General features: G+C 49.3%; 7 protein-coding genes across 7 annotated transcripts; 5 read left to right on the top strand and 2 right to left on the bottom strand.

Annotated features, from left to right (window-relative positions):
- Positions 1–36,241: 36,241 nt before the first annotated feature.
- EI90DRAFT_3019106 (uncharacterized protein) lies at positions 36,242–37,125 on the top strand (the record flags this gene model as incomplete). Its single annotated transcript, XM_039057308.1, has 2 exons — positions 36,242–36,451; positions 36,868–37,125. 2 exons carry the CDS (start codon positions 36,242–36,244, stop codon positions 37,123–37,125), a joined length of 468 nt encoding a protein of 155 aa, XP_038912204.1.
- An 8,736-nt stretch (positions 37,126–45,861) lies between these two features.
- Positions 45,862–48,935, bottom strand: EI90DRAFT_3291768 (uncharacterized protein; the record flags this gene model as incomplete). Its single annotated transcript, XM_039067298.1, has 8 exons — positions 45,862–46,474; positions 46,501–46,782; positions 46,832–47,006; positions 47,031–47,277; positions 47,320–47,418; positions 47,471–48,137; positions 48,190–48,224; positions 48,282–48,935. 8 exons carry the CDS (start codon positions 48,933–48,935, stop codon positions 45,862–45,864), a joined length of 2,772 nt encoding a protein of 923 aa, XP_038912203.1.
- A 1,552-nt stretch (positions 48,936–50,487) lies between these two features.
- On the top strand, positions 50,488–52,402 carry EI90DRAFT_2157935 (uncharacterized protein). Its single transcript, XM_039052637.1, has 2 exons — positions 50,488–50,893; positions 50,967–52,402. Exons 1-2 carry the CDS (start codon positions 50,695–50,697, stop codon positions 52,253–52,255), a joined length of 1,488 nt encoding a protein of 495 aa, XP_038912202.1. The 5' UTR covers positions 50,488–50,694; the 3' UTR covers positions 52,256–52,402.
- EI90DRAFT_2157927 (uncharacterized protein) lies at positions 52,403–53,790 on the top strand. Its single transcript, XM_039052636.1, has 2 exons — positions 52,403–53,100; positions 53,152–53,790. Exons 1-2 carry the CDS (start codon positions 52,549–52,551, stop codon positions 53,650–53,652), a joined length of 1,053 nt encoding a protein of 350 aa, XP_038912201.1. The 5' UTR covers positions 52,403–52,548; the 3' UTR covers positions 53,653–53,790.
- On the bottom strand, positions 53,791–54,472 carry EI90DRAFT_3237077 (uncharacterized protein; the record flags this gene model as incomplete). The annotated part of the gene is made up of 2 exons (XM_039066517.1): positions 53,791–54,315; positions 54,365–54,472. The coding sequence occupies 2 exons, from the start codon at positions 54,470–54,472 to the stop codon at positions 53,929–53,931; spliced, it is 495 nt and encodes a 164-aa protein (XP_038912200.1). The 3' UTR covers positions 53,791–53,928.
- A 3,241-nt stretch (positions 54,473–57,713) lies between these two features.
- On the top strand, positions 57,714–58,767 carry EI90DRAFT_3128848 (uncharacterized protein; the record flags this gene model as incomplete). Its single annotated transcript, XM_039064142.1, has 6 exons — positions 57,714–57,737; positions 57,799–57,919; positions 57,976–58,234; positions 58,290–58,372; positions 58,429–58,506; positions 58,559–58,767. 6 exons carry the CDS (start codon positions 57,714–57,716, stop codon positions 58,765–58,767), a joined length of 774 nt encoding a protein of 257 aa, XP_038912199.1.
- A 1,987-nt stretch (positions 58,768–60,754) lies between these two features.
- EI90DRAFT_3019101 (uncharacterized protein) lies at positions 60,755–61,720 on the top strand (the record flags this gene model as incomplete). Its single annotated transcript, XM_039057307.1, has 4 exons — positions 60,755–60,863; positions 60,893–60,945; positions 60,978–61,469; positions 61,601–61,720. The coding sequence occupies 4 exons, from the start codon at positions 60,755–60,757 to the stop codon at positions 61,718–61,720; spliced, it is 774 nt and encodes a 257-aa protein (XP_038912198.1).
- Positions 61,721–70,413: the final 8,693 nt, after the last annotated feature.

Raw genomic sequence — 70,413 nt, 5'->3', positions numbered from 1 at the left:
GTGTGACCATTATTTCTCCTACACCGCTGGGCAATCCACTTGCTTGCCCTGCAAGTCTACCTTTGGGCCTATCCCTCCTTTCCATTTCTGGGTTATAGCCTGCCACTCCGCTAACCCTGTAACCCAACTTGTTGGTAATATTCAATTGGCTAATGTTTAACTCCATTAGCTCCGCTCCACTCGGTCCCACCATTCATGGGCCTGCCCTCACTGTAACTATATATACTTAACTTGTAGATAGGTTACACCCTAGTGATAAAATCGACTAGAGTTGATCCCCCTTTTAGTTCTCACTGCCAGTAAATAAATTAGGGCATGGACATGTAACTTGGCACAGCGCTCCTGGTCTGAGTTGCTGAGGCCAAAGCCCTCCACCATGGAGACATCTCCTTTGTCTTGCTTCCAGTCTCTAACAAGTCCATCCTGTGAAATGAGAACATTAATCATGTATTCTTATTTCACATGACTAATCATGATGGTAACTAGCGCTGAATGGTGCAGCATGGTCCTCGTTTTTGCAGTGCTGATGGGACTTTGCAGGTGTTCACCAGTACTCTTCATGTTTCAATGTCTTCACATGTCTTTCCACATGTGTTTTCCCTTTTCCCCACTCCCTCAGCACTGCCCTTCATCAGGACTGGTAAGTCCTCACTTGGTTGCAACAGGGCCAGAAACTTACATGTGCACTTCAGACAAGCCATCTGCATTGAAGTTTCCCTCAACCTTTTGTTGTGCTGTGCATCCTGTTGATGAGTGACAACTTGATCCTGGAGCTGGACTAGAAGTGTGAAGCTCAGTCTCAGCTAATATGCATGAAGAACTTAATTGTATTACCTAGAAGCGTGAAGCTAAAGGTAATATACATATTGTAAGTTACAATAGTAAAGGGAATAGTAATAAAGGAATGTAACTAACCTCAGTCTCAGCTAATATGCATGAAGAACTGAGGGAAAAGGAAATGAATTCAAATGAATGAATATGTCCGTGGCTTGGCATGGGTTAGTCTGAAATAATATAAAAGAGGTGTTGTGACCAAGTAGTCACGCTAGCGTGGGAATGTGGCTGTACAAAAACTCGTCCGGCCTCCCATAGCACACGGTTCCTCCAACACATCCTAGTGAGTTCACCTCACCCTGTGCATACTCCTTGTGGAGTCTTACTGCAGCACTTGTGCTGCCTCAGTTCAGCAGCTAGCATTTGCTCTTCTGTTTGTTGCATCCACCCACCTCCTCCCCTTTTCACCACCCCAATACTTTGCATCCATATCTATACAATTTGTCTCCCTGTTGGCCAATCTCTTCTCTTTTGTTGTATCTCATTGTACATTACCAGGACTGGGTTGCACAATGCCCATGCACATGCCAATCCATAGGCTGGGACCAGCTTGGGTTCCGGCTGTTTACACTAAGTGCTCACACTGTCTGATTAGACAATAATCAATTGCATTTGCTGCCACACTTGTAAGGCTATTTAAGTGTTGCTGGATGGATCCATGTAGCCATTTAAATTGTGAGGCTATGCAGACACCTTTTTTTTCTCACTGGGGTGCAGAAAGGATTGAGGTGGGAGGAGGGAGGGCCCACTCTCCCCCTACCAGATAATGATCCCAGGTTCTCTTACCTGTGTTCAAGGCAGGGTTGTGTTGTGCCCAATAGTGTGCCATTGGGATATCATAGCACAGCATCCCTTGGAACCCTGCACCCTTCCCCCAAGTCGAATCCCTGGGGTGAGCCTTTTCCTTCCTCTTTCATTGAGAGCTGAACTTGTCCAGAGTATAACTGGCATGAAGGTGGGGGAGTTGGGAGCATTGACTTCCAGGTAGGAACCTTTTGATGTATTCAGCACTTACATCTCTCATTCCTGTGCAGCATTTCCATTTAGCTTTCCCATTTTTATTTTGTTTTCCCCATCCCACTTTGGCATATCTGCTGCTCCCTAGGGGTCCCAATACTTTGATGCAAAGGGATCAGAGCATATCACTCAAAGTGTTCCCAGGCAGATGCACCATCATGTCTTTTTATATCTCTGCTTTTTCATTTTAATTATTTTTAATTATTTTTAATTTTTTTTTGGTTTCTGAATAACAAATGCAGGAGCTATATCAAAGATAATTACCTTTATTTGAGGGAAATGTGTCTCATGGAAGGGGATACCTTGAGCCCACAGTCACAGTCATGTGTATGCAATTCCATCTTGCCGCAGTGTTGATGGGACAAGATGGGCAACCACCTGCCTGGACCCTAACTTGCCTCTAGGATGGCTGAGGTTCAAGTTGTGGGAGTTCTGCTGCTGTCTCCATCGTGCTTGCACTTGGTGTTAACTGGTAAGTTCCTGTAAGGTCTCAGGGGGGTCACTCAGCACACCAGACCATAAGTGATACAATGGTGTGTATAATTACAATGGTGTTAAGCAGTAACTGGAAGTTGCTGCTTAGCCTCATGACTCTATGTACACAGTTGTTACATCAGACTTGGGGTTCGGGGCTATTGCCCTGACATTCCCCCAGTGCAGCAGGGCTTGTAATGTACACATGCTTATTACAATTGTCAGAACATGGCAAGGAGGGAACAAGCATGTCTGGACCTTTCCCCAGAAGGGAGGCCAGAGGTAGAGGACAAGTGGAAGGACTGTGGCCTCAGCGACTCAGAGGGGAGTGCTGTGCCTACATTCAGTAACGCTTAGTGTTGGGTCCTTAACTTCAGAACATGGGGGCACAAACTCTGGGGGAATAGTCATTGTTGTTGATTTTGCACTGAGGTGCCATCAGCTACAGTACATGACTTATATACATAATACAAGACAAATAGGAACAAAGGGAAAACCCAAGATGGACTTATGTCACAGCCATGCATTCCAGCCCGTTAGCCGCCTGTCCCAATGCCGCTCGAGCCCATTCCCGCTACGCGAGCATGAGCGCAAGCCCAGACCTCAGCCCTATCCTCCCTGAGGACTCCCTGCTCACTCCCCCGCTTGCCCCTAGGCTCCCCTGCACCTGGCTGACTCCCCCACAGCCACACCAACCTTCCCACCCCAAGTCCACCTCCGGCACCATGCCCAGCGCGACTCCTCTACCCCGCCCACCTGGCCCCTACAGGGCCACTACCATTCCCATGCCCGACTCCAGCCCAACTCCGAGTCCAGCGCCGCTACGATACCATCGCCACTATCATGGCCCTAGGCTCCTTCCTTTATTTATCTGTTATTGTTTGTTTTGACCCTCGGTCATTGCCAGCCACTATGCGGCCAACCCTGCTCCTTATTCTTGTTTGCTTCCGGACCCTTTGGCCTTCGGCCCAGGTCTGCTTCCATTCATTCTTTCCTCCTATATATATCCTGTATGATACTTTATTGTACCTTAGCTCTAATATCGATTTGACCATGACCCCTTAAGTCCTGACCCCAACAAGGCAACCCCAGTAAGTCTGAAATGAGGGCCAAGAGACAGCTAGGGGGCACAGCACTCCTTTAGAGTTGCTGAGGCCAAATGCCCTACCCTTGGGCCTTGTTCATGGCATCATGGCCATCATGGCCTATAGCGGCCTGCAACGGTGACCCTCGGTGCCGACCCCAGACCAGTGTCTAACAACTTACCTACTTGCTGGCTTGGCAAGCTTGTGAGAGAATCACCTTATCAAGCACTGTGGAGTGGGTAGATGAAGGGTGGTGTTATAAAAATGGGGCCTAATTGGCCCATTTCTATAGCGTCCGGGTGCAGGAGGGGGCCGTGACATTGAGAAGATGTTACAATTAATGTAACAGATGTTGTAACAGTGGGGTTTACAATAACATGGACATCAGGTGTTTTGGGTGATAATAGTTGGTTAGGTTGTTATTATTTACATGTCACGTGATATTGTACTGCGTAGAGCCCATAAGAGGCTAAAAATGGGAAAATCCCATTTCCATAACAGGTGGAATTAGCAACAGCTATTGGAAAGTGTCAGGGACTGGTCCAGGGTCGAGAGCATCCAGGTATATCACCCAGTGCTGAGGGCCTGGTGGGGTATAAAGCGGGCACGTATGGCAACAGGCCCAGTGCAGGCAGATGTCCCTGAAGTGGGAATGGTGAGAAGAAGACTGCTTCTCTGGTTCCCACTGTCATATCCCGGATCTTCCACCTCCCTCTGCCTCCCTCCACCCTATCCCTACACGACTCCTATGACCTCCACCAGCCCTCCCAATCTCTCTCTGCTGCCTCTGGTCGATGCCAACAGCCCTAGGACTACCTGACTCTCTCCCACTCTGCCTCCCATCTATGTCTGCATCACCTCCGGACCTCCACCACCATACCTCCACCTCCTTGGACCCTTTGTTCAAAGGAGATGTGCCTGCTTGTTGTTGATAAATCTCAACTTGCCTATCCACCCCCCTTCCCACCTCTGGTCTCCACACCTCCGGTACCTCCCCATTCCTATTTTACCTCTGGTCTCAATAAACCTTATTGTTTTATCATTTGATATTTTCTACAACCCCAATCTTCCAAACTACAACTTCTGGGCTCTGGACATTTCCAGACACCTTTTCTCTGTAGCTCCCTGCTTGTTCATAGACATTTCCAGACCTTGCCATTCAGTTGGCTTTTAATTCTCTCACTCCACAAACCTCAGACGTAATTTGGGCTTTTTGCCTATTCCTTATTTGTCTTGAGGATTCTTTCTAATTACTTCCCCTTCCCCTTGGTAACCTTTGTTTACCTTTGGATCCAATTGTTTCCACTATATGTACATGCATACCTGTCAGGGGACGACTCCCAGGTCCCCATGACCCTCCCCTATGGTCCACAGCCTACTGGTGTAACCAGCCCTATCCAGGGCACAACATACTGTGGGTAAGAAGATGAGAAGGAAGCTAACTTCTCATCTTCCCACAGTGGCCACCATATCAGGAAAACTTCTGGGGATACCCAGAAGTCACATGAAGGAGTAGGAACCGGGCCCAGAGCATGTGGCATGTGGAGCATGCACACATGCAGGAAGTGTGGCAGGTGGAAGCGGGTCTGGATGCAGGTCCGGGTCCGGGCTAGTCAGGGTGTGTGCCCTGACAGTACCCCTCTAGTAAATAATCCCCCCAGTTATAATATAAACAGTCTTGAGCCCTCCAAAACCTCCTCCAGGACGTCTATCATGTCCCACTTGTCTGCTGCTCCAAAGAACTGAGTAGCAGGCACTCCTAGCCAAAAGAATCGCGTGACGAACAATTGACCCTCGCTAACGCCTCCTTCATTAAGTAGTGAGGGGGGGGGCATCTGGCCCCCTTCTGCTGGTGGCCTTGGTTCCTCCATCGCCAGCCCCCCTGACAAATTGGGGACTGTTAGAGACCAGAAGCGAGATGAAGGAGTTGTCTCCATGGTGGAGGGCTTTGGCCTCAGCGACTCAGACCAGGAGCACTGTGCCAAGTTACACGTCCATGCCCTAATTTACTTACTGGCAACAAGAACTAAAAAGGGGGATCAACTCTAGTCGATTTTATCACTGGGGTGTAACCTATCTACAAGTTAAGTATATATAGTTACAGCAAAGGTGGGCCCATGAATGATGGGGCCAAGCAGAGCAGAGCTAATGGGGTTAAACATTAGCTGACTGAATATTACCGACAAGTCGGGTTATGGGGTTAGTGGGATGACAGGCTATAACCCAGAAATGGAAAGGAGGGATTGGCCCAAAGGTAGACTTGCAGGGCAAGCAAGTGAATTGCCCAGCAGGGGTGGGAGTGTGTTAGCAGATGTCAGAGCTGTCCAGAGGCCTTCAGGGTTCCATACTTAGGGAGGCATAGGTAATATATTGAATTGAGGGGGTGGTGACCATTGAGGGAGTCAGAGGGGATTGCAGAATATGGGGGCTCCAAGGTTAGTGATGAAGGAGCAGAGGTAGTCCAGAGGGATCGGAGGTAGTGGAGGACGATGGCCATAGATGGATATGACAGTACCCCCTTCTTAGGCCTGAACCCTTGAAGGCCCAGAATTAGTAAGGTGAGGGGAGCTGTACTTACAGAAAAACATGAAAACAGAAATGAGGAGTGGAGAGAAAGGAGAGATGGGAGAGGAGTCGAGGTTCCTAAGGAGCTTCAGGAGGCTTGTCTGGGTACTGAGAGTGGAAAGCTTTGACGAGGTCGGAGGCGTGATCAAGTTCGCTGGCAAGGAGCCATTGTGTCTCCTTGTCAGTCCCTTCATAGCCTAGCCACTTGACCAGGTAGAGCAACTTGTTGCATCTATGTCAGTCGATCTTGGAGTCGAGTATCTCCTCAATCTTGAACTCCATTTTGCCTTCAATTTCTATTGGAGGCAGAGGTGGCTGGTGGCGGTTCAGAATGACGTTTGGGATGGAGGGTTTGATCTGTGAGACATGGAATACTGGGTGAATGGCTTGCATGTTTTCCGGCAGGCAGAGAGTGAGGGAGTGGGTTCCAATGCAGGCGATGATCTTGAATGGGCCAAGGTTTTTCTCAGAGAGCTTCTTGGAGGGTCAGGTGGAACGGAAATACTTGGCCTTTACATAGACCGAAGTTCCTACCTCAAAAGCTGGGGCAGGACTCCAACAGGAGTCTGCCAGGCCCTGGTAACAGATCTGAGCATGGTGCATTTCCTCGCAAAGGAAGTGGTGGAGGGAGTCAAGATCTACCGAGTACTCTTGGGTGCGTACTGATGTTAGGTCTCGCTCCGGGTGAACAGTGATGTTCAGATGGTAGCCTTTGTTGGCGAAGAATGGAGAGATGTTTGTGGTGGCATTTGGAGCATTGTTGTATGCGAACTCCGCGAGAGGTAGGAGTTCGGACCAATTATCCTGCTGGTAGTTACTATAGATGTGCAGGTACTGCTCGAGCATCTGGTTCATCCATTCAGTCTGTCTGTCTCCTTCCAGATGATAACTGGAGGTGAAGTGGAGGCAGATGTCGAGGGCCTTACCAAGTGAACAGAAAAAGTGGGAAACGAACTCCAGACCCCTGTCAGAGGTGATGTGGGAAGGAACTCCATGATTGGAGAACACATGGAGGAATAGCTTGGCCAGTTCCGGAGAGGTGATGGTATTGTGGGTAGGAATGAAAATGCACTGTTTGGACAGGTGGTCCACGATGACCAAGATGGAAGTGAATCCGGAAGAGGAGGGTAGCTGTTCAATGAAGTCCATTGAGATGGAGTTCCAAGGACGTTTGGGGATGGGGAGTTGTTTCAGTAAGCCGTAAGGCTTGTGACAAGGGACTTTAGCATGGGCACAAGAAGTACAGGAGGACACATAGTTCTTGATGAAGGTACGGATGCCTGGCCAGGTATAGTCACAACAGACTAGCTCCAGGGTCCGGTTTTGTCCGAAGTGTCCAGAGAGCTGGTCACCAATGCAATGAACTTAAGCTGAGGTGGAGTCAAAGTCTGAGGTGGGAACAATGATGGAATCTCGGAGCAAAGGTATGAGTGGTGTCTGAGTACAAGGTACGGGACAGCGGTGGAAGGTTGTAACTTGCTGGAGGGTTGGCGGGAGAGGGTCAGAGGAAGGAGAGAGGAGAGAGGGAACGGGGAGAGGAGTGGAGGAGAGGGAAGTTGTCGTGAGTATCAGAGTGGATGGGAGAAGGGTAGGAGAGTGACGGAAGGGTGGAGGTGTTGTGAGGAGGAAGAGGAGGAGTGTGAGGAGGAGTGTGAGGAGGAGGGTGGCGAGAGGAGTGGTGTTCGGTCCGAGGTGAGTATCGGAGCAGATGGTGGTAGGGTAGGACTCTGGAGGTGGTGAAGATGGAGGTCCAGGAGTCAGATCAGGATTGGGTATGTACAGATATGACAGCGTGGAAGGACCTTGGCCTCAGCGACTCATGTGGAGCACTGTGCCATTGCTGGTTGTCCTAGGGGTCCCTAATTTCGGATCTAGCAGAGGGGAAGTCTCTTGGGGGAAATCAAGTCGATTTTGGACTGAGGTTACAATTATTTACTAGGTACATTGTATATAAGGAGGGGTCCAGTATCAAAAGGGACAAGGGTAGGATGAAAGAAGACAAAGGGAGCTGGAAGGAGGAACAACACTGAGGGTCAAGGGTTTGACTTAATGGTGTTTCCCAAAGGAGGAGTGAAGGGCCAAGGCCCAAGGAGGAAGGAAGGAGGATGGGAGTGGGGAATGGCCAGCTGACTGAATAGAAAGGAAGCAGCAGCCCAAATAGGAATGAGGGAGAATAGCAGAATTGAATAGGACAATGCAATAGTTGCAAGGTCCGAGGTAAGTCCAGAAAGTCCAAACTCGGAAGTTAAACTCCGGAATATTGGCAAACAGAATTAAATGGAATGAGCTAACCAATACAATGGATATAAGCGGAGGTGGGGTCAAAGTCCAAGGTCGGAGCTAAGACCGGAGGTTCCGGAGACAGAGATGCGAACGGGATTCTGGAGCGGAGGTCCGGAGTCGGGAGCATAGGTGTTGCATGCTCATCTGGAAGGTGTCAAGGTTGAGGTCGGACCCGGAATGTTCCAGAGTCAGACTGAAGGTGGTGTCAGAGCCGGAGGTGGGATAACCTCTTGGGAGTCAGCAAGGAGAAGGTGACAGAAGGGAAGTAGGGCTCCGGAGTCAGTTTCGGAGTTCTGGGAGCCCGGAGCGGAGGTTGGGATTGTATGGATATGACACATAGGGATCTTACTGTGTTCCAGATTATGGTACTTTGGTTGTGGGGGCAGTCAAACAAGATGTGCATCATGTTCTCGGTTTTATTGCATTTTTGGCAGAGGCCTCTGTGTTTGTAGTTAGGTAGGACAGTTCTTATCTGGTCTAGGTTTATGTCAGTTATCGGGTGGGTGTTATTTAATCTCATTGTTTTCTTTCTTTCGTGTTTTATTAGTTTTAGGGCTGTTGCTTGTGTCAGGGTTCTCAGTCTGGCCCCTTGTGGGCATTCCAATGTGTTGGTTGGTCTGTATCTGGGGTTGCTGGGCGGTGACGGGCTTGCAGCCCCTAGGGATGCTAGTTTGTCTGCCTCTTCATTTCCTTGCACACTGGAGTGACCTTTTAGCCATTCAAAGGTTGTTATTGCTTGATGGCATCTGGGTGAGTGTACCGTTTTTTTGATTGTATCAGCATTTTTGGTGTTAACATAGTCTTGGTCTTCGATTTCATTCAGGTTGGTGTTGGTACAGAGGGTGTTGATGCACCATTTGGAGTCTGATTTGATGTGGAGGCAGGCATTTGATGGGGTAACTTAACTTTGACTGCATGTTGGATTGCTAGTATTTTGCCTATGTTGTTTGTTTGGGGTAGGTTCAGGTCGGCAGGTGTGCCTATGTTCCTTGGGTCGTTCGGTTCAAACCATACTCCGAAGCCAGCTTTGGCAGTGGTTTCACCATTGTTTTGGCATGCTCCATCTGTATATACTGTAGTGTCTGGGGGGTTTCTCAGGTAGGTGAGGTTGATGGTTTCGTGGTCTGTGGTGCATGTGGATTTGTTGGGTTTGAAGATTCTGAAATCTGCATGGAGGTCACTGTCTGTGGGGGTGGTGGGGTGGTCAAAGATCATGTTGCCTAGTGCATGTCTTATTGTGCTTTCATTGTCGGATCCGTTTAAGGTTATTTTGGTGTCTGTTAGTACATATGGGTCAAATTTATGTTTTATGTTGGTTAGGATTTTTTCGGCCATTTTGTAGCATGTGTCCGGGTTTTTACAGCCTTTTTCTTTATATCTTATGCATGGGGGGCATGCACATTTGGTGGGTTTGTGGTTATATTCTGGGGTTTCAGCAAGGCTGGCTTGTATGGTTAGGTCGCCGGTTCTCATGCATTTATGGGTTGCTCTTAGACATCTTGATGCTATTCCTCTTTCTTGGTATTTGGTGTTGTTTGTGCGACCTATGTGGTGCCATGCAGGGAGTTCTAGTTTTTTGTTGGTTAGATGGGGGGCATCGATCATTGTGTTGTATTTAGCTCCGGTATTCAGGATTCTATGGAGTTCGTTGGTGAGTAATTTGTTCATGCATTTACATCTGTAGAAGAGGCTTTGGGTGAAGATGTCTATGATACTAGGGTTGGATCTTTCTTTAACAAGGGTTTCTTTGGGGAGGGATGCTACGATTATTGCCTCTGCTGCTGCGCTTGCTAGCGGTCTTTTGTTAGGTTTGTCTAGGATTTTCTTTAGTTTCATTATGTTGATCGCTTTGTTGCATAGCGGGATACTTAAGACATTTCTCCTGCCTTCTTCGATGGGGCAGGTCATTGTATCAGTGCTGATTGTCGGGGGGGTTTCAGATCCCCAGAGGAATTCTCTCATTATTTTGGTTAGTTCTCATTCAATTTTTGTTGGCATGCCTTGTGCAGCTGTATGGTATTGTGTTATTCCACTTATTACCATTTAAATTATTAATCTTCTTCCTTCCAGCGTGGGGTAGGATTTATTCCATGTGGTGAGTTGGTTTTTTATTTTGGTTATGATGCCGGGCCAGGGTTCAAGTTTTTGGGTTTTGTTTCTGCATTGCACACCCAAGTATCTGGTTGTTTTGCCATCTTTAATAATTTGGATTGAGTCATTGATTCTTTCTGGGTTGTTGTTGTTGAGTTTGTGAGTTCATTTCTGTATTCTCTGGAGCCAACAGGGATTATGACTGATTTTTCTTTATTGAATTTGGTGCCAGAGGCAGTACACCATGTTTGTAGTATGGAGAATAGGTCACATAGTTTGTTGTCTTTCAACATGAAGATGGCTGTGTCATCTGCAAATAGGGAGAGGATCGCTTTTTGGGTGAGTTCTGGGGTTTTTTTTTCTAATTGTTCAGCTTCTCTTATCGCTATTGATAGTGGTTCAATGGCTATGTTGAATAGGAGGCAGGAGAGGGGATCTCCTTGTCAGATGCCTCTGTTGACTAGGAATTCACGGCTGATTTCGCTGTTGACATTACTCTTGTCTTGGCATTGTTGTATAGGGACTTAATTGTGTTGATTAGGTTTCCCGGTATGTTCATGGCTTGGAGGGTTTTCCAGAGGTAGTTGTGTCTAATGCGATCATATGCTTTCTCTTGGTCTAGGGCTATGATTGCGCTGTCTTGGTGTCAGGCACACCCGCCTGACCCGGCTCCACCTGGCTCCACCTGGCCCACCTCACCTGCTCCCCCACTACCCATCCTTCTCCCTCCTCCTTCCTCCCCTTTCTCCTCCTTCTCTCCTTCCTCTTTCTCTCTTTCCTCTCTCTCTTCTGTTTCATTCTCCCTTTCTGTTTATTCTTTCTATTTACACAGATCACTTTCCTTTGTATCATTGTACTGTTAACCCGCCTGGCTCAGACACCCTGGATGGTTTCCTGCTATGCCTAGCATGCGTGCCTGCAGCAGACACTCTCAGGATCCCCCATGGGGACACCCAGATGGCTGCAGCTCTCTCTGAGGATGACGTGGCACCCATCATGTGACCCAAGCCGCATGTACATAAATGTACCTGAAGTGGGAACCAAAGAAGTAACCTTCTTCTCACATTTTCCACTTCAGTCTAAGTGGCCAGGGACTGCAGTCCCACATCAGGCCTGTCAGCATGCATGCCTGCTTCGCTCCCCAAGAGGGTCCTTCTGCCAGGTGTTACATCCAGGCCCCCTCCACCCCAGACACATCCCTGACACTTGGCCTGTAATTTCACACAGGTCAATCATTCTGTTTACCAGATCCATCTGGTCGAAGATGCTGCAGTTTTTTATGAAGGCAGTGTGGCATTTGTTGATTGTTTTGGGGCTATTGGCTGGAGTTTGTTCATTAGCATGGTGGTGATGATCTTGTATTCTGCATTTAGGACGGTGATTGGGCAATAGTTTTCTATGAGTCTTTTATCTTTCTTTTTATAGATTGGGCATATCCAGCCGGTTAAGAGGTCTGGTTCTGTTATGCTATTGTTTTCTATGTCATTGGTGAGTAGTTTAAGCATTTTTACGATGTCCAGTCTTTTCTCATCCTGGGGAGTTTTGGATGTCCATCTGTTTTATACAGTTCCATGGGGATTCCATTCATACCTGGGGCTTTGCTGTTGGGAGACTGCTTTAGTGCCGTTTTTATTTCGTTGTAGTCAGTTGTTCTAGTGAGGGGTTCACATTTGTGGATGGTGAGTTTGGTTATGTTGCATAGCACTGTTGTGGTGCTTGTTTCTCTTATTTCTGGTGGTGTGTCTAGGTCTCTGTATTGTATGGTGTCGAAATGCTTGGCAGCTATTTCGGCCATTTCTTCAGAGTTAGAGGTGTACATTGGTAGGTCAGTGTGGTTTGGGGTTTTTAGTTCTATTATTGTGTCTCTGGGTTTCTTTTCGCATCCCCAGTTGCACCAGTATTTGTTTATGGATTCAGATAGAATTCGTTTGTTTGCTTTGGCATTTGCTTTGGATTTTTCATGTCTGATTTTCTCTATCTCTTTATTCTTCAGATAGTGCCTGGATTCATTTTTGCGTGATGTTGTTGTGTTCTTGGGAAGTGGGTGTTAGGTTTTTTGTTATTTTATTTCTTCGTCGTGTGAGTCTTCTTATTCTAGAGTTCATTTTTCCTGATTTTATTCTTTCCAGTTTCTTTGCCAGAGTTGTGGTGGAGTGTATGAAGCTTTGGAATTCTTTTTGTGCACTGGTAGTTCCATCAGTTATTAGTTGTTCCATTGTATTGATGGATTTTATTCCGAGGTTTTCCACTTCGCTGAGGAAGGCTTTATCATTCATGAGGTACATTGGCATCGCCCATCTACCTCTGCTGATGGCTGGGGCATTGTCATCATATATTTCTGTGAATACCATTTGGTGGTCGGTGGTTGGGATGCCTGAGTCACATATTCCCCAGGTGTAGGCTTTGTTTATTAGCTCAGCTGATATGTAAATTCTATCGATTCTGGACATATGGTTGCCTGTAGTATGGCTGAAGGTGAAATCTTTTGCAGGTGCTGGGTTGGTGTTCCTCCATCCATCTATTAGGTTGTGGGAGGTGGTGAGGTTTTGTAGGGTGGTCACAGCTTCAGCTGTGTCTGTGTGTTGGGGGAGGTGGTCTATTGCTTCTTCTACTATTTTGAAGTCACCTAAGATTGCATTGATTCTTTCCCTCGATGTGACGTTGTTTAGGGTGTCCCAGAAATCTTTGTTGTCTTGGGCTGCAGGGGTTAGGTTTGGGGCGTAGATGGCTAGGATAGTTATTTTGTTCTCAGCAGGCCATTCAATGGTTGTGAGCACCACATGTCCTGGGATGGGGTTACTGGTGTTGTGGGGGGGCGTTTTTTATGATGTTTCTGTTTATTATTATGGTTACTCCTCCAGCTCTTGTGTTTTGCAGGTTATATGAGTGGTGGAAGTGGAACATATGTTTGTATTTATCTTTCAGTGTGTTCTCTAGGGAGGGGTCTGTGTTCGTTTCGGAGACACAGAGGATAGCTATTTTCTCATTTTTCATTTTGTTTATTATTAGGTCCCATTTGTACTGTGTGTTGTGGCCATTAGCGCCTTTTATATTTAGGGTGCCGATTTTTAGACGTCCACCCTTTGGGAGTTGTTGTTTCCTCCTCTGAGTCTCAGGGGGGTGGTGGTGTGAGTTTTCGGTGATGCGGCCTTGATTGTTATTGGGTGGTTGGTCTTTTTGGTACATGTGGGGGTTTCCATGGCTCGCATATAGCTCATCTCTGTACCCACCATGGACAAGGCACAGGGGTGAGGCAGGATCGTTGTTGCGACATCCCCATCTCCTAGCTTTAATGGGGAAGGGCCTCGCTCTTTTGGGCTGGTATGCCAGCCAGCACTACCAGGTGGGTCCGGCACTTCCACACTTTCCACTGTTCCTGATTGGGTTTTTTGTGGGGCTGGGTTTGGCATTGGGGTTAGTTGTATGTTCATTAGTGGGGTAGTCGATTTAGGACCTGACTGGGGTTGTGTGTGACGTTCTCAGCCCTTTGGGCATGAGAGGAATTTTGATTGGGTGATGTCAGGGCACATACCCTGACTTAGCCCGGACCCGGACCCGCATCCAGACCCGCTCCACTTCCCACGTGCGCTTCCTGCGCTGCATGCTCCGGTCCCCGGATCCTGCCTTCATGTGACTTCCGGGTATCCCCGGAAGTTTTTGCCATATTGGGCCACTGTGGGAAAGTGAGAAGTTAACCTTCTTCTCACTTTCTTACCCACAGTAGGCAAGTGTATTCTACACTGCTTCTTTACCTTATACACTTTCTTACCCACAGTAGTGCTATGCCCTGAGATGGGCTGCTGTTACAGGTTAGCCTGTGGGCCATAGAGAGGGGTCATGGGGACCTGGGGACCATCCCCTGACAGGTGATGGATTAAGTACATTATTTTGAGGTACTGGGCTGGGGTTTACGACCACCTCTGCCTCTGTGTGTAGTGTTCTCTCTCTTAATCCTTGGTGTATAGTTCTGGGGGGGCTCTGTTTTGTCTGCTTTCTCCTTGGTTCTTTCCGGCATTCAAGGATTCTGCACTTTGGGCCACAATTTGTTCCGCTTTGGTGATTGAGTTGTTGTTTGATTGCCGCATTGAGGCCTCTATGTGGGAAGACCTCGTTCCAGAAGGGCAGTATGCTGAGTGGGCACTGAAGCATGGAGTGGTCCCTCCCTTTGCAGCATTTGCAAGAGTTGGGTGGGTTGTGGTGTTCTCCATTGGTGATGTCTGGGTGGTACCACTCAGTGTTTTCGGTTGCAGATATCCACTGTATGTGTTGGTTGGTGTCATAGGGGTGTGGGTGTCATATCCATACATACCTGGTCCCGATCTGACTCCTGGACCTCCATCTTCACCACCTCCGGAGTCCTACCCTACCGCCATCTGTTCCGATATTTGCCTCAGACCAAACACCACCCCTCTTGCCACCCTCCTCCTCTCTGTCATATCCATACAATCCTGACCTCTGTTCCAGGCTCCCGGAACTCTGAACCTGACTTCCAGAGTCCTGCTTCCCTTCTGCCACCTCCTCCTTGCCGATTTCCAAGAGGTTATCCCACCTCCGGCTCCAACACCACCTTCGGTCCGACTCCGGAACATTCTGGGTCCGACCTCATCCTCGACACCTTCCAGATGAGCATGCAACACCTATGTTCCCGACTCCGGACCTCCGCTCCGGAATCCTGTTTGCGTCTCCATCTCCAGAACCTCCGGTCTTAGCTCCGACCTCGGACTTTGACCCCACCTCCGCTTATACCCATTGTATTGGTTAGCTCATTCCATTTAATTACGTTTGCCAATATTCCAGGTTTAACCTCCGAGTTCGGACTTTCCGGACTTACTCCGGACCTTGCAACTATTGCATTGTCCATTTCAATTCCACTATTCTCCCTCATTCCTATTTGGGCTGCTGCTTCCTTCTATTCAGTCAGCTAGCCATTCCCGACTCCCATCCTCCTTCCTTCCTTCTTGGGCCTTGGCCCTTCATTCCTCCTTTGGGAAACACCATTGAGTCAAACACTTGACCCTCAGTGTTGTTCCTCTTTCCATCTCCCTTTGTCTCCTTTTGTCCTACCCTTGTTCCTTTTGATTCCGGACCCCTCCTTATATACAATGTACCTAGTAACTTGTAACCTCAGTCCAAAATCGACCTGAATTCCCCCCAAGAGACTTTCCCTCTGCTAGATCCGAAATTAGGGACCCCTAGGACAACCAGCAATGGCACAGCGCTCCGCATGAGTCGCTGAGGCCAAGGTCCTTCCACACTAAGTCTCCGATTCCACTCCGGAGTCGTCCGAATCCGCAAGTTCTAACACTCTCACTCCTCCTCTCACTCCTCCTCTTACCCCTCACAACACCTCCACCCTTCTGTCACTCTCCTACCCTTCCTCCATCCACTCCAATACTCACCTCGGACTGAACACCACACCTCTACTCCTCCTCTTACTCCTCACGACACCTCCACCCTTCCGTCACCCTCTTACCCCTCTCCTGTCTGCTCTGATACTCACCTTCAGACCTGACACCTTTCCTCTCCTCCACTCCTCACCCCGCTCCTCACCTCTCTCTCTTCCTTCTGACCCTCTTCTGCTGACCCTCTGCCAAGTTACAACCTTCCGCTGCTGTCCTGTACCCTGTATTCAGACACCACTCATACCTTCGCTCCGAGATCCCATCATAGTTCTGCCTCGGACTTTGACTCCACCTCAGCTTAAGTCCATTGCATTGGTGACCTCATACTATGTAAACACCATTGCCAATATTCCTCAGACTTCCAACCCTGCCTCCATAAGCTCCATAAGCTCTGTAAGCTCCAAGCTCCATGGATCATATTCGGCACTTTCACTGTCTGCAATGTATCTTTCATGTTTTCCATTTGGACTGCTGCTTCTTCCCAGTTAGTCATCATCCCCACTTCACCTCATCCTCCTGCCCCTCTGGGCTTTGCCCTCCCTATCTCCTTTCGGATGTACCATGGGTTCTGACCTATGACCTTGTCAGGGCTCGGTCCTCGATCAGGGACAGCCCGACCTCAGTCCTAGGTGTGTGCGGTGTTCTGGGTGGTTGGGCGCTAGACCCTGTCCTCAGCTCCTCAAACTCACTGAAGGGACTAAGCAGGGATTGAGTTGAGAAGAAGGGTAAGTTTCCCTATTCCCTGCTTGGCTACTATAAAAAGGAAGTGTACTGTACAGTTCATAACGTGACTCCGGGTAGAAGCCGAGCATGTTCCCATGACTCGGAAAAGGTGTCACATGGGTTAAGGCGAGTTGCTCGCCTTAACCCACGTGATTTTTCCCACGGGCTCACATGCGGGCTGAAGTTGTGAGAGGTATGTAGGGATGGGGAGGTCTGGGGAGTGGGGGAAGTCTGGGAAGGTGGTTCTGGGGTGTGGTTGGGTGCCCTGACAGTGGGGTCAGGGGCCGATCCCTGACAGACCTTCAGTACCACTCCGCTTCTGTCATCCCTTTGTTCCTGTTTGGACACTTTCATTCCAATTTGGACCCCCTTTGTTTCCCTTGTGCTTTTGCCCTCTCCATTATATACCGGTGCTTGTACATACTTGTTTTAGTCCCTTAGTCTAAAATCGACCTGAAATGCCCCCTAGAGACTTCCTGCTCACCACCTATGAAATTAAGGACCAAATGGACAAACAGCAATGGCACAGCGCTCTGCTTGAGTCACTGAGGCCAAGGTCCCTCCTTGCTAAGTCTCCAGTTCCCCTCCAGAATCATCTGTCCTTTCCCAGTTCTAACAACACCCAGACAAATTAAGAAATTACAATAGAGGAACAGCTCTGCAGGGCTCAGTTTATCTGTAAGTCAATTCTCAGAAACTTTTAGACTAACCCATAAAATAGAAACACTCGGATTGGTACTTTAATTACAACAAATATTACTAGTACACTTCCCCATCCTAAGTAAAGAACCAGGGAACAGCTTGGTGGTGGTCTTGTTTGAACCTCCCAACTGACCTTCCTTCGTTCTCTCCTTCACTGCTGGGCAATTTACTTGCTTGCCCTGCAAGTCCACCTTTGGGCCTATCCCTCCTTTCCGTTTCTGGGTTATCACCTGCCATTCCACTAACCCCATAACCCAACTTGTTGGTAATATTCAGTCAGCTAATGTTTAACTCCGTTAGCTCCACTCCACTCAGTCCTGCCATTCACAGGCCTGCCTCAATGTAACTTATACTTAACTTGTAGATAGGTTACACTCCAGTGATAAAATTGACTAGAGTTGATCCCCCTTAGTTCTCGTTGCCAGTAAGTAAATTAGGGCATGGATGTGTAACTTGGCACAGCACTCCTGGTCTGAATTGCTGAGGCCAAAGCCCTCTACCATGGAGACAACTCCTTTGTCTCACTCCGGTCTCTAACATGTCTCCTCAGCCCCTCCATGAGTGCCCTGAGGTCTTTGGGGTGCATCCATCTGGCTTGGTGGGTTTTCGGTTGTGGGCAATCCTGTGTGATGTGCCCTGGTGCATTGCAATTGTAACACAGCCCATTTTGCCTCTGGTTGATCCTTGAGCAGTCAAGGTCCATGGGCTGTGGCCCTGCTCCTGCTGTGGGGTGGGGCATGGGGGGCTGGGGTGTGGCAGCGGTGGGTAGGGGGCATGGCTGCCGGAGAGTGGTAGGGAGTGGGGGTCTCACAGGCAAGAGTGGGGGCCTGGTAGGGGCCAAGCAGGGTTGCATCACCTGGAAATGCTGCCACTGGTTGTCAAGGAGGGCGGCCTCGCATTTTCACTCAGCCCAGGTTGTTGGCATGGGGTGGAGGCGGTAAATGCTCTTGCAGAGCCGGGAGTTGATTCGCCTGTTCAAAGCAATCTACTAGCCCCACGTCCCCTAGCTGTGAGGTGGGTCTGAGGATCTCAAACTCCTGGATGATCTTATCCATGGAGTCACTGCCCTGCTGCAGAGTGGCCAGCTTCTGTCTGGCTGTGGCCTTGCAGTTTGGGTCCTGGAACATGGCATCGAGTTCCATGTTGAACTTGTCCATGGTGAGCCAGGGGGAGCCTGTCATCAGTAGCGCGATGGTGCACTGCATCGCCCACACTCCCACAGTCCCTCCCTTCATATAGAACAGGACAAAGAGGATCTGGGAGAGGGCATTGGGGAATTCCGCTGCTTGGACATGGAAGTATATGCCGCATTTGACCTTTAAGCGGTCAAGGTCTTTGGCTGCTCCAGAGAAGGCAGTGGGGGGGGGGGGGGGCAACTTTAGGCGGTTTGGGTCTGGGGGTGGGTGTGGGTTGTTGGTGCAGGCATGGCTGGGGGCTGGTTTTGAGCTTGGCTCTCTATGATGGCTTGGAGCTCTTGGAATTGGGACAGCAGCTCATCGTACTGCTCTTTGGTCACCATGGTGGGGGAGGTGGGGGAGATGAGGTTGAAGCCTTCTTCTGCTGTCAGGGACAGCTCCAAAAGCAGCAAGGTCCTGGCATGTGGGACTCGGTGGGATGAGTAGTGGCTATGTGTAGCAGCAGTCCCATCACGGGGCGAGCATCCCCGACCACTTAGTCTGAAGTGGGAATGTGAGAAGAAGGCTACTTCTTTGGTTCCCACTCCAGCTGTCATTATGTACATGCAGGGTCGATCATGTGGGGTGCACCACGTTGTAGGCAGGATAATCGCCCACACACAGACTCGGCTCAGATACCCAATTCTATGATTAGGAAATGACTTCCATTCACGCGACAACTCGATACGAATTTGGTACCTAAAAATAGTGCTAATTCGTACAATTCTGACGATACCAAGAACGTCCCAATCGGTGGAGATTTGACAGAGTTCCGTGTTGGAGAAGTTAGACATGGCAGGTCACGAGCATGTGTGGGCGTGGGAATCTCAAGCGGCAACCCAGAATTCCAGCCTCACTCGTTCCCACAGCGTCTAATAAATTGGTAAAAATGCTAATTGGTTGCGTGAGAGTTATCTCCGGCTTCATTTCCAATTTACGCTTTTAATTCCGTAAGTCCATTGAGATATCGCTTATTTTCTTATATTTTCATATTTTGCCATCATTTCAGATATTGATTGATATTCTTTTATTGTTACTGTTACCATTTTTGATTATTTCGCCTAATAAGGTATCCAGGTACCATATGGTACCAATATTCCCCATCTATTCTTTCTAAAAATAATTATTAGATATAATCCTGTACATACCGGATTTTTGAAAAGAAGTTCTCCCCTCCCCCAAAATTCTCTAAGGTGCTAGGATGTGCTAGAGTGGGTGTGAGTGAGTGGAATCCAACAGTAGGAATAAGGGCAACTGTCTAGCCCACAACAAGTGGGTAGTAGATTAGTTGAGCCCGGACCTTGTGGAATCCTGGAGGACCCACATGGAGTTTAAGGATTGAGAATGTAGCGAGTTTAGTGGAGAAAGTAGAGGTTTTGGAGAGTTTGGCCCCACGAGCTTAGTTGGCATAGAGAGCCATGAGCCCTCTTTCAATGTCACCCTCACACACAGCCATGGCTCTCGGGTGTCTCCGCAGGAGATCCCAAGAGGGTCTGTTGCAGGCACAAGGTGAGCGCAGCGGTGGTGATGGCGATATAGGGATGGTAAGATACAGGAGGGGGAATGGCTGTGTGTGCCAGTGATACATTGAACAGCAGGAAAGGTGGTCCATGTAAGAGAGAGAAAGAAAGAAGAAAGAAAGATGGTGCAGTGTGGAGCAGGGGAGTGGAGTGGGGGTTGGGTGGGGCATGTCGGGGTGTGCCCTGACAGAGTGGTACTGAGGATATCTCCCTGCATGATCATTTAGTTGTGATGGAGCAACTACTTTTCCACTTGGGTACTGTGGGCTGTAACAACTTGGCTCAGCAAATATAAACTAGTAAAATATGTGGACATACCAATCCCAATCAACAATACATCCCTCCTCAGGAATGCAAGCCTGCTAGCAGCAATGACATGCTGTAGAGGTGCCCATTTATGATGAAAAGCTTCAGAACTCTGATGATGATGATTTTGGAGCATACTTAGTTGGGAGAGGGGATCCTATGGAACTCTCTTGAGTTTTTTCTGATGATTTTATGAACCACCATGGAAAAACCTTCCCCAAAAAGCAGTGATGAATGCTGTTGTCTTGATCTCTGGGCAGGGATAAATATCTATAACATAGAATAGATGGTGTAGGCAGGATAATTGCCCATGCACAGAGCCAGCTTGGATACCCACTTCCACAATTAGAAAACCACTTTCATTCACACAACAACATGGCACGAATTTGGTATCTAAAAATAGTGCTAATTCTTGCGATTCTGACGATACTAAAAATATTCCAAACGGTGGAGAATTGACGGAGTTCTGCATTGGACAAGTTAGGCATGGGAGGTCACGAGCATGTGCAGTCATGGGAATCTCAAGCAGCAACCCATAATTCCAGCCTCACTCATTCCCATGGCGTCTAATAAATTGGTAAAAATGTTTATCGGCTGTGTGAGGGTTATCTCCAGCTTCATTTTCAATTTCGGCTTTTAATTCTGTAAATCCATTGAGAAATCGCTTATTTTCTTATATCTTCATATTTTTGCCATCATTTCAGTTATTGATTGATATTCTTTTGTTGCTACTGTCACCCTGTTATAAAAATGGGGCCTAATTGGCCCATTTCTATAGCGTTCGGGTGCAGGAGGGGGCCATGACATTGAGAAGATGTTACAATTAATGTAACAGATGTTGTAACAGTGGTGTTTACAATAACATGGACATTGGGTGTTTTGGGTGATAATAGTTGGTTAAGCTGTTAATATATACATATCACGTGACTTTGTACTGTACAGAGCCCATAAGAGGCTAGAAATGGGAAATTCCCATTTCCATAACACACCCTTTTTTTATTATTTCGCCTAATAAGGTATGCAGGTGCCATATGGCACCAATATTTCCCATCTGTTAGTTCTAAAAATAATTATTCCTTATATCCTGTACATATGTCAGGGCTTGGTCCCTCAAGGACAGCCTGGCCTCAGGGCTGGGTGTGTGCAATGTTCCGGGTGCCTGGGTGATAGACCCTGTCCTCAGCTCCTGAAGGGACTAAGCAGGGATTGAGTTGTCATGTATTATGGAGGGTAGCTACAACTTGCCTAACAGGGATTGAGTTGAGAAGAAGGGTAAGTTTCCCTATTCCCTGCTTGGCTGCTATAAAGGGAAATGTACTGTACAGTTCATAACATGACTATGGGTAGAAGCTGAGCATGTTCCCATGATTCAGAAAAGGTGTCACATGGGTTCGCATGCAGGCTGTAGTTGTGAGAGGTATGTAAATGTCATATCCATCCCCAGCCATCGACTTCCGATCCCTCCAATCCCTCCGGTCTACCTCCGCTCCTTCTGCACTAACCTCAGAGCTCCCGTATTCCGCAATCCCCTCGATGGTCACCACCCCCTCCTTTCAACTTATTACCTATGCCTCCCTAAGTATGGAGCCCCGAAGGCTTCCGGACAGCTTGTTAGAACCGGGCGGAAACAGACGACTCCGGAGTGGAATCGGAGACTTAGCGTGGAGGGACCTTGGCCTCAGCGACTCAAGCGGAGCGCTGTGCCATTGCTGTTTGTCCATTTGGTCCTTAATTTCACAGTAGGTGAGCAGGAAGTCTCTAGGGGGCATTTCAGGTCGATTTCGGACTGAACCAAAACAAGTATGTACAAGCGCCGATATATATAATGGAGGGGGCAAAAGCACAAGGAAACAAAGGGTAACCGAATCGGAACGAAGATGTCCAAACGGGAACAAAGGGTAGAAGAAGTGGAGCAGTAACGAAGGTCATAAGGCAGGACCTGTGATACATCTGAAAGGAGGTAGGGAGGGCGAGGCCCAGAGGGGCAGGAGGATGAGGAGAAGTGGGGATGATGACTAACTGGCTAGAATGGGAAGAAGCAGTAGTCCAAATAGGGATGAGGGGTAAACGCGAGAGATACATTACAAGCAGCGAAAGTGCCAAAGGCGATCCGCAAAGCTCGGGGGTTGCAGAGCTTATGGAGGTTACAGAGGTGGGGTTGAAAGTCCGAGGGATATTGGCAATGGTGGTTACGTAGTATGAGGTCACCAATGCAATGGACTAAGACCGAGGTGGAGTCAAAGTCCGAGGTAGGGACTATGATGGAGGCTCGGAGCAAAGGTACGAGCGGTGTCCGAGTATGAAGTATGGGACAGCGGTGGAAGGTCGTAACTTGGCGGGAGGGTGGCGGAGAAGTACCAGAGGGAGGAGAGAGGGGAAAGGTAAGGGGGAAGGAGTGGTGGAAAGGAGAGTTGTCAGGTCCGAAGGTGAGTATCGGAGCGGACGGGGGAAGCATAGGAGGGTGACGGGAGAGTGGAGGTGTTGTGAAGGAGGAGCGGAGTAGGAAGAGAAGGAGTAGTAGGAGGGTGGCGAGAGGTGCAGTGTTCGGTCCGAGGTGAGTATCGGAACAGCAGTGGTAGGGTATGACTCTGGAGGTGAAGAGGGTGGAGGTCCGGAAGTCGGGTCAGGGTCAGGTATGCACGGATATGACACAGCTCCAACGTCTGCTAGCGCACCCCCGCCTCCACTGGGCAATACACCCGCTTGCCCTGCAAAGCCCACCTTTGGGCCTATCCCTCCTTTCTGTTTCTGGGTTATCGCCTACCTTTCCATTAACCCCGTAACCCGACTCATCGGTAATATTCAATCGGCTAATGTCTAACCCCGTTAGCTCCGCTCCACTTGGCTCCACCATTTGCGGATCCCCCCTCGTTGTAACTATATATATACTGTCATATCCATGCATACCCGACCCCGACCCGACTTCCGGACCTCTGCCCTCTTCACCTCCGGAGTCATAACCTACCGCTGCCGTTCCGATACTCACGTTCGGTCCTGGCAACACACCTCCTCCTTACCTCCCCGACCTATCTCCGTCCGCTCCGATACTCATCTCGGACCGAACACCGCCCCTCTCGCCACCCTCCTACTACTCCGCTCCCCACTTCACAACACCTCCACCCTCCCGTTATCCTCCTACGCTTTCCCTGTCCGCTCCGATACTCACCTTCGGACCTGACTACTCTCCTTTCCGCCACTCCTTCTCCCCTTACCTGTCCCCTCTCTCCTCCCTCCGTTACTCCTCCGCCACCCTTCCACCAAGTTACGACCATCCACCGCTGTTCCGTACTTCGCACTCGGACACCGCTCGTACCTTACTCCGAGCCTCCGTCATAGTCCCTACCTCAGACTTTGACTCCACCTCGGTCTTAGTCCATTGCATTGGTGACCTCATACTACGTAAACACCATTGCCAATATTCCTTGGACTTCCAACCCCGCCTCCGTAACCTCCGTAAGCTCCGCAACCCCCGAGCTTCGTGGACCACCTTCGGCACTCTCGCCGCCTGTAATGTATTTCTCGCATTTTCCCTTCATCCCTATTTGGACTACTGCTTCTTTCTATTCTAGCCAGTTAGTCATCATCCCCACTTCCCCTCATCCTCCTGCCCCTCTGGGCCTCGCCCTCCCTACCTCCTTTCGGATGTATCACTGGTCCTGCCTTATGACCTTCGGTACCTATCCGCTCCGTCTACCCTTTGTTCCCATTCGAACGTCTTCGTCCCGATTCGGTTACCCTTTGTTCTCCTTGTGCTTTTGCCCCTTCCATTATATATATCGGCGCTTGTACATACTCGTCTTGGTTTCAGTCTGAAATTGACCTGAAATGCCCCCTAGAGACTTCCTGCTCACCTACTGTGAAATTAAGGACCAAATGGACAAACAGCAATGGCACAGCGCTCCGCTTGAGTCGCTGAGGCCAAGGTCCCTCCACGCTAAGTCTCCGATTCCACTCCGGAGTCGTCTGTTTCCGCCCCGTTAGTAATAAAATTGACTAGAGTTTACCCCCTTCAGTTCTGGTTGCCAATTTAGTAAGTTAGGGCACAGACGTGTTACTTGGCACAGCGCTCCTGGCATAAGTTGCTGAGGCCGAAGCCCTCCACCACGGAGACATTCCCTTGTCTCAACCTGGTCTCTGACAGTAAAGATGGGAAGATGAGGGAAGTGGGGGAAGTCAGGGAAGGTGGTTCTGGGGTTGTATGGTCAGGTGTGGTTGCCCTGACAACATACTGGATTTTGGAATATAAGTTCTCCCCTCTCCCAAATTCTCTAAGGTGCTAGGATGTGCTAGAGTTGGTGAGAGTGTGTGGAATTCCAACAGTAGGAATAAGGGCAGCTGTTTAGCTCACAATGAGTGAGTAGTGGACACTGAGCCTGGACCTTGCAGAAATCCCAGAGAACCCACATGGAGTTAAGGATCTGTCATATCCATCTACAGCCATCGTCCTCCACTACCTCCAATCCTTCTGGACTACCTCCACTCCTTCTTCACTAACCTCAGAGCCCCCATATTCCACAATCACCTCCGACTCCCTTGATGGTCACCACCCCCTCAATTCAATATATTACCTATGCCTCCCTAAGTACAGAGCCGGCCTCCAGACAGCTCTGACGTCCGCTAGTGCACTCCTGCCCCCACTGGGCAATTCACTTGCTTGCCCTGCAAGTCTACCTTTGGGCCTATCCCTCCTTTCCGTTTCTGGGTTATAGCCTGCCATTCCACTAACCCCATAACCTGACTCATCAGTAATATTCAGTTGGCTAATGTTTAACTCTGTTAGCTCCGCTCTACTCGGTCCTGCCATTCACAGGCCCACCCTCACTGTAACTATATATACTTAACTTGTAGATAGGTTACACCCTAGTGATAAAATCGACTAGAGTTGATCCCCCTTTTAGTTCTCGCTGCCTCTAACAGGATCAAGAAAAGTCAAGTTACACAAGAAGTGGAGTTTAGGGAGAGTTTGGCTCCACAAGCTTAGTCAGCATAGAGAGCTGCAAGCCCTCTTTCAACAGCCAGTGTTTCAAGTTGCACTGTCATATCCCTACAATCCTGACCTCCACTCCGGGCTCCCGGAACTCCGAAACTGACTCTGGAGCCCTACTTCTCTCTCCCTCTCCTCATTGGTCGAACACCACACCAAGATCCCAAGCCAATCAATGCAAGTCGCTCCTCATACATCAACACTTCATCTCGCTCCTTGTGTTCCACCACCTCCTTCATCAGTATTGTAGTAGGTATATCCAGAGACCCATTCAAAGGCCTTCATGCCTAAGAAAGGGATACTGACACATCCACACATACCTGATCCCAATCTGACTCCAGGACCCCCCACTTCACCACCTCCAGAGTCCTACCCTACCTCCATCCAATCCAATATCCACCTTCAGACCAAACACTACACCTCCTCATTCCTCCCATCACTCCTCACATCACCTCCTCTCCTTCTGTCCCTCTCCTACCCTGTCCCCATCCACTCTGATACTCACCTTCAGACCTGACATCATTCCTCCTCTTACTCCTCTTCTCATTCCTCTCCTCACTCCTCTCTTCCATCCCTCTTCTGCCAACCTCTGCCAAGTTATGACCTCCCGCCACCATCCTGTTCCTTGTACTTGGACACCCCATGTACCTTCGCTCCAAGATTCCATCATGGTTCTGACCTCGGACTTTGACTCCACCTCGGCTTAAGTCCATTGCATTGGTGACCTCATTCTACGTAAACACCATTGCCAATATTCCTCAGACTTTTGACCCTGCCTCTGCAACTGTCAGGGCACACCCCACCTGACCCTGTGCCGCACCGCCCTACTCCACTCCCCCCGCTATCACTCCCCATTTCTTCTTTTCCCTTTTCTTCTTTCTTTCTATTTCCGTTCCACGGTTGACTTCCCCTTCTCTATGTATCACTACACACCTAACCCCACTCCCCCGATCGCCGCACCCGCCGTGTGCATTCCCACTCACAGAGCAGCACACCTCCGGGATCTCCCATGGAGATACCCAGGGAAGTGCAGCTGTGTGCGGAGATGATGTGGCTCCCCCACGTGACCCCAACCGCATGTATATAATAGTGCCTGGGGTGGGAACAGAAGAAGCAGCCTTCTTCTCAACTTCCCACTTCAGACTAAGTGGTCAGGGATGCTCACCCCATGACAGGACCGCCACTACACATAGCCGACACCTGTCCCATCAAGTCCCTCGCACTGGGACCTCGCCGCTTTCAGAGCTGTCCCTGACAGCAACCTCTGTAAGCTCTGCAACCTCCAAGCTCCACAGACCATCCTAGGCACTTTCACTGCTTGTAATATATCTTCACACTTTCCCCTCATCCCTATTTGGACTACTGCTTCCTTCCATTTTAGCCAGTTAGTCATCAACCCCACTTCACCTCATCCTCCTGCCCTCCCTACCTCCTTTTGGATGTACGACAGAGTCTAACCCATGACCTTCAGTACTGCTCCACTTCCATCATCCCTTTGTCTCTGTTTGGACACCTTTGTTCCAATTTGGACCTCCTTTGATTTCCTTGTGCTTTCATCTCCCCACTATATACAGGTGCTTGTACATACTCATTTTGGGCCTTCAGTCTAAAATTGACCAGAAATGCCCCCTAGAGACTTCCTGCTCACTGCTTCTGAAATTAAGGACCAAATGGACAAACAGCAATGGCACAGTGCTCCCCTTGAGTTGCTGAGGCCAAGATCCCTCCTTGCTAAGTCTCTGGTTCCACTCCAGAATCATCCACTCTCGCCCAGTTCTAACATGCACTACCATTACTGTTTAGCACTTACCATCAACCATCAAACCACTGAATGGGCATGTTGACTTGAGTAGCTCTAAATTGCTGAAATTCCTTGGGTGACTCCACCACCTTTGTCGCATGTTGCAAATCAGCCATCTCAGTGGCTGAGTACACTCAGAAAGGGAGCTTCCCTAGCTAATGGTGATGGCATGAGAGGAATGTCTGCTAGAAAGCCAGTTGTTCAAATTCCTGAGCACTGGGCTTGCTAATGTTAATGTTTCACACAAAAGCCACCTGCCAAGCATGAGAAGCATTGGCCAAGGTTCCACAACACCCATGGGCTTCTAAGAGGGAAGTTGGTTGTGGCAGCAAACAGCCCTGTGCCACATTGCCATGATGAGTCATTTTGGACTTGTGACCAAAATGTTTGCTTCCACGACCAAGCCACCCAACTGCTGGTAGGTCTGGAACATTCCGGTATTTTTTCTTTTCCCTCATAGTTGGTCACTCCTCAATTCTCTACCTAGTCTGACTCTCTTCTCTAGATTCCATACCCAGCAGTTATTCTGTTACCAGCTTCCCTGGCAAAATGCCATGGATCATTGCTCATTCACCAAAGGTCAGCATTGACATCCTTCAAGTTGAGAGCATGCACATCAGTCCTTATCCTCATCCCTGTTCTAGCACTCCAACATCTTCCCAAACCATATGGGTATGTCCTCATCTGGCTGTCTTGTCTTTCATTCCACTTGCATCATTATGCACCATGACAGACACTGTTTGTGTAGGCTGGTCCATATTTACAAATGAACCCAATGTTTTCTGCTCATGCAGAAAGATCCTGCCCAAGAAGGGATGCAGATCTGACTGCATGATTGCTCTGAGGTCCAGCAACAAGGGTGACCTGGTCAGAATCCAGGATAATGTGCTGATTGATCCTGTTCAATGGGGTATGTTTCACTCTCCCCACACATTCATTCATTTCTCTTTCCTGATCATTATGTTGTTATCATTTGGGTCGACACTTCCAGAAGGACTCACTCACTGTCCCATTGGTATGGAAATTGTATACAAAGTCCCAACTGAGTCGGTAAACAGCATTTTGTCATTGTCAGCTATGTTGCTACTGATAGTACAACATTTGCAAATCAGGTGTTTCGCCCAAAAGGAAAATGGTTGCCTGTCCCCTCCTTCCGGTTATATGTAAGGCTGTCAGTTGTAGAGGTTTTGCCAATTGTGTGGCTCTGAAGGGAGAGGGATGATATATGGCACTTTTGCTTACGAACCCCCATTCTTTCATGTCTACCTCATTCCACTGTGGAGTCTGACATGTTTAACAATGTTCAAGAAAACAAAAGTAATGGCAGAGCTATCAGGACTCAGTGGGGACCTATTTGTAGTCTGAGGTCAAGTGAAAGCCCAATCATTTTGCATCAGCGCTTAAAGTATTCATCGTGGAATGGCTTGTGAAACTCTGGTGTGAAGGGATTATGGTATTGGGGTGACATGATGTGAGTGTGTGAGTCTCAGATATGGGAGCCGTTGGCTATCCAGAACATTCCGGTCCTGACAAACAAAACCACAGCAAGATCAGAACCAAGAGAGAGCTGGGAGGAAATATTCATTAGTTTGAGAACCCATTGGTGGGAGTAGGGTCTGGTGGAAGGAGGTTTTTTTTGCGTGAGTTTGGACAGTCCAGAATGCGTTAGAAATTTTGCGGCAGGCACTACTAAGACACGACTTCGAGCAGGTCCAACAAGTTGGCCTCATCCTCTTGTAAGGGCGTTGTTAATAGTGGAATTAACATCCCAAGTGTTTCACTGCTTGCCTGTTGCACACAAGCTTGGCCCAATTCAGGTTTCAAAAAAGGCGTCCCAAATCCACTCAAATCTCCACCCCGGCCTATTGCCATGCCCCTGGGAAACAACCATGAATCGCAGCTCGAGACAGACACTCGGTAATCAACATAAACCTCCCAATTGGAGCAGCTCTAGCTCCAATTGACCCACCCATCGCTGGTTAGCCTCGATCCATCAGTTTTTCCCTCAGACCGGGACATGTGGCCACAATGGGATCCTGTCCGCAAAATCGAAGAACTTGCAGAAGGCCGATGTAGGAGAAATAACAGTCACGCTATGGAAACCCATTATGGAAATATCCCAGATAAATCACAAAACCTCATACGACAAGTAGATATGAGAAAATAGAAGGACCTGAATTTTAACAAATTTTAACAAATTATTATGACTATACATGATAAATCGAAAGAAAGAAAAATAGCAAAAATACTTCAAGCTTACCATCAACAAGACGGAATTCTTGGGGGAATTTATAAATAGCAAATATTAAACCAAGAATTAGGACAATCGACCAAGATTTGACTATAAAAACAATCAGAGAACCTCCATGGAAACTACTTTCCCATGTCTGCACATGTAGCCAAGGATGGAAGTATCACGGAACAAGGATTCCTCAGGAACTAATGCAAAATTCAAAGTCGTGTCTATAATAGGAAATGTAGACGTCCCCCAAACGGACCCAATGAAAGTAATTACAGGGGAAACTACCCATAAACGACGGAGATATGACTAAAACTCCTGCAAAACGAGGACAACGTCTAAAAGGCAAGTGCGAAGATTAACCAGTAACGACCGAGACAAGCTTGATAGCCCATTAGAAAGGAAGGGATCTAATCTTAATCCTCCCAAATTTTCATAATAAAAGGATCATGCATTAATGAGATATCCAATAACGGGAATAGCGACATCAAAAGTCCGAGCTCAGGGAAAAGACGATGTTTGCGTAGGATCCATAATTAAAACATACAACGAAATTTACACGGAAATTATGAAAAATGGGGAACTATAGTTATGCAAACTTTCAGCCCAAACGGTCCAGCCGTTGTGAAGTTATACCCATGACGGGAATATAGAAATCCGCATCATGTTTAATGACACGTGAGGGTGGCGATGTGCAGGGAACCGGCCATCAGAACCGAGATCTGCACTTTGGCAGATTCCAAAGACCAATTTCCGTCCAAATAAGGAAGAGCCCAGTCAAAACAAAGCATGGAAAGTGCAAAACAACCTTAGATCATGAGGGAAAAATCTGAAATAAATCACAGAAGTCATATGAAAGAAATAAACACCTGCACATATCATAAATCCCGAACAATTAAACGGAAACAGCGCCTGCATATGAACGACGATGGGAACGATGCATGTGATTACCAAATGTGCGCGCGAACTTTTGCTAACTCAACAAATACCAGGAAATAGGACACAACCTTAGTACCATTGGAAAGGTGGGAATAAATGAAAATTTATGATACCAAGAACGTGAGAAAACATCCAGAAATGAATGAGATACAAGGACATGAAGTTAGAAACCTGAAAATGCGTGGGAAGACAGCTTCAAGAGGTCCAGAGTCCTAAATAAAATACATAAAAATATGATATCTTCAAGGACGACCTACTATAACAATGAACAATACATATGGAGGATCAGGATGTGATAATACAAAGGGGAATCAGGGAATATGAATGAAATTCACAAAAACCACTAAACTATGACGGACCATGGCAGGAATTTTAGGGAACGATATTCTAATGAAGTGGAGAGCTATAACACATTCGTTTGAGTAATTCCTGACTACTAGCAACTTTTTCTTTCAGTTTTAAACCTGAATAATTCACTCATTTACCTTTTCAGTCTCATTTTAACTAAATGTCACTAAATAAAAATGGAATAAATCAGCTGAAGGTCTCAGCACAGCCGTATGCATAGTAATGCGAAGTTTAAATTCAGAATCATTGAGTCATAGCAAATTTAAAGGGAATTTGAAATAGGTAACTGCGACAAATGCAGTGCAGCCAAGTTCTAATTAACCATTAAAATAGCATAGGCAAGGGAGGACAATAAGGATTCTAGGCGCAGTCTGACCGCAGTAGAACCGCAGTTCAGCACAGCAAAAGTGCAGTAGAACTATAGCGTGAAAATTCCATTTTTTATTCAGTTTGAGAAAAATACACTGTAAATAAATCCTGTAAATAGAAGGTAGAGCATGAAAAAGGAAGGCAACCCAAGGAGTATAAAAGGGGGACCCTTTCTGCGACTTTTTGCCCCCCTTAGAGAAGTAAGAAAATAGAGTATTATTTTTCTCAAGCATTTCTGGTTGTCACTCCAGCGCGAAAAAGTGATATACAGTTAAGATTGCCACTGTAGTAAAAGGCAGCAATTAAGGAGAGAAATATTAAGTAAATATTTCAACAGGAGAACTGGTTAACACTCCAGATTTCAAAGTGTAAACACAAAACAGTCATCTTGCTACTGTTAAAACAAGCAACAAAATAAGACAAAAATAAAACAAACCCAAGCGACACTCCAGACACAATCCAAATCCATTAACTGAATAGAATCTTTGAAACTTCACCAAGTAGAAGATTAAATTCAAGTTAAATCCCAAATTAAACAACGCTACACAGAATTACACCTAGACAAATTAAGAAATTTCAATAAAGAAACAGCTCCGCAGGGCTCGGTTTATCTGTAAGTCAATTCCCAGAAACTTTAGACTAACCCATAAAAATAGAATTAGCCAAAACACTCAGATTGGTACTATATTTACAATAAATAATACTAGTACACTTCCCCATCCTAACTAAAGAACCAGGGAACAGCTTGGTGGTGGTCTCGTTTGAACCTCCCAACTGACCTTCCTTCGTTCTTAGATGATTTCGTCCCCTCACTGTGTGCATCGATGATATTTCCTGGGAGGATGACGGTTGCATTTAACGATGACATATTTCGCTGGGACATGAAAAGTGATGGTCTTGGCCACATCTGATGTACATACATAGTATTTTATGCACAGGCCCATTGACAGCGTACCAATGCGGAACTGCATGTAACTCGTGTCCCAACTCAACGCAGGGGAGCAGTGGCAGGAGGTGGGGTAGGATCGTTGAGTGCAAAGGGCAAACCTCTGCATTGGCATGTCAGCTGAGAATGGAACGCAACGTCACAACGGCATATCATGAGGGCAATGTGACAAGGTGGGAGGAACCGATGAGGGATGCCTGCATAGAATGCATCGGGATGGAGGAGAGAGATGAGCACCGGGGCCGTTGGAAGGATGTGTTGCGGACATAGGTGGTCACAGCAGAGTGGAGGGAAGATGCAGAAGGATAAATGCGACCATTGCATTGGCACTGCCAGTGGCGCTGCAAGAGTGCATGTGGAGGTGGCCATGGCACGGTCATAGCAATGTGTGGATGACATCGGGATCAACAATGGATGGGGCAGCAGAGCGGTGGGAGTGTTGTCGCATGCCAATAAGACGGACGCTGAATGCATTGGTTCATGAGTGGGGTCTCAACATCTGAGCCCCAGGCTCATAACAACCTATGGGACTTGCAAGATCTGCAGTATTGTCGTCTATTAGTTAGATTGTATGGTGGAACAGCTCCTGAAAAAAAAGGGTTTACATAAATGGTTCCATACATGCGTTACTCGCTCTATCACATGTTTGATTACAATAGAACATGGAACAGGACCACGGCAATTCAGTCTAAGCCCACAAGACCTGCTACTCTGTAGTGGGAATTATATACACAACAAAATAAAAATAAAATGGGGAGATGGAGGGATGGGGGCTCCGGTTGATAGTTTTGGATGGGAGGCGGTGCTGAAGGATGGGGGAAAGGTGAAGGGGGTGGCGGACTTCTCGGCATTTGTGTTTGCAGAGCAGATTGTGGAATAAACAAAAGGAAGCGGTTGAACGGGGGAAGGAGGAAGGAAGTCCCCCTCGTTGTTGAGCTGTAGACGCGCCTGCAAGGGGACCCTTTAGACGGTCGTGGAGAGTGCCCCATCGGACTCCGATCAGGGTGACTCGTAGGGAACACATATAGTACGCATCAGGGGCCATAGCACACTTTTGATGGGTAATGAACGCAAATTGTTGAACAATGGGAAAAGGGACTCACCTCTAGCATCTCCCAGCCATGTGTTTCACGCCTCACCCATGCAAGTCCAAAGCCCGTCATGTGCACGTCAAAAACCAAGTGCCAGGAGCCTGTTTGGGATGCCCAGGTCGCACTGGGACATCAGTGTTACAGGTTGAACTGGTGTGGGGGCCATTCATGCCACCCCTTGCCGGGTCTGTCCTGTTTCCTGGTTTTCAAATGAAGACCGGGGCACAAATGCTCCCAGCGATGAATGCAGTAGGTGTTAGAACTGGGCGAGGGTGGACGATTCTGGAGGGGAACTGGAGACTTAGCAAGGAGGGACCTTGGCCTCAGCAACTCAAGTGGAGCGCTGTGCCATTGCTGTTTGTCCATTTGGTCCATAATTTCATAGGAGGCGAGCAGGAAGTCTCTAGGGGGCATATCAGGTCGATTTTAGACTAAGGGACTAAAATGAGTATGTACAAGCGCTGATATATAATGGAGAGGGCAAAAGCACAAGGGAAACAAAGGGAGTGTCAGGGCGTGGGAATACGTTACCGTGACTCGCCGTCGGTGACCGTTAAGGTCCGCTGCTTTGGCATAACAGCCCGTCAAGGGCAGGGATGACAATCGCAGTGGAAAGGGGTTTCGGCTTCAACGACTCGTTCGTGAGCGTTGCGCCTCGTACTTGACATGGCCCCGATATTTCAGGAGGCAGGAGGTGCGACTGGGTCAGACAGAGAGTGTGGGGGGGGGGGTAACCCTAGTTGATTTTCGAACTGCAGTATGAGGTAGTGTACAACCGGTATTTAAGTATAACGGAATGAATGGAATTAAGTCACCAGATCTCACGGAGATTGCAGGCGGGGTTAAGAAGAAACAAAAACAAACAAAGAGTGTGGGAGAAGGACGGCTGTGTACGGCCGTCAAGAAAAACAAGCGTGATAAAGAAAGACTCGTAGGCCTGTGATGGGCCGTGGAAACAGGTAGTGGTGACTGTCATATCCGTGCATACCCGACCCCGACCCGACTTCCGGACCTCCACCCTCTTCACCTCCGGAGTCATAACCTACCGCTGCCGTTCTGATACTCACCTTCAGTCTTGGCAACACACCCCTCCTCTTACCTCTCCGACCCTTTCTCCGTCCGCTCCGATACTCATCTCGGACCGAACATCGCCCCACTCGCCACCCTTCCTACAACTCCGCTCCCCCCTCACAACACCTCCACCCTCCCGTCATCCCCCTACGCTTCCCCCGTCCGTTCCGATACTCACCTTCGGACCTGACTACTCTCCTTTCCGCCACTCCCTCTTCCTTACCTGTCCCCTCTCTCCTCCTTCCGTTACTCCTCTGCCACCCTTCCGCCAAGTTACGACCGTCCACCGCTGTTCCGTACTTCGCACTCGGACACCGTTCGTACCTTACTCCGAGCCTCCGTCATAGTCCCTACCTCGGACTTTGACTCCACCTCAGTTTTAGTCCATTGCATTGGTGACCTCATACTACATAAACACCATTGCCAATATTCCTCGGACTTCCAACCCCGCCTCCATAACCTCCGTAAGCTCCGCAATCCCAGAGCTTCACGGACCGCCTCCAGCACTCTCACCATTTGTAATGTATTTCTCACAATTTCCCCTCATCCCTATTTGGACTACTGCTTCTTTCTATTCTAGCCAGTTAGTCATCACCCCCACTTCCCCTCATCCTCCTGCCCCTCTGGGCCTCGCCCTCTCTACCTCCTTTCGGACGTATCACAGGTCTTGCCCTATGACCTTCGGTACCGCTCCACTCCCTCTACCCTTTGTTCCCGTTCGGACATCTTCATTCCGATTCGGTCACCCTTTGTTTTCCTTGTGCTTTTGCCCCTTCTTTATATATATCGGCGCTTGTACATACTCGTCTGGTTTCAGTCCGAAAACGACCTGAAATGCCCCCTAGAGACTTCCTGCTCACCTACTGTGAAATTAAGGACCAAATGGACAAACAGCAATGGCACAGCGCTCCGCTTGAGTTGCTGAGGCCAAGGTCCCTCCATGCTAAGTCTCCGATTCCACTCTGGAGTCATCCGTTTCTGCCCCGTTCTAACAGTGATGGGGAAGGGTGATGGGCTTGTTCAGGCGGTGTCGGGCGGGTAGCGGGGTTGACGGGGTCGAAGCGGGGGAGGGAGAAGGTGTGGGGAGTGATCACCTGACCGTGGGAATTGCCAGGTCGTGACAGGGAGTCCGAATCAGAATGAAGGCATCCGAATGGGAACAAAGGGATGACAGAAGCAGAGCGGTACCGAAGGTCATAGGGCAGAACCTGTGGTACATGTGAAAGGAGGTAAGGAGGGCAAAGCCCAGAGGGGCAGGAGGATGAGGGGAAGTGGGGATGATGACTAACTGGCTAGAAAGGAAGAAGCAGCAGTCCAAATAAGGGTGAGGGGAAAATGCGAAAGATACATTACAAGCAGCGAAAGTGCCGAAGATGATCTGTGGAGCTCGGAGGTTGTGGAGGTTATGGAGGTTACAGAGGTGGGGTTGAAAGTCTGAGGAATATTGGCAATGGTGTTTACATAGTATGAGGTCACCAATGCAATGGACTAAAGCTGAGGTGGAGTCAAAGTCTGAGGTAGGAACTATGATGGAGTCTTGGAGCGAAAGTACGAGCGGTGTCCGAGTACGGGACAGCAGCGGAAAATCGTAACTTGGCAGAGGGTTGGTGGAAGGGGGTCAGAGGGAAGAGAGAGGAGAGAAGAAAGGGGAGAGGAGTGGAGGAGAGGGAAGGTGTCGGGTCCGAAGGTGAGTATCGGAGCGGATGGGAGAAGGGTAGGAGGGTGATGGAAGGGTGGAGGTGTCATGAGGAGGAGTAGGAGGAGTGAGAGGAGTGATGTTCAGTCCGAGATGAGTATCGGAGTGAACGGAGATAGGGTAGGAGAAGGACAGAAGGGTGGAGGGTCACGAGGGATGAGGGGTGGTGTGGTGTCAGGTGTGGTGTCAGGACCGAAGGTGAACATTGGAACAGACAGCAGTAGGGTAGGACTCGGGAGGTGGTGAAGATGGAGGTCCAGGAGTCAGTTTGGGATCGACTATGTACAGATATGACAGTAGGCAGGTGAGGCAGTGAGGGGTTTTTGTTTGCATCGTCAGACTCTGTTATGACTCACATCGCTCACCCAGGTACTGGGCTCTCATCTGTCTCACCACACAGTGAGAATCTGGTTAACTCTATAGACAGATTAGTACTCGATACCAGCCTGTTCCCTTCATCGCCAGTATGCTCTCACAAGCACCAAATAGCTGCCGATCCCACCACAATTGTCATTTGACCTATGAATGACTAACCCCTCCATCACTGGTACACTCATATAAGCACCAAGTACCCATTGACATGAACACAGACCGTTCACCAAACAAACAGTCTTATACCCCATTACCGGTACACCCATCTGGGCACCAAGTGTCCATCAACCCAACCTCAAGAAGCTCCCTCAAGGAGCTGGAATCCCACTCGTTGCTGGTACGCCCATCTGGGTGCCAAGTACCTGTCAACCCAACCTCAGGAAACTCCCTCAAGGAGCTGTTATATCACTCGCTACCGGTACGCTCCCTCGAGCACCAAGTACTCATTAGCCTCGTGCCCTCAACTGGTCCAGCTTGGGATATCCCCTTTACTTGTGATCCTATACATCCGCGCATGGTATGCTCATGTAACAAGCGCCAAGTATCCATCACAGCAGACTGTCATTCACTGCGAGGTCCCAGCTTTCTGTCAAAAGCTCTAAGGTTATCGGATGATACTCATTACACGACTAGGCCACCCTACATACACAAGGTTGACGATTCCAAGTTGTCTATAAGGATGGAAAGAAATGGATTACCCAGAACCCATTTCTTTAACATTGGTGCCCCAACCCCAGTCTGACTAGATCGCACCATGCCACTAAGGACGCTGGCTCAATCAACACACAACCATGATGCTTTGGCATCATCCACACAAGACACCCCCCCTACCAGGTACCCGACTCCACAGCAACGTCTTCCCCATGGGGTGATGTGCGAACCTCGCCTGAAGCCGTTCAGAGGGGACGAGATCTCACACTCATCATAGAGGCCATCAGAGAGTTCGAGGGTGGAGTTTTCAATGATCCTGACACCCCCATGACCAAAATCCGTAATTGGCAGAGGATCATGCCAGCCTGGCTCGAAAGAGAACTCGTCCCTGATGACAGTGCTAAGCCAACACTGCAATATCGGCTTGCACCCCTAGATTGACTAGGATTGACTGATATGTTCTCGAAGATTTCAGTGTTCACGTGTCTGGCCGCTGCCACCAATTATGCCACAGGCCAATTCGTTATAGACCCACATGGCAATTTCTCACTCATGCTGGCTGAGAAGGGCTGGGCATCACAGAAGGAATTTGATATCGTATGGCACTTCCTTGACCAATGACTCAACGCCTTTGAGAAGCACTTTGATTCCATAAATAGAGCTGTTGACCCTTCTTGGGAGTTTGACAAATCGTGGCTCAGTGGTTTCAGGCTGGCCAGTGTGCCACATACCACTTTCACTGATCAGGAATCGATCAAAAGGGCTTGGTCCACAGAGATTAGGCCTACCTGCGAGTCGACCCGTGAGATGCTGGGTTGGGAACTAAACAGTCAGCATGAACCAGCAGTCGATGAAGTCACCTTCATACATCAATGCCAGCAGCTGCCAATAGAGCTCCCTGCTCCCAGGCCGAGTCGCTGCAGCTATGTTACACAGGGATGAAGGGATGGTACCAACGATGGACCGTCCCCATGAATCCTATACGCTCCACAATCCCAAGAAGGATCTGGACTATGCAGAATTTGTTCAGGGCCTCAAGGGCAGAAAGCTGGAGGTGGGCCCTGCCAACGAGAGGTATCAGAACAATAGGTATAGACCTGGGCCCAATACAGGTCCCACCCACTCATTGTTTCGAGACCCTTTCACCCCCATAAACCTTGGTATGGAGCCAGTTAGATCTGGACCCCAACCTTGGCCACAATATCGCCGAGTGTCAGAGACCAGGTTGAGACGAGGGAATGTCTCCATGGCGGAGGGCTTCAGCCTCAGCGACTTATGCCAGGAGCGCTGTGCCAAGTAACACGTCCGCGCCCTAACTTACTAAACTGGCAACCAGAACTGAAGGGGGGTAAACTCTAGTTGATTTTATTACTGAGGTGTAACCTATGTACAAGTTGAGTATATATATAGTTGCAACGAGGGCGGGTCCGCAAATGGTGGAGCAGAGCTAACGGGGTTAGACATTAGCCGATTGAATATTACCGACGAGTCGGGTTATGGGGTTAACAGAAAGGTAGGTGATAACCCAGAAACAGAAAGGAGGGATAGGCCCGAAGGTGGGCTTTGCAGGGCAAGCAAGTGTATTGCCCAGCGGAGGCGGGGGTGCGCTAGCGGACGTTGGAGCTGTCTGGAAGCCTTCAGGGCTCCATACTTAGGGAGGCATAGGTAATAAATTGAAAGGAGGGGGTGGTGACCATCGAGGGGTACCGAGGGGATTGCAGAATACGGGAGCTCCAAGGTTAGTGAAGAAGGAGTGGAGGTAGACCGGAGGGATCGGAAGTCAATGGATATGACACTGAGGCAACGAACCACCACAACTGCCTGCTCCTCCAGACCCACCTCTACCCCAGGGTGGGCCACCTCCACACAACTATCTGCCACCTCCATCAGGAGGTCAAGCAGGTGTGCCTCCTCCACCACTGCTCCTGCCAGGGAGTCAGGCAGGTGCACTGCTGCCACCACCATCGCCTGTGCCAGGAGGTCAGGCAGGGGCACCTCCACCTCCACCACCTCCAGGGCCAGGTGCTGTAATTCCTCTCCAAATGCCAGGAATCAGGCCATACCTCCCATTTGACCGGATGCAACCTTACATCGATTGTAAGTACACTATGTCAGATTTCCCCAAGTTTGATGGCTCAATCGACAGTTATATAACCTGGTGCAGTACATGCCGAAATTTAGCAAGACACTTGGTGGCCTTCACCCAGCAAATGGCAGGGGTCCTGCCTGAGAGGTTCAAGGGAAAACTCACGGACTGGTGGACTACTGTCCCAACAGCCAACAAGCTATACTTCACTCGAAATTGGGAGGCTCTACACAGTTATATATTACACTACTTCTTGATGCCTGCATTCATCGACAAAATACGAGAGTGTTACCACTCGTGTCGATACCGTAAAGGTGAGGGTCACACAAGGGAGACACTGCTCGATTTCGTGACATGCAAGTTGCAATTATTGTGCACTCTCTACCCTTTGGCCAATGTACCGAGTCGGGTTGGGTTCCACCAAAAAAAAACAGGGCAATTGGGGGGTAGTGGAGCAGTGGTATGGCGCTGGAACTATCAAATATGCAGTGGCGCACACGCCGGTCGGGTGGGAGCCCCAGTCGAATTGTACCGTTTTTCTCAGTACTTGGGCGCCAGATGGGGTGCGCGTAGTATCCCGATGAAATGCGAATACGGGCTCGCTAAGACGGACTGGACAAAGGGTGGCGAGGAATTTAACCGGGTGAGATTGGGGTATGGAGTACACGGTGTGGGCCCGTGGCGAGCGCACGGTGTTCTTGTCTAATTGCACTGCCGTTTCTCAAGTCGCTCAAGCGCAGGGTTTCGGGCGAATGTGAATACGAGTCCACTAACACGGATTGGATGAAAGGGTAGCGCGCAATTGGGGGGTGCAGAAGGTCGAGGGTGGCAGAAGGGTAAAGTTGAGGTTCGTGTCTGATTGCGCCGTTTTGCACGTCGTGTATGCGCCGCTTGGTGCATGATGTCCAGAAAGCCGAACCTGAGTACGAGACCACTAATAGGATTGGACGAATCGACAGTACACGATCCGGGGCAGGGGTCGCGACAATGTCCACCGAGTGGGATTGTTAGTGCCGTTTGATGTTAATAGGCGATGCAAAAAAGTTGGCTGCTGTGCCAGGAATGCCTAACCACAGGCAGTGAGACTTACAGGCCCGTGCACGAGTAACGCTGTTGGGTATCGGCCGCGTGATGTAATACACCGTTTGGGTAGGAGAGCTGATTGGGGGGTGTATGAATGTCGAGTGTACTACGCGGGATCAGAACGGGAGGTTGGCGTTGCAGAGGGTGGGCCAGAAGACCAAAATAACCGTGATCGCCAGCGGTGTTGAATACAACCTCTGGCCCTCGTCAGTCGGATATCTTCACGGTAACCGTGATTCACTAGCGACGCGCGAAGCACCTCTAGTCGTCTGCGGTTAAAGATGAAGAGAAGAGCCCTCAATGATGTCTAGAAAGTTTTTGTTAGCTGCAACGCCGAGAGCAAACAGGGAGAACACGTACTGGAAATGGAGTTTTGGGGCCGACAGAGCTGGAAAGGATTGTGTGTGGCAACCCTGAGCTGTGGAATGGAGTACGACGTTTACACACGATGTTAAAGCTGGGTGGGATCGATAGATTTTGGGCGCTTACCGGGACGTGTGGACGTAGAGCCGCGATCAGGGGTTGAAGTCGTATCTGTAATGTAATATATGTTATATAGTATAACAATATGACAATAAATTCGGAACACTGGCGTTGATCGACGCGCACATCACGTGCCTCGGCTTTGGCCGGACGACCGTTTGAACTTTGGTTGTATTGGTTCCCACGGGATGAGTGTGGTCAATGCCGTGGTCACTGCTCCCAGTTGTCGAAAACTTGTCGAAAGCACTACGTATCCATCGAACCGAAAAAACTCGGTGTTAACGTGATCCCCCTGGAATGAGCCAATCAGAGAGCGAGAAGCGGTCGCCCGGCACGACCCGCGCTATTAGAAAAACAAAAAAGGTCGCGGCAGACCATTCATTGGGCGATCCAGTGCCGTGCTGAGCGCTTGTCTCGCTCTGCTCAAACAGGTACACCCCAGGGGGGCTGTACTTGGCCATGCAGCCACCAGCTCAGGGAGCCTGGTTGCATCGTGCTGAGCAGACCTTCTCCATTGTTTTGTGGAAGCTCGAAGCGCCTGCATGACCTTCTCAGTACAGGTATGTATAAGAGATAGCGCCGACGTTATGACTGACTCAGGCCAACTCAGGTCCATAACTACCACTTCCGTGTTACCTGGGATCGTAGCGAACAAACGATCCCAGTCATCGCAAAAACGCAATATGGTGACCATCGCACCTTTCCTCCCGTCGTCTCTCCTTACTACCGGACAAGCAATCCCCAGAAACTCATTCAAGCTCGACGACCCAAACACCCTCTTCGTATACTCGGACGGATCCCGATACAAGGAAGATGGCAAGATAAAAACGGGCTTCGGCGCCATAGGCCACGCATATGGCAAAGTCGTCTAAACCCACCCGCATCGTCATTTATGCAGACAACACTGGTGCACTAAAACGCGTCGTTCAGAGTAAGCCGCGTAAGGCACAGGAGTTAGCCAGGGACTTCAGGAAAACCATGTGCAAAGTCCTAACAGACTTCGAGGAGTCGAAAATCGCACTGCACTGGTGCCCAGGCCACCTCGGTATACCAGGGAACGAGAAAGCCGACCAACTAGCAAAGGAAGGGGCCAAACTCAGACCAGCTTGACCGAACTTTAAATCCCTCTCATACGTAGAAAGTCTACGCAGAGAGAGATGGAAGAAGCCTGGACACACGACGAACACACGGAACCCTCCGAGGTCGGGTTTCTATGCGGCGAACCAGCTAGCACCCAAACTCAGACCCACGAAACGGTTCAGAAAACTCGACCGAAAAACCTTCAGCCGAGTCCTCCAATTTCGAACAGGACACGCCCACATAGGAGAATACTACCACCGCTTCAGCCTCACGTCGGAGAGCAGAGCCTGCCAATGCAGGAAACCGACACAGACGAGGACACACATTCTGACGGAACGCCCCAGGTCGAAGAGACATAAACACCTACTAGGATGCGAACCAGACGAAGTTCAACATGCTAATTGGCAAAGTGAAAGGCATAGAGAGACTCACGTTTTTCATTAAAAAGTTCAAGACAGGCGACAAACGGAAAACCAACGATGACGGACACATGAAAAGGGATACCACTCCCGGCCGCGCGGCACATAGAACAGACGCGGAGTAGGAGATGCTGGGGATAGACGGACAGACATAACTGCTTTTTATTTTATTTCTCACTTTTAACAACACGACAATACCCACGGACACCACAAACCCCGAGGAACAATGACACCCGAAGATACCAACCAGAATATCCATCATGTATAGACATTCCCCCCATGTACGCTACGGTGTCAGGATGGGAAAGCCGCACTGCCACGTCATCACGAGGCCGCGGGGCATTAAGATAGAGTTATCATCATCATCACCAGACGAGCAATCTTCTTGTGAGGTACTCACGAATAGGGCGATTCATTTGTGTTGGAGTGGTAGGCCGGACGAGTTTTCGTACAGCCACATTCCCACGTCCGAGCGACGAACTCGCCCGGACAGCCACCTATTGTTTCGGACTAATCCGTGCCAGGCCACATTCATTTGAATTGAATTCTTTTCCCCTCAGTTCTTCACGCATATCGGCTGAGACTGAGCTTCACGCTTCTAGTCCAGCTCTGAAGTCAATAGTCGCACATCAACAGTTTGGAGGATTTAGTATTATGTGTTGGAGAAACCGTGTGCTATGGGAAAGAGGCCGGACGAGTTTTCGCACAGCCACATTCCCACATCCGAGTGAGGAACTCGCCCGGACAGCCACCTATTACTTCAGACTAATCCGTGCCAGGCCACGGATATATTCATTCATTTGAATTCATTTCTTTTTCCTCAATTCTTCACGCATATTGGCTGTGACTGAGCTTCACGCTTATAGTCCTCAATTACCGCGCACCAATATTATACCATACAATGTACCCCGAGATCCTAGCAGACCCCTCATTCGCTTACCACAATTATTCCGTCCACGACATGATTCATCGCGCATTCGTTTGAGCCTATGCCATGGATGGAATGAATTTTCTTTTCAACGGGACTCCACGCCTGCCATCATCCCCCATCGGAGGACCGACTGGTATCTCCCTCATGGTTGCAAAGGATACAGGATGCATGGAGCATACAGCGACATCGCTACTGGAACGGATATATGCCAAGTTCCCTGGCCTGGCCTTGCCTGTATCTCCATGATTGGTACGACCCCAAGGAGATCGATCGGCGGCTGAGTTACTTGGCGGATGCACATCTGGACTTCCAGATCAAGCTTATGATGGAAGAACTTTATCGAGAGGATACTGAGGGAGGTTGGCTCAGAGGGTAATACAACGAAAAGAACAGGATGCAATGGGATGGCGCAACACGGGGGAGGAGGTGGGAGGACGACATAAAGGCTGGGAAAAAGCAGCGCGATGCGAGAGCAAGAAGAAACTTAGGTGCCGACGGGTAGTCTGAAGTGCACACGTAAGTTCCGTCCTGCTGCAGCGAAGTAGGATTCGCCAGTCTGGAAGGTGCCGACGCGAAGGCATGAGCGCTGAGAAAGTGGGAAAACACGTAGGCAGGCCTCCAGCCACTTCGTAATAATACTACAAAAGCGGATCAAATGAACAAATAAATTCTGTCAACTCCGCTACAATATCGCTCATGTGCGGGAGACCCGGAACAACGCTTGATGACTAAGCTGCATGCTATCAAAAAACTGTTTGCTTGATATTTGTATATAACGTCTTACCGATCTATATAATTCCCTGCCCCATTGTTCGGAACGGCAATTTGGCATTGTTGGAATGAGATTGGTCTCCTGATATAATTCTTCCTATGAACAAAGACGGCCTAATGGCAATAGGGCTGCTTTGGTGTTCTCATTTCATGAGACTAATCAGGGGGTAGCAATTAATTTGGCCCTGCTGGGCCTTTGATCCGCTGGAAGCGTCACGCTGACTGCTTTCTCCATTCCTACTAGGGCTTGGTTTCCCTGCGTCTCCATCTCAATCCTCGTGATGGCTCGCGTCCAATATGAGGGCAGCGATTCCGAGCTGGATGATTCCATATTATCACCATCCTTTGCCGTCGGAGGTGAAATTAATGGCTCGTCATCGTCTTCTATATCGCCCACTGAAGTCACCATATCAGGTGCTTCTGGGGATATGATGGGCGCTTCGGGCTTGACTCCGTTCCAGTGTCCACATCCGATTTATTGGACAATTTTCTGGGTTTTCTAACGGTTGGATCGACGGGGCGTGAGACCTATGGTGGCGGGTCGCGTTGTGCACACATTTAGCCTCAGTTTGGCACATCTGATTGGTCCGATGGGCTAGCAGCGCTTAGATCTATCTCGCAGCTTTATGGTCGACTCTGATCGGTTTTTGCGATTTGATGGATGATGGGTGGACTCAGTGGTCGTGGCTGCTTCATGCTAGCCCTGTTTACATGATCCTCTGGGTCGTTTTCGCCCTGTTCGGTAATCCGACGGTTCTGTTTTAGGTGTGTTTGCAGGAAACTCTTGTAATTCCATTTAGCCGCATATCTTCCTTAGACGCTCTCGCAGCATACGGTCTTCGTCCTCGTGATCAAGCTTTCTCGCTGTCTAGGTGTGTGTGGCTTAATCGGATCTGGGGTTGGTGGAACTCGCTCGCGTAAGACAGATGTTTCGGCCGACGCTGTGGCGCTGGACCAAAAACGGCCCCAGTCATTTGAAATGCCCCGCTTTGAAGCCCACCTAGCATGGGGTTCAGGCGATCTCGGTGGACCCTGAGTTGTCACATTTGATTGCGCGATACCTGGGACTTCATCCGAGCCAATGGACGATTCACTGGCGTTTGAGCGATTCGATCGGTGAGGAATGAGTTATGTGGTGACGGGCCGCTCCGTGCGAGCCCTTGACGTCAATTTCGGTGGATTTGGAGTTGGATAGGCCGATTTGGTGATTTTCGGTGCGCTTGCCTTATTCTTTCCACTTTCGCACCTTTGTCCCCTCCTATCACCCACATCTCCCCAAACTCGCTCGCTATTGTCGGCCTCAATAAACTCGACCTCGCGCGATTCCATAAGGTGGCACTTCTCCTGGTCACAGAGAACCCAAGCTCCTCGTCTGTGAACCCGATGTGAACTCCCTCTCCGGGCAGCGCTCCCATCCTTTCCTGGAATTTTTCCGGGACGCGGGCATGCACGGTGTATTCGAAAAGTCGGAGAGACGCAAAGTTGGCCTCTTTCTGAAGTAGACCCTACGTGGGGTCTTTTCTCCCTCAGGAGCACGGGTCAGGACTCGGTTCTTGATCCAGGCTGCATGTCGGATGGCGAAATTCCAGAGGTTTTGCGAAAGTTACTTGCCTTTCAGCGCTACTCTGGCATCTTCGAGCATGGATCGGGTGCGATTGTCCAAAGTGCGGCTTGCTCACTCCGCAACACCGTCTTTTGCGGAATGCGTGTTCACGATTTTATGTTTGATCCCTTCTTCGGCAAAGAGTTCCTCAAACGCTTTGGACTCGTACTTTCTGCCACCGTTGGTCCGGAACACTTTGGGTTTTCGGCCAATCTTCTCAGCTCGGCTTTCCACCTCCGGAAGAGCTCTGGGGTCTCATCTTTCGACTTCGTAAAACTGACGCGTGTATAACGGTTGTATTCGTCAGTGAATGTCAGCAAGTGGTCTACCTGAAGCAGCAAAGCCCTCAACTCGCGTTGAAACATGATTGGGACCGCACTTAATACTGTCAGTAGCAACTGAGTTTCGGATTCTGCGCTTCCCTCTATTATCCGCCGTTCCATTCATCACTCAGGTTCATAGTATTAGACCATCTGGCGGGCCTCTGTCTACGTCAAAGTTGAAGGACTTTCATGCTGGTCCGTTGGTTCTAGAGCAGGCGAATGATGGACGATCGACATGGATTACAAGTAATACATGCCCGGGTCTGAGTGGCAGGCGAGTTCAAGCACTACCGAGTGATAAGCATCCATGATGCAGTCGTTAGGAAGCCATTGGTCTGAGAACTAGGATTATTTATTTGTACTGGAAATGATAAATAAATGTACGAAACAAGCTACTCTCAATGCTGGCTGGGTTCCATACTACTGATTAGGCTCTGGACTGCCAACTTCATGCGACGACGAAGCTCTGCCACCTCTCCGGGATAACACGCAGGATTGGCCAAGTTTGCAGCCTGCACCTTGTTAAAATCATTCCGGAAGTCTTCGAACTCCTTGCGGTGAGTCTCTGCATAATGCAGGATGATGGACTTCGCAACACCTGCTGTGTCCTTTCTATCTGGACGTGGGTGGTACATCAACGCCATGAACATCGCGGAAAAGATTTCTTTGGGCTCGGGGTCTCCCCTTATTGGATGCCCAGAGTGCACACGTTCTTGCGAGTCGTGCACGAACGCCGAAAGCAGAGCGGCCACTGTGTCGCACCTATCAGAGGCTCCTTCCCGTTGCGACTGGAGGAGGCGATCCACCCAACTGGAGTGGAAAGACCGTGTCATGCACCGAGAGGAGAGGAAAAACGATCCATGCATGAGTGCCCCAATGCTTGGCTCCTCGTGCACTTCGCATTTCGAGAGCGTGAACACGAAATGAATTTGACCTGGAGCCATAATGCTATCGCCAGACGTCAGGAATGTGAGATCGTCCAAGGGGGAAGAGAGCCTTACAGCGTTTGTCCTGGACAAAGAACGAAATACCCATACCGATATGGGAGGTGGAATAGGTACTCCAAACCGATGGCTCCTCCAAAGTCGATGTCGTCGAACTTCACGATCAAGGGATCTGGATGCATATTCACTGGGAAGAAAAGGAGCTTGTACCCTGCATAGCAGTGCAGGATTGTGCCAACCCCATCCGGATCTTGATGGGGTGCTGTATAAGATCCCGCTGCGGCCAACATCGGAGTCCTCCAAGTCGGGTAATCTTCTGGAAGATGTCCCTCATCCATGCTGTTGAACATGAGGTCGTCAAAAGTGTTGAGGAGGCTGAGAATTTGAAATGAGAAATAAGTACACAAGGCAGGCACCTCCCTACCTTTCCACTGGAAGACGTATAACCCCCTTAAGGTGATGCACCACCAATGGCCGGGACGTCTTCCAATTGGAGATTTCATGTACAACTTTGTCCAGTGGCTCCCATGTGGTCTTCTCGTCGTCCTCACCGGTTCGAGAGTGATCCGAATCTGGAGGGTTGACAGTGCCGGCATGATCTGGTAAAAGTAAAAGTAACTTACTGAAGCATTCGACAACCCCACCTTTGCTCTTGAGGGAGAGGAGGTCGTAGAGATCCAACTTGGGCGTATTTCCAGGGGGGCCAACCATCAGAACCAGGCCCTCGTTGTTGACGATGGATTGGAAAGTACTTGAAGGCATGGTGAAGGCTTCAGCCTCCATCATAGTGCGTGGGCGCCAGTCGGTATCCAATGCCTCAGACTCCAGTAAACGTGAGAGTTTCTTGATGGGCTCCTGGGAATATAAGGGCTGATAGTTGGCCAACCAAAGGGGGAGATGTTTTAAACTCACCGAATCAGGATAGTGGGGGAAGCCGAAGTCGTCCAATACCCATTTGTATGTGTTGTGACTTTCAGTGGAGGTGCATGGGAGACACATTGTGTTGAGGGCCTTTAGATGTATGATGAGAACGAGAGAGGAATCAGTGGGATGCTAGACGCACCTTCAGTCGTGGGGGAAGGTTGTAGGAGGGGGAAGGGGAGGAAAAGGAGGGAGAATGGTAGGAGGGGGAGAGAGAGGAAGAGGAAGGCGGAGCGATGAGTTTAGGCCAGTGTTCTTGGAGGTCCTCAAGATCAGGGATGCGGAACTCAGATATGAAGTTGCGCAAATCACCGTCACCCTCCGGTTCCGGAATAGAGCTCCCCCCCTCAGGGCCTTCCCCGCCAGTCGAGTGTTTCCCCTTCCCTTTCCCAGTGCGGTGTTTGTTCGCTGTCCTGGGCTTTTTGCTCTGCTTGCTGGACTGCTGCTGCTGGGAACGCTTGCAGGATCTTGGGCCCAGTTCTGCAGCAGTCTGTTGATGAGGATTGGGAATGGGGGAGGATGGGGGAGGACTTGCAGCGATCTTGACATGCATCCGTGCATGTTTGAGGACTTCGAAATCCTGTAACACTAGCTGACCTCGCTTACACGTCTCCACTACCACGTGAAGGATGGCACTTTCCATCACCACCTCTGCATCAGACATGGAAGGGAAGCTGGCCCCCTTGCAGATGTGGTTGGCTAACGACGTCCATGTTGGCAGACAGCCAGGTTTCGTCATCGTTGTGCCGATTAAAAGGGTGAGGGGGGAAATGCAGACGGCAAGGGCCAACGGTCCGATTATGGCAGAACTGCAGGCACTTTGTGAGTTAGAGAGTGGCAGGTGGCAAATGCCCTCCTTACCCAGAGGATTTTTTCTCCCATGTGATACTTTCATTCTAGGAAACCGTCATCTCTGAGAAAACGGAAATGATAGCAGCCAGAGAGAGACTTACCAGAAATTCCGAGGAGTCCAGAATGCGACGGAGGCCCCATGCAGCATAGAGAACGTTGGCTGCAATTTGATGCCATCTGGAGGCATCCTGACGCGATTCTGCCTCCTTTAGAAGACTCGCAGCATTGCTGCTGCTGGATGGTTCCTGCGCTGTCTGAGCAGGGACCGAGCTCTGGATGTCATTTTCAAGCGAGTCATCGAAGAACGCGAGACGGGACCGCAGCTTCCAATAGGAGATGTTGCGCTTATGTTCATCAGCCAAAGAGTTTTCTTGTGGACTAATGGGCATGGTGATTGGGGTGGGGTATGCGCCTCTAGGTGAGTGCTGCATCCACATCACTGCCAAGCGAGTCTTAAGGAGTCCGAAGAAGACAGCGTGGAACATCATCCGTGCAGGAGTTCCTCGGAACCTGTTGGATGATTCGAGGGACGGAGAGCGTTCGGACATCCCAGCATATTCTTTGTCTTTCTTCTCTGTAAGGTGCGTGCAATATTCCTGCCACTCATGGATTCCGGATTCGCAAGCATGGACGATTCCGGCGGTTAGCTCTTCCAGTGGAGGGAATGAGACATTTCGATGGCTTTCTAAGTACAGTTTGATTTGGGAAAGTTGTGGAGGCACCCAGTCATGGTCCCAGACGTCAACCGAAGCCATCGAAGACAAACGAGGAAAATGGGAATGCGACAAACACAGTACTACGGTTACTCAGCAGGGCCAGGTTGAACTTTCGATTATGGTCGTGACTCGGGACTTTGTGAACTGCTACGCTTACAGCAAGGTGCAAAAAAATCGACGCGCCCAATGTGAATGAATGTCCGTGCAGGTCATGTGATTATCCACAAATGGCAGAAAATAAATGATGATCGACTTGCAGTTTCCTAAATAGGGTTGGTCACATGATCTGATCGACCATTCATCCAAATCTGTTGCGCCGTTTGTTTTGCACCTTGCTGTAATGGAGGCACGAGATTAATGTGCGCTGTGTTAAATTTCTTGGGATACAAGCGTACGCTGAGGCCAACTCACGTTGTTGATGTTGAGTCTTGCAGCGCTAAGATTTACTTTGTTTCCTTTTTTTGGATCAGTTGTTACTAAAGTCAGTGCGCATTGATAGCGCCTGACTATAAAACACCAATTTTTGGACCTTACGACTTCTCCTCAGTTCACGCATAGCGGACTGAGGTGAGTCTAAGTTTTCTCCTTCACTTATGTGTTTAACAACTTGTATCTAATATTCGTACACCAGCGACAACATCGCTAGGTGAATATTTCCAATATATTTCAAGCTCACGCATAGCGGACTGAGCGACAACATCGCTAGTCCGACATTTCGTCTTATACGCTGGCCTCAGCGTCTCAGTCGTTCTTGGGGTATCTGCCGTGCCCTTTGCTAGGTTTGCCGTCATCTGTACGCATTATTCAATGCCTGATGTACTTATTCCAGGTGGGTTGAAAGGCTTTATTTCCCACGCGAAGCCAAGCTTGTTTGCCTACCCATCTATCACTAAACTAAAAGCTCAAGAGAAATTTAAGTATGGAAATTATCGCAATAGCGTCCATGTCATATATTCCCGGTGATATGAAACGTGAATCGTTGACCAGTGATAGCACTAATTAGCTTGCCCTAGTGTACTTAACTCGCGAACACTAATTCTTATTCTACCACAAGCCGTGAACCTTGATGCTCAATATCTATTGTATTATAATATGGTGGAATATACATGTACCATAACATGGAAATTCGACGAACCACTCGTCCTTCATGAAATCCTTGTTATTCTCTTGTCCCATGACACTCATAGAAGAGGACTGTCGTTCGTTTGCACCGTCCGAGAGTTTCCGGAACCCGTGAGATTAGTTCGCAGTTGGCCATTTTTCGGCTCACACCGCGAACCTGTCTGACACTTGGACCAACTCATTTTCGTTAGCTCATCGTTGTTTACTCCCCCAAGACCATGTCGCAAAAAAATCACCCTTCCATGAACCGTGGGGCTGCTGAGGGTGCTCGGGCTTCCAGTGCATTCAAGGGCAGTGGGAGTGTTGGAGACGACAACCTCAACGTCGCGTCCCACCCCCGTCTCTCCTTTCTGGCGCAGCTGAGGTCACGGCGCAGAAACGAGCTACGGATGAATCTGCCGCCTTGCCTGGCCCCTCAATCAATAAGGTTGGCGTGTTTTTACCATAACCTCGCGCGTCGAACTTGGTTCTCAATGTTCATCGTTCACAGCCAATACCTCGTAACTTGGGTTTTACTAAAAAGACGACGTCATCCGCCGCCGGTACTTTGTCAGGCTCAGCTCTTCAGCCTAGCCTCTCCCATTAGCCAGTGGTTGTCCCAGACGCCCCTGATCATGGGTTTGCTGCTTGTGACGGAGTGCAACGACCCTCCTTGCCCAATCGACCCGGGTGGGTTATGGTTGAATTTGAAGGTAGCACTCCAGCGCCTTCGACGCATTCGGAACAACATCCTGTTCTCGATCCTTTTAATTATGATCGTGTCTCTGGTCATTTACAGCGTACTACAGTCCGTTGGCTGCAAGATCAGTGGCCCATGACTGAATCTCGACTAAATCATCTCGAGGACATGATTAAGGAGGAGAATAGACTTTCCGGTGCGTTTGTGTTCGTCTTTTCTTATGTCGCGTTGCTCATCTATTTGTTGGCATTTTTTGGATCGTTCCTTAGTGTCTGTCGACTTATACTGTGTTACAAATTGGCGATTGATTGCGTCGAACAGTATGAAGGCGAAAGTATATCGCTTTCAGGGGTACCCAAAAGGTTTCTCAGCTGCGGATCCATATGATCGGGAAGGTGCTCGCCCCCTCGATGATGGCCATTCATGGAAATACCCCAGGATTGATCCAAATGATTTTGTCGAGAACTCCGTCATCTACCATCTGAACCGTCCCCACTATCCCTACCTGACACGCTATGCTGATGACCCCCCTCTCGATTATCACCATATAATACAAGACGATCGTCGTAATATCGACCCATGGATGCTGAGTCCGGGCCTTCGCCAGAAGCTTGATGATTGGTTCGAGTCCGTCTTCGAATTATACTTGGCCTGGCATCACCTTGTATGCTACACCCAAATTGTCTCCTTTAAGCCTTACTGGCCTATACCGTCCCATCAATTTGCGGCTCTCTATCCCTTTCGTGCCCATGAAGGCCATAATCCAGATCCCCTCCTTCTTGCGAACTTCTGCTGTGGCATATATGAAATGAGAGCTTGGTGTACATACGTTATGTTTACCATGCTTGACGTAGTTCATCGATCTGTCACCCGGCCACTGTTGCATCATCCAGTCGACGAAAATATGATTGGCGCCACCTTCTTCGATGACCTTGATTTGTCTGATCCCAACATATCGACTCTTCATCGTCATGGCGTCCCTATTTTCCAGGTACGGGTGTGGGACGGTCAGAAAACAGCACACAGACCCTCATCTCAAATATACGCACACGCCGCAACAAGCCCCCTAGTCGGGGTGGGGCAGGATGTTAGAGTCAATCTCTTCCTCGAGGAAAGCACATCAAGTATCCGTCGGGCTTTCCCCTGGATTGTCTATCCGTTGACAGAGATGAAAATGAAGCAAAGCCTTACGTGGATTGTTGCAAATGAGCTGGGCCTGTGCACACACCCTCGACCCATTGCCCTCCCTGAAAATACGTTCATGGTGCTCGAAAAATGCTTTGGTAGAGGCGTTAATGTTGAAGCTGTCGCGAAGTCGGACGCTGTCCATCAACCAAGAGGTTTCCGCGCTCAGCCCTCGACTGACCTTCCTCGTCATCCTCCACCTTTTCCCCCGCCACCCGCGCCTCCATTGATCGTAGGAAGTGTAGCTCCACGACCACAACTCCAGCGTTCCGTTACCCACGTTCTCTCCCCCCATTCCAGCGCCTCCTGCCTCAAGTGCCCCTTCAGTTTCCGACAGCAGCTCCAGCAGTTCGGACAGTGGGTGCGAACTTGATATAGATAAAACCATGGCGATGCAGCAGAAATATCCCCAACGGCAGAATGAAAGCAGGCGGGACTATTCGAGGCGAATCTACAAAGAGCTTCAACGAGTGGAAGAAACACGTAATCATCCGGAGGGGCGACTGTTGATAGCTGGTGCGTACCTCGGGAGCGAGATCTGCCTAAAGCGGATATCGGAGGAGCAAGCAAAGCCGACATTGGGAAACAAAGCTGGCAGAGGGGTACGGACAACTACTCTACGTCTGTATCTTGACAGCTCGTGGCCCAGCAAAGCGACGAGCGAGGATGTCCGAAATCCAGTTAAAACAGTGTCGGCAGGGTAGCTTAGCTATACTTCGGGACTCAAAGACTAACTTTGAGGACCTGCCCCCAGATGTTCTGTCTGAGCTTGGCGTCTCACGGCCGCCTGCGATGGAGATTGATGCACCAGGAGGTATGATGGAGCCAGGGGGGCTAACGGGGCCGATGGAGGTGGTACCTTCGACAACCCCAAGCATCGCAGAGCCCTCTATGGGCAGCTCGATGGCGAAGGGGGTGAGGTTGGGCGAAAAGGAGTCGGATCCGCATCTAGGTGGTGGGGAACAACGAACTCGATCGGGATTGGACATGGAGCCGCCAAATACGATGGAGGCTGAAGTAATCCCTATGGATCTTGTTGAACCTCAGCCATCAAGCAAGGTCCAGGTAGGCGGTGCTTCGGAGAGGCCTCAGACGCCGCCGCCATCGAGCTTCATGAAGCGCCCTCGGCCTGCAGTTCGGTCGCCTACATCGCCCCCTACACCCGTCTCCAAGATTGGCCCGTCAGGTTCGAAGTCATTGCTTGAGCGGTTAAATCCGGTAAGGATTTCATTGTCCGCACGTCTCACCTCGGGGCTGAGTATTTCTCAGGACGAAGGAGAAATGAATGTGCTGGGGACTGGGCGTGGCCTGGGTGGGGTGGGGGCCACAGCGCTGGAACGTGGAAGAGGCCGTAGAGGGACTTTTTCGAGTCACCCTGCCTCCGCACGGCCTCATCCGAGAGGGGAACTTCCATATCCACGTCGGGCACGAGCACCACGTCGCCCAGTGTTGCCTGTTCGTGGACGTTCACCATTGCGTTCGCGTTCTCGTTCCCGTTCGCGTTCTCGTTCCCGTTCGCCTTCCCCTTCCAGAAGTCTGCACTCGCGCTCGCCCATGGGAATGCGTTTTTGCTCTCATTCCCGTTATCCTCTCCGTTCTCGCTCCCCTTCTTATTCCCACTCCCGCCTTCGTTCTCGTCCTCGCTCTCGCTCTCGCCCTCGCCCTCGCCCTCGTTCTCGTTCTCGTTCTCGTTCTCGTTCTCGTTCTCGTCCTCGTCCTCGTTCCTACTCTCCTTCACGCACTGAGAGAAGCGATTCCATGATATTGTAACGTGATAGGCCAAGATTTTGCGAAAAGTCCTGACCATTGTGCGATTATTGGAAACAAGACGTTGTCCGTTATCATGTAACTTCGCGGACTGCTACCTTCAGGCCCAGTGGAATAGGATTTTTATCCTGATCTTTTACAGACCGGTTTCACTGTTTGCTGGAGGCGGAACAGAGCCGGATTTTTATCTCATGGTAGACCAGACAAAGTCGCAATTCGGAAGCTAGATGTAAATTTGATTCGTAGCTAGGTATCCTAAGCATACACAATGGATTTTTGTCAGAGTTCGTCTTGTTGGGGAGCGTCTACAGTCAGTGAGTCATCCGTGAAGGCGGTGCGGGCCCAGGAACCGCTCCGGTCAACAATCGCCCATTGAGGATTCGTGGTGCCAATTTGGATGCGACCCACCACTGCGCAGATTGCAGCCAAGTCCACGATTTCAATGTACGACGTCAAACTTCTAAAATAGGTCAGCTCTAGTGTAGCATCGTGTCCCTGGGTATCACAAGTGGTATTAACACCAAAAAGAATGGTTTCGGGCTCGGATATGACGTTTGATGGGATGGTGCAGTGAAGGATATACTCGAGCCGCCCATAGTAGACAGTACGAACAAAATCTTCTTTGGCTCGTGGGCGGTGTGCATTCGCGTCAGCAATCAACTCATACTATCAAATAACATATTGGATTATGTAAACCAGAATTGCGATCACTCACACGGACAAAAGAGGCATCGCGGAAACTCTGCCGACTGCTCATCTGCGCAATGGCCCCTCGAATAAGATCGCCCCCATTACCAATGCGAACTTTCGCCCAGCGCTCCATTATTTGTGGAAGGATGTCCAACCAGGCTCTGATCGAGCCACCGAAAGATGTCGTCAAATGTTTTGCAATCTTCTTTCGAATTGTCAGGTCAGGAGTATGGTTGTGTTTGACGGGGTTGCATTCATATCATGTCTCAGTGGCATCAGCTGAGTTACGTTGTAGCGGTTTACAACCTCAAATAATTGTGCTGCCTGATACGAGGCACGTGAATGGTTGTTTCCGAGATTTGATGGTGGGTAAAAGCGAACCACACCAACGCTCCATGATGAAGGTCCAATTGTTACATGGTGGCCCATTGTTTCGAATGTCATATGGGATATGAAGGAGTGCATGCACAGTGAGGGGGCATGCAGATAAATGCTGAGCCGAAAACTGGTAGTAAATACTAGAAAAGCCACGCAATATATTGTTTCACACACAAAACTCAAGTGATAAAATGAACTCACATTTCATATTCTTTCACATAATCAACGATATCTTGCTCCAACTCATCCAGGTCTTTCTCTGTGAAAGAATATTGAATGGTGCATTTGAGGATTGAATTGAATTTCATGAAATGTTTGTAATATTTGGGGCGGTTGAACCTGTTCCTGAGAACATACGGCACTATGTGAATCATCCAGAAAGCCCAATCTTCAGCTGTGAAGATGTGCTTTTCCATCCAAATGTTTGGGGTATGACATCTGAAGGATGAGGGTACCGTGTCCCCAGCTTGAGCAGTTTCTTGTCCGATTCTTTCCCAGAGAGCTTCGGAAAGCTGATAGCTTTCCTTCCCCTCATCCAAGCCTTTATATTTACCTTGCCATAGTGCAACCAGATTTTTTGAGTGATTTTCTAGGCAAAGATGCATCCAATCATGGGGGAAAGACCTAGTAATTGAAATGGATGGAAGTTCAGTGAGCACACAGTTTCCCTTGATCCCAGACTGTTGTTGGATTTTAGAAAGCTTCGATTTTGAGCCTCTGGAACTGCCTAGGAGGGAAGCGACCTCTGAGAGTGTGTGTTGATAATCAGATTTGGAACGGAGCAAGTTGTCCCGAATATCCCAGTATGTATCACATGTTTTGGGCTGGTCAAGAGGAGGTGTGTGAGGGCATAGTATGTTGTCGCACCATCAAGATTCCTAATTCCCTTAATGTGGCAGACTGAGCATGGGGAAATCCCATTAGGACCCTTAAAATTCAATATGTGCTTCACAGCAACCATATCGCCATGAAAAGAAATCAGATAAGCTTGAAGCTTGAAAGTTTCATTTGAAGTTATATCCAATACCCATTCTCCCAGAGCCAGCTGCTTGCAGTCATCAACAACTGTCTGCAAGAAGGAATTGAAGTCTTTTGGTGCCTTTGGCCCCTGGATTATAGCAAGTGGGATTATATTTGATAGTTTAGTACGTTCCTTGGGTGGCAGGTTGAAGTTGATTGTGATAATGGGCCAGTAAGTCATGCTGCCATCGTGTTGGCATTTAAAGATCTGAAATCCATCCATCATGATCCCCAGTGCAATGTCCCAGTGATCACCGAATAAATAGTGCTGATATCGCTGCCCATCAAGACAAACTTGTTGTTGCTGTAGATGATGGTAGTGGATTCCATGAAAGACATCGTCAATAGTCCCAGTATAGAGCCCCACGGTATTTTAGATGTTCAGCAAAGCTCTTGTTTGTGTAGAGCGCTTTGAGGCGAGGTCCCATTGGGAGATAATGGAAGGTCTTGAAGGGACGACGACAATTTGGTTTGAAGTGTGATTGCTTGCAGTATGGACAAGTATTGAGATTGGCAAGTTCACCAGAAAAACAGCAGCAGCTGTTAATGCAGCAGTCATATGAATGCTCTATGACATGGAAAGCCTGGAGATGTATGAGTGAAGTTGATGAAGCGACTTCAGTTGAAGGTCTTCAAAGCGTGACTGAATAATGCTATATGTCAAACCAGACATATTGCTGCGAATCATAATGTTGAACATCTTCAGGTTTGTGTAGTCTACACTGGAAAGGGGCTGGTTGTCTGCATTTGTAGGTTAGCTGATGACAAAGTGAGAGAAATTACGACACACAAAATTGGTTATAGCGCCGTAAGTTCATGCCTGCTTTATATTCCTCAACAGCCTCCATCCACTCTTCCAGAGATGCCTGGTTAGGCCCTGAGAATTCCCCCGATCCATCATCACTCTGGGATCCATCATCATTCCGATCATTGCTTCCATTAGCATTAGGAGCAGATGTTAGCACCAAACTGTATTCATAGCTGACTGGAAGCATACAAAATTTTGCAATCATCGTCAAAGTGTGCCATTTCCACTTCTGAGGCCCAGTGCTCATATTTGAATGGATCTTCCCATGGTGAATTCCCCATTGTGTTGAGTTCTGATTCCATAGCAGGATTGAGAGTTCCTTTTTGCCTTTTGTAATAGCTATGGGGAGCCGGACATCCAAAAAGATGTGACCTTTTGACTTCATGGTGTCTGCGAGCCATGCTAGTCGAGTACCTTGGCTTCCAAGCTTTGGTTGTGTCACTTGTGTGGCAATCGCAAACCATAGCTTAAGGCAGTCTCAAAATGTTTGATCAAAGTACCCAGATGTGTCCCACCTCTCAGAGAGCTAAACGGTTGAGTGAGAGGGGAAATTACACCAATGGAAGCTGCAGGCGCTTGAGACATGTTATTTTGGCATATTTGGTTCTGTTTGAGATGAGAACGAATTCAACTGGACCAAACACAATCTGCCCAGGTGACCAGCCTCTTATGCTCCACCATCGCACCATTTCTCATGCCATTCTGTAACTCAAAAACGCATGATTTCTTCCCTCAGATGTGAAAAAGAACAGCTCGAGAAGGTGCTAGAAGGCAAGTCTCCCTCTATTTTCACATTCAAATGCATCGATCTACGACCGTGTCCTCCAGGCCTCCAGAAGGATGCTGACACGTGTAAGTGCAGTAGCCTCTCTGCATTGGCTACTCTGATATATTTTGTTGCACTCAGTGTGTCAAAACCATGTCCAAGAGCAAATTCCATGGCCACAGGGTCACACGGATCGTCTTAATTGTGGCTTCTGTCTGATGGAGGAACTGAGCATTATGAAAGAAGATATGAACACTGTACGAGTGAGTACTGAGGCCTTCTAATTCACGTGATACTGCAGTGTGACAACCAAATATCAGGAATCCATTCAATCTGCCCTATGCACAAATATTGGGGGCCATACCTTAAAGCACGATAAGATACAATGCCATTGACATTGAAATGCTCAAAATAATTCAAGATGAAGTGAGCCTATTTAATCCACTTTCCTCATCATTATAGCACACTGATTATTTGCATCATGCAGATCCTTATCAAGCATGCCTGGATCAAACAGAATTATGAAGAAAGCTGGCCTATTCCAGCACTAATCAAGACAGCAATAGAGAATTGTAAAACAGTTCTTCGACAAAAGGCCAAACAAAAAGGTGATCAATACGCTTGCTGGACCAATGCTAAACAACTATTCCGCTGTCCCATGCAGGTGAAAATGTTAAATGGATCCCAGGACTACAGCGCATAGCTCATCATGTCTCCCAGAATAATACTGCCATAGATAATGTCGCCATCAAGAGTGACACTGAACTGGGCAACTGCGGAAATGACCCCACCAAATCAGACGAAGAATCAGATGACAGCTGCACTAAATTTGATGGGGGCCACACTGAATCAGATGATGACCAAATTGAATCAGATGATTACCATGCTAAGGGTGTGGGAAACCAAGGGATTACTGGAAAAGTGTGAGGGAAAGGTGAGTATCACCAACATTTCCTCTTTATCTGGCATTCATGGCAGCAAACCAAATAGGGATGACAAGGATAGGGTCATCCATGACCAGTCTGATGAGACATCGCACCCAAGACAACCATCAGCCAAGAGTATTTCCTTGATCAATCAATGCATTCACGATGTCCATGCTAACACCTTTGTTCAGAATGCAAAATTCCATCAAGAATCCGCTTGCATCTCCCTTCAAAGAACAAATACATTGATGATGCTCTCATGGATGAAGGTGAGCGAAGTTGACTTGTTCTCAATTTGTTGCAATTTCTAACATCTTGTAGACATCGATCCTCTTTGTCATATCCATCCACAGCCATTGCCTTCACTACCTCTGGTCCCTCTGGACTACCTCTGCTCCTTCTTCACTAACCTCGGAGCTCCTGTATTCCACAATCACCTCCACTTCCCTCGATGGTCACCACCCCTCTTTTCAATATATTACCTATGCCTCCCTAAGTACAGAGCCCTGAAGGCTTCCAGACAGCTCTGACATCTGCTAGCACACTCTGCCTCTGCTGGGCAATTCACTCACTTGCCCTGCAAGCCCACCTTTGGCCTATCCCTCCTTTCCATTTCTGGGTTATTGCCTACCATTCTGCTAACCCCGTAACCCGACTTGTTGGTAATATTCAATCAGCTAATTAACTCCATTAGCTCTGCTCTGCTCAGCCCCGCCATTTACAGGCCCACCCTTGCTGTAACTATATATACTCAACTTGTACATAGGTTACACCTCAGTAATAAAATCGACTGGAGTTGACCCCCTTTTAGTTCTCGTTGCCAGTAAGTAAATTAGGGCACAGACGTGTAACTTGGCACAGCGCTCCTGGCTTGAGTTGCTGAGGCCGAAGCCCTCTGCCATGGAGACAATCCTTCATCTCAATCCGGTCTCTGACACTCTTCCTAAGCGCAAGTAATGCCTGTTTGTGTTCGATGACTAACTCAGACTCTTTTGGGATGGATAGGCCATCGTCGCATAAGCCATCACAGCAACAACATTGATGACAACAACAGCGAGGACAACAATGGCAGCAACAATGATGATAATGGTCAACAAAGTACACATAGTGGAGATGAGACTGAGGACATGCCTACATCTATCGCACTTCAAGCCAAAAGTAAGTCATTGGTCTTCTTTCCATCTGCAGTTCGCCAACTCTCATTGTAGTGCAGCGACCAAAATGCAAGTGTCAGGGACAGCTCTGAAAGCGGCAAAGTCCTGGCATGAGGGACCTGATGGGACAGATGTCGGCTGTGTGTAGCGGTGATCCCATCATGGGGGAGTGTCCCCGACCACTTAGCCTGAAGTGGGAAGTTGAGAAGAAGGCTGCTTCTTCTGTTCCCACCCCAGGTGCTATTATATACATGCGGTCAGGGTCACATGGGGGGAGCCACATCATCTCTGCACACAGCTGGACCTCTCTGGGTGTCTCCACAGGAGATCCTGAAGGTGTGCCGCTCTGTAGGTGGGGATGTGCATGTGGGTGCAGCGATCAGGGGAGTGGTATTAGGTGTAGAGAAAAGGGAAATCGACCGTGGAATAGAAATAGAGACAAAGAAGGAAAAAGGGAGAGGAGGAATGAGGCATGGTAGCGGGGGGAGTGGAGTAGGGTGGCGCGGTGCTGGGTCAGGTGGGGTGTGCCCTGACAGCAAGTAAATTTTTCACCCACTCGTTCAGCACACTCATTTCGAATAGCTCGTGCCCTTCTGAAAAGAACCACACCTATCGTTGGGGAGAACAGAGTGGAACCCAACAGCACTCGCTTGCAAATCCATGGTAACCGATTGGACAGCAATTGCACTCATGCCAAACTGGGAAAAGAGGCATTCAAGCTTTTCCTTCTTGACTCAATGCTCATGAATAATTTCCAGGTACTCATAGGGATGATCCACTACACAGTGGTAGATGCATGAGTCTGAGGAGCTTGGGTGTGAAAGGAGGCGATGAGGAACAGGGAAAGTGCAGATGTGCGAGCCTGAGGAGCTCCAGTGAGAGATGAGGTAATGCCAACCATTGGTCACTTCATTGTGCCTGACTCACTCCAGGTCTCCCAGGTTAACAGACTTCATGCTTCTTCACATCGTGATCTCGGCCAACATCATGGCTTTTCTTTTCTGCTTATGATTTTCTTGTACCATTTGTTCATTATCTCGATCCTCTGCTACCAGAAGTTGCTCTCCACCTTTCATTCGTTTCATATCCCACAAACAATATTGTAGCACTCATACCAAGCTCAATCCGATTATGTTTGCTGTAGTTAATGATTCGATCTGGGATTAGTCCACTTCTGGGTTGATGTATTGAGGACCCAATCGTGAATTTATACAGATAAATTGATTAAATCCCCAGCAAGTCAGGATTTTTGGCCATGATTCTGGTCAAATTGGTGACAAAACGGAGATTTATGAATGCTTGGGGTCAAGATAAACTCCTGGTTTATGGGGAAAACTCTGTCCACATTTAACCTGACTTTATCATGGATTCTTTTCTCTCAGCGCACACCATCGCTCTTGCTCTCGTTCTCGTTCTCACCCTAGTCCTCGCTCTCGTCCTCATTCTTTTTCTGGTTCCCAGCCTCCATGCAGGTCTCAGCTCGTGCTCGCCCATGTTCTAGCCCCCACCCCCACAGCAGTCCAGCAAGGCATCCACAGGAGCAGCAATTCACTAGTGGGTTGCCTTCCTTGGCCCCCTTTGTACAGATTCCCACACACAAGTGGTACAAGATTGAAATCTCCACTCAATGCTGGGTTGCAACACTGCTGCATCACCTCGAGCCAGCAAGCCTTGCTGCTCAGTATTGGTTGCATAGTGTTTGGGGCATTAAAGCAAACATTCTTAGACCTTCCTTTAGGAAGGATTTGCAAGGGAATAGCACTACTCATGTGTGGAGACACATGTTCTTGCTGAAGGAATCCATCCTCATGGATTCTTTCAAGCAGTTTATTTTCGCCACAGGCCATTTCTTTGATGATCACACCAGCAGCATACCTCTCCTGGATGTGAAGGGGATCGCAGCTTTCGCTTCCATTGACGACTTGGTCTGCACCTCGTGTGCCTTCAAGCATGCTGTTGACAAATATGAGCTAGCTCTACTTCATCAATTAGCCCCTCCTCCACTTCGTCATGAGGTGATCCCCGATGTCTTGCTGGACTATTGGAGCTACCCACCCATTGCTGCCAGTCCTCATCAAGTCCTTCAGAGGCAGACACTTCAATCTTATTCATTCACATGCCATGGCTTTCAGAGTGCATTGCCACGTTGCCAAATGAACAGCAGACAATCCAGCTCCGGCGTTTTGAGATGATATGTTGCGCTATTCAGTTGTACTACAGTGCTGCTATTGATCGTAACACATTCGGCAGCATCAACTTTGTGGCAGAAATTTGGCTGGTTGAAAGTGGTGAAATGAATGCTCTCATTCAGTGTATTGCTACATGGTGAGGGAATATCATACAGAGGTCACTATTGGCAGTCATGGATCGGAGAAAGAGGAGCTTCGATTCAAAAAAGGAATTTGGACTTTGCAGATTGATGCTGAGTGCTCTGTTGGCGAGTTCTTGAGACCTTTGGGCATGTAATCCTGTTTTTTATTATACATAAATTTCCTTCCATTCTTGGCAATCATGTTTGTGCATATTTGTTTAGTTCAGTGCCAAGAATGTTTCCACATCATTCCACATCACACTGGCTTGGTTGAACAAGGTATGCAAGCTGCAGCATCATCACTAAGGATGTGCTAAGCCATATTTCAGACTATCATTGCAGCTTTGTTCTAGGCCTTCATTTCAGGGATTCTCGGCCACGTCTTTGACATTGTCATTGAATGACTGAGTTTCTTGTTCAACCCTCCTTTTCAGCCTTATTCTCTTAGAGGCATTTGGCGTGTGTTTACAACATTGGGCATTGTAAAACAGGATCACTTCTCCCTCATATTGTTAGTTTGAAGAGTCTGACAGCACAGCGTTCAACATTTGTGGTGGCAAATACTTCTCCTCAGAATTCATCCAATTTGTAAAAGAATCTTGCACAAGAAGACAAACCCCCATACACAGAACAGTGTGGCTGAATAGGACATTAGTGTCAGGGGACGGACCCCGGGTCCCCATGACTCCTCTCTACAGTCCACAGTCTGGCCTGTAAACACAGCCCATCTCAGGGCATAGCTACTGTGGGTAAGAAAGTGATATAAACAAAGGGGCAAGTAGATACACTTGCCTACTGTGGGTAAGAAAGTGAGAAGAAGGTTAACTTCTCACTTTCCCACAGTGGCCCCAATATGGCGAAAACTTCCGGGGATACCCGGAAGTCACATGAGGTGGGATCCGGGGTCGGATCATGCAGCACGCAGAGCGTGCGGTGCAGGAAGTGTGTGGGAAGTGGAGTGGGTCCGGATGCGGGTCTGGGTCCGGGCTAAGTCAGGGTATGTGCCCTGACAATTAGTAACCATGTTGATTGCGATGTTGGAAGGTGTCAAGTCTCTGGTGGGACGTACCATGTGGCTGTATGCACTCCGTCATTCTACCCTCATTAAAAACATCATTCCCCACTCCATGTTACCCGATGGCGTATCCCCTCATGAACTCTGGACTGGTAACAAGCTGTCCATATCCACTATCTGCACTTTTGGCTGCAAAGCCTCAGTAGCCATTCCCAAGAGACAATGCAACAAGCTGGAGAGTCAGTCCACTGCTGGCATACACCTTGGCCAAGCGATTGGTAAGAAAGCCTTCCTCATCTACAACCCGAAAAAATTTGGAATCTTGTGATGTCCACTTCTTTGAGCAAGTGGGCAAGGATTCTGAGCATGTCACATTTGAGGTCCCTGATGGGGACCCTGCAATGCACATGGTAGATCGAGAAGGAAGCAGGGATGAGAGTGCGAGTGAGGTTGAGGTTGAGATGGATGATGAAGGAGAGGGTACGTGTCAGAGACCAGATCGAGATGAAGGAATGTCTCCATGGCGGAGGGCTTCGGCCTCAGCGACTTATGCCAGGAGCGCTGTGCCAAGTTACACGTCTGTGCCCTAATTTACTTACTGGCAACGAGAACTAAAGGGGTCAACTCTAGTCAATTTTATTACTGAGGTGTAACCTATGTACAGTTGAGTATATATAGTTACAGCGAGGGTGGGCCCATAAATGGCAGGGCCGAGCGGAGTGGAGCTGACGGAGTTAAACATTAGCTGATTGAATATTACCGAAAAGTCAGGTTATGGGGTTAGTGGAATGGCAAGCAATAACCCAGAAATGGAAAGGAGGGATAGGCCCGAAGGTGGGCTTGCAGGGCAAGCGAGTGAATTGCCCAGTGGAGGTGGGAGTGTGCTAGCAGACGTCGGAGCTGTCTGGAAGCCTTCGGGGCTCTGTACTTAGGGAGGTGTAGGTAATAAATTGAAAAGAGGGGGTGGTGACCATCAGGGATACCGAGGTGATTGTGGAATATGGGAGCTCCAAGGTTAGTGAAGGAGCAGAGGTAGTCCGGAGAGATTGGAGGTAGTGGAAGTTGATGGGGCTGTGGATGAATATGACAGTATCCCCTTCTTAGGCCTGAACCCTTGAAGGCCCAGAATTAGTAAGGTGAGGGGAGCTGTACTTACAGAAGAAAAGAAAATGAAAACGGAAGTGAGGAGTGGAGAGAAAGGAGAATGGGAGAGGATTGGGGTTCCTAAGGAGCTTCGGGTCCAGGCTTGTCTGGGTACCGAGAGTGGAACGCTTCGACGAGGTCGGAGGGTGATCGAGTTCGCCGGCAAGGAGCCATTGTGTCTCCTCGTCGGTCCCTTCATAGCCTAGCCACTTGACCGGTAGAGCAACTTGTTGCATCTACGTCGGTCGATCTTGGAGTCGAGTATCTCTCGATCTCGAACTCCATCTCGCCTTCGATTTCTATGGGAGGCAGAGTGGCTGGTGGCGGTTCGGAATGAGTTTGGGATGGAGGGTTCGATCTGCGAGACATGGAATACCGGGTGAATGGCTCGCATGTTTTCCGGCAGGGGAGAGTGAGGGAGTGGGTTCCAATGTGGGCAATGATCTCGAATGGGCCGAGGTTTTTTCGGAGAGCTTTTTGGAAGGTGGGTGGAGCGGAATACTTGGCCTTTACATAGACCGAGGTTCCTACTTCGAAAGCTGGGGCAGGACTCCAGGAGTCTGCCGGGCCCTGATAACGGATCTGAGCGAGATGCATTTCCTGCAGAAGGAAGTGGTGGAGGGAGTCGAGATCTACGGAGTACTCTTGGGCGTACTGATGTCAGGTCTCGCTCCGGGTGAACGGTGATGTTGGATGGTAGCCTTTGTTGGCGAAGAATGGAGAGCCCGTGGTGGCATTCGGAGCGTTGTTGTATGCGAACTCTGCGAGAGGCAGGAGTTCGGACCAATTGTCCTGCTGGTAGTTACTGTAGATGCGCAGGTACTGCTCGAGCGTCTGGTTCATCCGTTCGGTCTGACCGTCTCCTTCCGGATGATAACGGAGGTGAAGTGGAGTGGATGTCGAGGGCCTTACCAAGTGAACGGAAGAAATGAGAGACAAACTCCGGACCCCTGTCGGAGGTGACGTGGGATGGAACTCCGTGCTTGGAGAACACATGGAGGAGGAAGAGCTTGGCCAGTTCCGGAGAGGTGATGGTATCGTGGGTAGGGATGAAAATGCACTGTTTGGACAGGCGGTCCACGACGACCAAGATGGAAGTGAATCCGGAAGAGGAGGGTAGCTGTTCGATGAAATCCATGGAGATGGAGTTCCAAGGACGTTCGGGGATGGGGAGTTGTTTGAGTAAGCCGTAAGGCTTATGACGGGGGACTTTGGCACAGGCACAAGAAGTGCAGGAGGAGATGTAACTCTTGACGAAGTTACGGATGCCCGGCCAGGTATACTCATGACGTACTAGATCCAGAGTCCGGTTTTGCCCGAAGTGTCCGGAAAGTTGGTGGTCGTGTTTGTCTCGCAAAACGGAGAGAGATCGTTAGAATCCGGAACATAAATGCGGTTGTCCAGCCTTAAGAGGCCTTCGGCATCAACGGACCAGCGGGAATTGGGGAGGTTGGGGGAAGCGAGATGAGAAGAGATTGTGGTGTCGGAGGAGAGGGAGGTTAGGATGTCTCGGAAGAGCCTCTGTGTCGACGAGTACTGCTCGGATTACTGTGGCAGCTAGGAACGTGGCTCGTAAGGACGCAGTGAGCTGCTCCGAAGTGAAGACCGGTCGGAAGTTCTGTGGATTGATGCGAGCGTAGTCCATATCCCCTTCTTTGGGATAGACGTCCCAGCGTCTAGTCAACGCATCTGGTTTAACTCCGAGTCTTCCGGGACGGAATCGGACAGTCATGTGGAATTGGGAGAGGAACTCTGACCAGGGGCTTGCCGCGGGTCAAGAGTTTGGTGGTGGAAAATACTCGAGGTTCTTGTGGTCAGTGACGACGTCGATTGGGGTTCCTGAACCTTCAAGGTAATGAGCCCATTGGAATGCATCATGAATGGCGAGCAGTTCCTTGTCATGGGTGTCGTAATTGAGCTCCGGCCCGAGAGTGTTCTAGAGCGGAAAGCGATGGGGCGAATCTCTCGTCATCACACGAATGGAAGGATTCCGGAGATGCGTAATCGGAGGCGTCGGTTTCTACAATGAGGGGGGCGTCGGGTAGCCAATGTGTGAGGATAGGAGCAGAAGTGAAGGCTTCTTTCAAGGTGTTGAAAGCAGAGCGACAATCGTCAGAGAATAGCCAGGGGGCTCCTTTGCATGTAAGGGTGTCAAGGGGACCACAATGTCGGAGTATTGGTGGATGAAACACCGATAGAAGTTAGCGAAGCCAAGGAAGGATTGGACATCCTTGACTTTACGGGGCTCGGGCCAATCTTGGATGGCTTTGACCTTCTCGATGGACATGGTGAGTCCGGAAGGAGAGAGGCAGTAACCGAGATATTCCGTAGTGTCCGTATGAAACTCGCATTTCTTCGGATTGGTGTATAGGCCGTGTTTGCGGAGTCTCCTAAGAACTTCTCGGACATGCTCCTGATGTGAAGCCATGTCTTCCGAGTAGGTAAGGATGTCGTCTAGGTAGACTACCACAGAAACGTCCAAGAGGTCGGCAAAGATCGTGTTGACGAATCGCTGGAAGCCGCAGGTGCATTCGTGAGACCGAATGGCATGACAAGCCACTATAGGAACCATAGCGCATGCAGAAGGAAGTCTTCCATTCGTCGCCTGCTGCAATGTGAACCAGGTGGTAAGCATGCCGGAGGTCGAGTCTGGTATAGACGTGGCATGGCTAGGTGCATCAAGGAGGTCTGAAATGTGGGGAAGTGGGTAGTGATCCTTTTTGGTGATCTTGTTCAGCCCTCAGAAGTCAATGCAAAGATGGAGGGATCCATCCCTGGCCATTGACTTCCGATCCCTCCAATCCCTCTGGTGTACCTCCGCTCCTTCTCCACTAACCTTGGAGCTGGCCTCAGACTTCTTATTGTCCTTTGGAGGCTTGCTAACAGAAGTGGAGTTGAAAGAGGAGGAGGAAGGAATGGGGTCGGAACGAGAAGCGGTGGTGGACTTGTCGAAAACATTAGAGGAGGAGGGTTTCGCGTGACATGTCACTTCGGATTTACGCTCCCAATAGTGTGCATTGAAAGTTTGCGACAAGGTGTGAAGTTCTGAAAGAGTAGAAGGTTTACCTACTCTGGCAATATCGTCCTTGATACATTCTGGCAATCCATTATAGAACAAATGATGGAGCACAGCTTCCCCATAACCATGAAGTTGAGAGGCATGTTGGTTGAACTCGATGACATACTTATTGATGTGGTGTCCATCCTGTGTTAGAACAGGCAGATTCGGACGACTCCGGAGTGGAATCGGAGACTTATCATGGGAGGACCTCGGCCTCAGCAACTCAGGTGGAGTGCTGTGCCATTGCTGTTTGTCCATTTGGTCCTTAATTTCACAGTAGGCGAGCAGGAAGTCTCTAGGGGGCATTTCAGGTCGGTTTCGGACTAAGCCTCCAACGAGTATGTACAAGCGCCGATATATATAATGGAGGGGGCGAAAGCACAAGGAAATAAAGGGGAACTGAATTGGAACGAAGGCATCCGAATGGGAACAAAGGGATGACAGAAGTGGAGTGGTACCGAAGGTCATAAGGCAGAACCTGTGATATGTCCGAAAGGAGGTAAGGAGGGCGAGGCCCAGAGGGGCAGGAGGATGAGGGGAAGTGGGGATGATGACCAACCGGCTAGAATGGGAAGAAGCAGCAGTCCAAATAGGGGTGAGGGGAAAACGTGAGAGATACATTACAAGTGGCGAAAGTGCCGAAGATGATCCATGAAGCTCGGAGGTTGCGGAGGTTACGGAGGCAGGGTTGAAAGTCCGAGGAATATTGGCAATGGTGTTTATGTAGTATGAGGTCACCAATGCAATGGACTAAGACCGAGGTGGAGTCACAGTCTGAGGTAGGAGCTATGACGGAGTCTCAGGGCTAAAGTATGAGCGGTGTCCGAGTACAGGGTATGGGACAGTGGCAGAAGGTCGTAACTAGGCAGGAGGCCAACAGAAGAGGGCCAGAGGGAAGAGAGAGGGAGGAGGAATGTCAGGGCAATAGCCCTGAACCCCAAGCCACATGTAATTAGATACATATAGTCACTGTCATATCCGTGCATACCCGACCCCGACCCGACTTCCGGACCTCCACCCTCTTCACCTCCGGAGTCATAACCTACCGCTGCCGTTCCGATACTCACCTTCGGTCCGGGCAACACACCTCCTCCTTACCTCTCCGACCTTACCTCTGTCCGCTCCGATACTCATCTCGGACCGAACACCGCCCCTCACACCACCCTCCTACTACTCCGCTCCCCCTTCACAACACCTCCACCCTCCCGTCATCCCCTACGCTTCCCCCGTCCGTTCTGATACTCACCTTTAGACCTGACTACTCTCCTTTCCGCCACTCCTTCTTCCTTACCCTTCCCCTCTCTCCTCCCTCTGTTACTCCTCCACCACCCTTCCGCCAAGTTACGACCTTCCACTGCTGTTCCATACTTCGCACTCGGACACCGCTCGTACCTTACTCCGAGCCTCTGTCATAGTCCCTACCTTGGACTTTGACTCCACCTCGGTCTTAGTCCATTGCATTGGTAACCTCATACTACGTAAACACCATTGCCAATATCCCTCAGACTTTCAACCCCGCCTCTGTAACCTCCATAAGCTCCGCAACCCCCGAGCTTCACGGATTGCCTTCGGCACTCTCGCCGCTTGTAATGTATTTCTCGCGTTTTCCCCTCACCCCTATTTGGACTACTGCTTCTTCCTATTCTAGCCAGTTAGTCATCATCCCCACTTCCCCTCATCCTCCTGCCCCTCTGGGCCTCGCCCTTCCTACCTCCTTTCAGATGTATCACAGGTCCTGCCTTATGACCTTCGGTACCGCTCCGCTCCTTCTACCCTTTGTTCCCGTTCGGACGTCTTCATTCCGATTCAGTTACCCTTTGTTCTCCTTGTGCTTTTGCCCCTTCCATTATATATATCGGCGCTTGTACATACTTGTTTTGGTTTAGTCCGAAATCGACATGAACTCCCCCAAGAGACTTTCCCTCTGCTAGATCCGAAATTAGGGACCCCTAGGACAACCAGCAATGGCACAGCGCTCCACCTGAGTCGCTGAGGCCGAGGTCCTTCCATGCTAAGTCTCCGATTCCACTCCGAAGTCGTCCGAATCCACACGTTTTAACAGTCACATGGGTAAGCGGGAACCTCCGGGTAACTGCTTACACACCACCATAAAATACACATACTTGTATCACTTATGGCTGTCAGAGACCAGATTCGAGACGAAGGAATGTCTCCGTAGCGGAGGGCTTCGGCCTCAGCGACTTCTGCCAAGAGCGCTGTGCCTAGTGACACGTCCATGCCCTAACTTACTGACTGGCAATTAGAACCTAGGGGGGGTAACTCTAGTTGATTTTACTACTGGGGTGTAACCTATGTACAAGTGGGATATATATATGGTTACAGCGAAGACGGGTCCGCAATTGGCGGAGCCGAACGGAGCGGAGCTAACGGAGTTTAAACATTAGCCGACTGAATATTACCGACGAGTCGGGTCGCGGGGTTAGTGGAAAGGCAGGCGTTAACCCAGAAACGGAAAGGAGGGATAGGCCCGAAGGTGGGCTCTGCAGGGCAGGCGAGTGTATTGCCCAGCGGAGGCGGGGGTGCGCTAGCGGATGTCGGAGCTGTCCGGAAGTCTTCGGGGCTCCATACTTAGGGAGGCATAGGTAATAAATTGAAATGAGGGGGTGGTGACCATCGAGGGGTACCGAGAGGATTGCAGAATACAGGGGCTCCGAGGTTAGTGAGGGAGGAGCGGAGTTAGACTGGAGGGATCGGAGGAACTGGAAGTCGATGGCCGGGGATGGATATGACAATGGCCCTGTGTGCTGAGCTACCCAGAGACCTCACAAGGAAGGAGGAGAGGTGAGGTGTCAGGTCCGAAGGTGAGTATCGGAGTGGACGGCAGAAGAGTAGGAGGATGACGGAAGGGTGGAGGTGTTGTGAGGAGGGAGCGGAGGAGTAGGAGGAGGAGTAGTAGGAGGGTGGCGAGAGGGGTGGTGTTCGGTCCGAGGTGGGTATTGGAGCAGATGGAGATAGGACAGGAGAGTGATGGAGGAGTGGAGGTGGCATGGAGGTGAAGGGAGGTGTGGTGCCAGGACCGAAGGTGAATATCGGAATGGACAGTGGTAGGGTAGGACTCCGGAGGTGGTGAAGGAGGAGGTCTGGAAGTCAGGTCGGGATCTGGTATGCACTGATATGACATCCTTCATGTCCAGGGTCATTAGTTGAACTTCGGCATCACCCACAGGATCATGAGGACCGAAGTTGGTTTGAAGTTCATTGACGAACTCTTGATAGTTATTCATCCATCGTGGATGAAGTGTAGAATTTTGATCGAATAATAGATCCAGCTCAAACCAATTGAGGGCCATCCCTTGAGGTAGGACTGCGTGAAGATGACCTTAGCATGGTCACTAGCACAAGCGAGGGGACGGTCCTGGAAATTGAGTTCGCATTGGACCAGAAATACTCGGAGTTCTCGGGGATCTTTCCCATCGAACTGTTCGGGCTCACGGACCTTGGTCCGGACAGCAGAGGATGGTGGTGATGGTG

This window comes from Cantharellus anzutake (genome assembly GCF_015039405.1).
Source record: "Cantharellus anzutake strain C23 chromosome Unknown EI90scaffold_53, whole genome shotgun sequence".
Lineage (NCBI taxonomy): Eukaryota > Fungi > Basidiomycota > Agaricomycetes > Cantharellales > Hydnaceae > Cantharellus > Cantharellus anzutake.
The sequence above is the reverse complement of the archived record's forward strand: the minus strand, read 5'-3'. Positions and strand labels throughout refer to the sequence as shown.

Bases quoted from the DNA above. Each gene is read 5' to 3' on its own strand.
- EI90DRAFT_2157935 (XM_039052637.1), top strand. From the start codon at position 50,695: ATGGTTGAATTTGAAGGTAGCACTCCAGCGCCTTCGACGCATTCGGAA. The intron at 50,894-50,966 runs GTGCGTTTGTGT...ATCGTTCCTTAG, and splicing joins GGAGGAGAATAGACTTTCCG to TGTCTGTCGACTTATACTGT.
- EI90DRAFT_2157927 (XM_039052636.1), top strand. From the start codon at position 52,549: ATGTCCGAAATCCAGTTAAAACAGTGTCGGCAGGGTAGCTTAGCTATA. The intron at 53,101-53,151 runs GTAAGGATTTCA...AGTATTTCTCAG, and splicing joins TGCTTGAGCGGTTAAATCCG to GACGAAGGAGAAATGAATGT.